Source organism: Onychomys torridus, chromosome 13 (assembly GCF_903995425.1).
Source record: "Onychomys torridus chromosome 13, mOncTor1.1, whole genome shotgun sequence".
NCBI classification, from domain to species: domain Eukaryota; kingdom Metazoa; phylum Chordata; class Mammalia; order Rodentia; family Cricetidae; genus Onychomys; species Onychomys torridus.
The window spans coordinates 35,476,604-35,548,692 of record NC_050455.1 but is presented as its reverse complement, the minus strand read 5'-3'; the positions used below and the strand labels follow the sequence as shown (position 1 = coordinate 35,548,692).

The window sequence follows — 72,089 nt, the reverse complement described above, 5'->3', positions numbered from 1 at the left end:
CCCTGCTAAGACATTGCCGCTCTATAGGGTATAAGTACTGTACCTGAAGTTCTCCCCAGTGCCCCATATCTCCAAGTGGCCTCCTTGATGGTGAAGACACATATGCACCCCAAGACAGGGAAGGGTATCTATTCCTTGGGTTTTTCTGAAGGAACAGAACTGAATGAATGAATACACACACACTATATATATATTTATTGATACATAATAAATATATAATGTATAATTATATGTATAGTGGCTAATTCTATGTCAACTTGACACAGCTAAAGTCATCTGAGAAGGAACCTCAATTAAGTAAATTGTCTTAGTTAGGGTTTCTATTGCTGTGAAGAGACTCCATGACCGTGGCTACTTTTATAAGGAAAATATTTCATTGAGGAGGATCACTTACAGTTTCACAGGTTCAGTCCATTATCATCATGTCAAGGAGCATGGCAGCATGCAGGCAGACATGGTTCTGGAGGAGCAGCTAAGAGTCCTACACCTTGCAGGCAACAGGAAGTCAACTGAAACACTCAGTGGTATCCTGAACAGAGGAAACCTCAAAGCCCACAGTGACACACTTCCTCCAACAAGGCCATATCTATTCCAACAAAGCCACACCTCCTAATAGTGCCACTCCCTATGAAACTATGGTGGCTGCTTCATTAGAATAAGCTGTACACTAGCTAATAGGGTATTTTCTTAATTAGTGATTGATGTGGGAATGGCCAGCCCATTATAGGTGGTGGCATCCCTGGGCTGGTCCTGGGTTCTATAAGAAAGCAGGTTGAGCAAGCCATGGGGAGCAAGTCAATGAGCAGCACCCTTCCATGGCCTCTGCATCAGCTCCTGCCTCCAGGATCCATTTGAGTTCCTGCCCTGACTGCCTTTAATGATGAACTATAATATGTAAGCATTAGCCAAATATACCCTTCCTTCCCCAGATTGTTTTTGGTCATGGTGTTTCATCACAAAAATAGTAACCTTAACTAAGACAATATTAAAAGGTGATTTATTAGACTGTCTTACAGCATATGGTCTCGTAGCTCAATAATGGCTGCCTTACAATGGAAAAGCCAAAAATTCGGTAGTTTTTCAGTCCACAAGGCTGGGTAGCTCAGCAGTGCCAGTCTGGTAGTGCAGTCCTGGGGGAGTCCAGCTGATCTTTGATCTACATCCGAGTCCTGAAGAACTTGGCTGCAACAGGATAGATGAACTTGCCGGTGAGAGAGGGGGCATGCATGTAAAAAGCAAAGCTTCCATCTTCCATGTCCTCTTCTGTGAGCTGCTACCAGAAGGTGTGGCCCAGGTCTTCCTGCTTCAGAAAATCTTAACAAGAAAGTCCCTCACAGAAGGGCCCAGTGGCTTTGTGTTCTAGTTGATTCCAGATACAGTCAAGTTGACAACCAAGATCAGCCATCTCAGAGGGGTTTCTGCCCGCTGATTCTGATCTGCAAAGACACCAGTAGCCCCAAACATGATGAATTAGGGTCATCTTCCCATTGTCTTCACTTGATCTTAGTCAAAAGGCTGAGAAGAAATCTCCCACTGTCTTCAGAGAGGGAGGCTCCAGACCAGCCTTTAACTGGGACATACATAAATGTGTTTGCAACATGAGAAGGCATCCCACAAACCTTCACATTCTGCTTAACAATCCCATCTTTTTGCATCGTTTCCCTCTTCCTGGATTTTATGGTAAGCATTTGAGAGGAGCCAACCCACATTTTCAATATTTTGCAGTCTCTTTAGCTAGAATAGGGTCTCATTGAAAGTAGAACCTGTGGGCCATTAAAGTGATACTTAGCTAAACATGAGGACCTGAGGCAAAGTGTGATGGCTAATCTTGGTTGTCAACTTAAAGGCATGCTGTTGGGCATGCCTTTGAGGGATTTTTTTTTCCATCAGGTTATTTGAAGGGGAAAGACGTGGCCTAATTTAGGCAGCATCTTCCAGTGATGACCCAGATAAAAAAGGTTGAGGAAAAAGATTTGCTTTTTGCATGTTTCCCTTGTCTCCTGCCATCAAGTTCATCTACCCTGCTGCCATTGACATTAAAACCTAGCTGCTTAGGGTTCCCAACCTGGAAGACCTGTTGCTCTCCAGGTATCCTCCAGGCCTTCAGCAGTAGGTTGCAACCACTGAGGCACCCAGCCTCTAGGGCCAAACAGCTACCCAGTTCTCAGCTTCTCCAGTATAAAGACAGCCATCATTAGACTACCAAGAACACATCACATGAAACAATCTAATAAATCTTCATTTAATATCTATTTATCCTGTGGATGCTTTCTCTAGAGAAACCTAATACACCACATCAGACAAGTTAGTTGCTCTTTGTGAAGGAAGGAAGGAGAGGGCTGAGGATCCTCATAACCTCGTGCATGCTAAATAAGCACTATAGTATTAAATGACAAACCCAGCTGAATTTGACAAATATAAGGATTACTTTTGCTTCATTTTGGACTGAGATCTTACCTGGATGCCTTTTAGTCTCTAGATTTCTCCCTTTACCTCACAATTTCTTCAAATATACTGATCACCCTCTCTATCGTTCCCCTCTGCTTCATGCCCCCCAAACCCCTATGCCCATGCTTCCCTAGATATTATGCTGCCCTCATCAGAGCCCTCAAGTAGTGGAGTGACTCAATCCTGTTCTTGAACTGTGGTCCCAGATAAACCTTTTCTCTTTATAAGTTAGTTCTCTCAGGTATTTTGTTACAGTACATGAAACTGAATAATAAAGGTGCAAATTCCATTTATGAGGACCGCACCTTTGGTGGTCTGATCATCACTTGTGATAGTTAATCCTTCTTTTTTCTTTTTTTGGAGACAGTCTCAAGAGGCAGACAACTCTTGAACTCCTTGAACACTTGGGTGTCTCACCTCCCATTTTGCTAGAATTACAGACCCACATCTGTAGATACACCCCCTTGTCCAACTGGTGCTAAGGATCAAACTCAGGGTCTTGTGTGTGTGAGGCAAGTACAGTATCAACTGAGCTACATCTCCATCAGCTAATCTTGACATCAACTTGATGGCTTTTGGAGTCAACAAAGAGATAGACTTCTAAGTATCTGTGAAGTCATTTCTATAAAGGATTAACTTCAGGGTGGCACACCCTCCCTCAGAGTGGATAGCTCCTTCCAGTGGTCAGCTGGGGGAAAAAAAAAGTCCATGGCAAAGGCAGTGCTGCTGGCTGCCTTACAGTCTTGCCAGTGGGTGTTGTCATGATCTGCTGACATCAGACCCAAACTTCTTCAGCCTTCAGGAATCTTCCAGACCTTCAGCACAAATTGGAGCTATTAAAGAATCACACTCCTAGGGCCGGAGAGATAGCTCAGTGGTTAAGAGCACTGGCTTTTCTTCTAGAGGTCCTGTGTTCAATTCCCAGCAACCACATGGTGGCTCACAACCCTCTGTAATGAGATCTAGCACCCTCTTCTGGTATACAGGCAGAACACTGTATGCATAATAAATAAATAAATCTTTTTTAAAAAATCACACTCCATGGGCTGAGCAGCTTCCATGTTCTCAGCCTCTCTGCAACTAGGGTAAATTCCTCTCAATAAACTGGGAGAGTGGGCCCAGAATATTCAGTCAGCAGTAAGTGCTTAGACATACACAGAAAGAGTGTTTCTAGATCATTAAATTCAAATGACTGACTGTTTTGGTTACTATTCTGTTGCTGAGAAGAGACACCATGACCAAGGACATTTATAAACAAAGCATTTAATTGGGGGCTTTTTACAGTTTCAAAGGGTTAGTCTGTGACCATCGTAGTGAGGAGCAGGCACTGGAGCAGTAGCTGAAGGCTTATATCCTAATTCACAAGCAAGAGGCAGAGAAAGAGAGAGAAACTTGGCATGGTGTGGGTTTTTGAAACCTCAAAGCCTACCCCCCCCACAGATATACCAGCTCCAACGGGGCCATACCTAATAATCCTTCCTAAATAGTTCCACCTGCTAGTGACCAAACATTCAAAGATACGAGCCTATACAGGCCATTATCATTCAAACTGATGTTCACTATATTCTAAGCATTCTATTTGTAACTTTCAAGTGTTGAGTTTCATGGGGGTTAAAGTTTTGATGTTTGAATGTAGAATTTTCTCAGCCTCACCTCCATCTCTGATAGTCTGATCTACTAGTGATGCTCTCCATGTTTTTGTTTGTTTGTTTTTGCTTTTGTTAACTGATTGATCTGTTCTGGTCATTCCCAGCATTTAGTTTGGTTTTCCTTGCTAAATTTTCTTCCGTGTTTCTGGTTCTTCGTCAACATTACTGGTTTTCTCATCCATTTTTGTTGACTTGTCTCCGAGTTGCTGCATTCTTTGTCTGGGTTGTGGACTGGTTTCTTTACTTCATTCACTTAGTTGTGTTTGTCCTCTTTGAAGCCCCTGATCATTTTTCCTAGCGAATTTCCCAGATCTTCAGCTGATGTTTTACCCATCTCAACGTGTTTGAGTTCTGAAACTAAGGGTCTGTGATCATTGAGGTATCTCTTCCAGTTTTGGGAGAGGATTTTCCACATTGGGCTTGCCTCATGGCAGTTCGATATTGTAAACCCAACGGTGGAAGGAGAGAGCCGGCATGCGTGTGGCTGGAATCATCGAGCTAATTTTCTCCTGTTCTGCTACTCCGCCTTTGGTTTCATTATCCTTTTCAGATGTCCCAGCATTCCCTTTGTGGATGTCCAAAGTGTCCACTGTCTTTCTCTCTATACTATAGAATCTGCCTTTTCTTACCCATAACACTTCATTGGGTCATACCGTGACAGCTTTTGATACCCAAAACTACCTATAGGTAACTTCCAAGGAATTTTCAGGAACAAAATAATTTCTAGACATTTGCTTTCAGATGCTCTTTTTCAGTGATGGAGTTTTTCTTCCTTTGTGGTTGTATTAGTCAGGGTTCTCTCAAGAAACAGAACTGGTTGAAACACACACACACACACACACACACACACTTTATCAGAATGGCTTACAGGCTGTGTTCTGACTATTTCAACAATGGCTGTCTCCCAATAGAAAGTCCAATAGTTGTTCAGTCCACAGCTGGATGTCTCGGCTGGCCTGCAGTATATGCCAAAGTCCGAAAGAAATAGGCTTTAATGCCAGTGAAGGAATGGACTTGCCAGGGAGAGCAAGGGCAAGCAGGCAAAGTCCTCCACGTCCTTTAGAGAGGTGGCTCTTCTCACCTCAATTGATCCAATTAAGAAAAGTTCCTCGAAAGTTTCCCCAGCAGGTTGCTTGGGCTTTAGGTTCATTCCAGATGTAGTCAAGCTGACAACCAAGAAGAGCCATCACAGAGGTTAAATCATTATCTACCATGAAGCAACAGACTGTGTGTTTGTCTTTTGGGAAACATTTGCTGGTTGGTACAGCACTGCCAGCTAAAGTGTCCTCAGCGATGAGGTCAGATATGTGACCTTTGCTGTTTGGTCCCATGTTTGTTTGTCGTAACTCTTTCCAACCACCGCTTTGGAGTAAGATGAAATTGAGCAGAAGGGTTTTGGAGGGAGGTCATCCCTTCTTCTTTCAACAGAATCTACGTAATCGGGTTCTGCTCTAGATGGCAACACACGGGACACAGTGAACCCGGGGAAGCACTGAGGGCAGGCCGTCCTGTCTCCTTCCTGTGTGGTCAAGCTTCTCCGGAGAAGCAAAACCCAGAGGGGTGTGTGTGAGAGAAAGCGGGGTGTGTGTTCTCGTGAGGCTGTGGTTCTGTAAGCCCAAATTCTGCAAAGTAGGGCAAGAAGGATCTTCCACGAGGAGTTCAGATAACTGTGTGGAGTTAGAAGGCAGCCTAGAGATAGAATTGCTTCATCATTGGAAGGGACCCTGGTCCTTTTGTTTTCTCTCTCTTAAAGCTTTGAGTGTTATTATTTATTAGAGGGGGCATACCTATGTCATGGGGAAAATTGGCCATCAAACTCTCTCATTCCACTGGGCTCCCAGGAGCAGCAGGGAACCCCTCTATTGTAGTTTTGAGTATTGTCCAGGCTGTCTATGAGCACTGCCTATGGGGCGAACCCGGGAGCAGCTGGGTTAGTAGTTTGATGACACAGACCAGTGACTGGGAACGTAATTCTCTTCTAAGCACTGGCTCTTGGCCTGAGACCATGCTGATGACCTAGACACATGAGACCTCGCAAAACTTGTGTTCTGGTAGATGAGAGTTTCAAAGTCTACAGAACAAAATCAGCTGTGTGCCACAGAAGGGGAAGACATCAATGACAAAAGAGGGAAGCTGTGAGCCAGGCCTTTAGAGCACACTCATCACTGGCAAACTCTGGGGTTTGTTTAAAGTACAAACTGGAGACTTAATGGATCCTGTTGATCTACTTCCTAGAAAAAATAATAATAACAACAAAAAAAAAACTTCGTGTGATCAATTCTTAGAATAATTGTTATGGTTTTCTCTTTTGTTCTGAGATAATCCCACGTTTTGATTTCCTCATATTTTATAATTATTATGTTTCTTTTTTGCTTAGTTTTGTTTTCTTTTAATGAATGAGTGTGTGTGTGTGTATGTGTGTGTATGTGTGTGTGTATGTGTCTGTGTGTGTGTGTGTGTGTGTCTGTGTGTATGTGTGTCTGTGTGTCTGTGTGTATGTGTCTATGGGTATGTGTCTGTGTGTGTATATGTGTGTGTGTCTGTGTGTGTATGTATATGTGTATGTGTGTGTGTGTATGTGTGTGTATGTGTGTGTATGTGTGTGTGTGTGTGTGTGTGTGTGTGTGTGTACCATATGTGTTCCTAGTGCCAAGGGAAGCCAAAAGAGGGCATTAGACTCCTTGAAACTAGAATTACAGACAGCTGCAAGTTGGCATGTGGGTTCTGGGAAGCAAACCTGGGCCCTCTGAAAGAGCAGCAAGGGCAGCAAGGGTTGGGGATTTAGCTCAGTGGCAGAGCACTTGCCTAGAAAGTGCAAGGCCCTGGGTTCGGTCCTCAGCTCAAAAAAAGAAAAGAAAAGAGCCGCTGAACCTGCTTTCCAATCCCAAGTACTTAATTTTTGTTAAAAGCTACCATACTTGTGTAAAATGCACAGTTATATGCCCTGAGTTTTAAAGTGTCTAACAGAAGAATATAAAATTGAAAAGACCTAGAAGATAAGAATAAACCATTACAGCCGGGCAGTGGTATTGATTCTATATGCAGACTCTCCAAATTAACTGGAAACTTAATCAAAATAATTGGTAGTAGTTACTTTTTTTGACACTCTGTAGTTTATTTTAATGTATATACATCATGTCACACATTCACAAGATTTACAGCTTATGTCACACCAAATTGGGACATTGCACACACAGGTAACAGGTACTTGAATGATTCTTTTTCCCTCTCTTCCATTTTAAAGACATTCTTAATGTCTACCCCCTCATATGCACAGCCACTCTGAACAAATAAACTCTCCAATCAATGGCTTCCCTTGGGAGAATGCTATTGTTGCCTCCAGAACACTCTTTCTCTATCAGCTGCTAATTAACTTGACGTTTTGAGGTTTCAAGCGGGAATTATTCAAGACAAAGCACAGGTCTGATACAGCCAAGCCCGTAGCAGCCAGAGGACAGTGAGAATACAAGCAAACATCATGAGTCTCAGCAGGCTCTCGTACACTACATGTTGATACCACAGACGGTCTGTGAGTAGCTCAACATCTGGTTTGAGTTCTGCAGCACGTTGCCTTTAGTTAAAAATAGATGCAACATGGCTGAAATCTTCCCAGAGAGGCAAATGTAGCAAGATTCACTCAGCTGGAGGAAACAGCAAGCTGCCTTGACACACGCCTTCTTTACTTTATCAGCCCATTCAAACATGGAGTCTAGTACTTTGAAACCTGTGAGGAGCCAGATAAAATATGAAATGCAAGGCTCTGCTCTTCTCTCACAGGACACTAACGACTCTTGCCTCATCCTGTCTTTCGAATTATTTATGAAAATGACATCTGTGGGTTGTTCTGAGTATGTCTCTGAGACAAACATCTCAGTCAGGGTCATGTGACCCCACAGAGGAAGTTCCAGTTGTCAAATGGTAAAGTGTTAGGTGGAAAAGGCCGAGCTGGGATGAGATGAGTTTATTCCCTATTCTACAAGTTCTTCTGCACCTAAATACTCAGTGAGTCTTGTGTGGCAGGAACTTTAGAGTTCTAGAGTTCCCCTTCCTGTAGGTGCTTGTCTTACCTACTTTTCTATTTCTATGATGAAATGCCATGACTAAGACAACTTAGAGGAGAAAGGGTTAATTGGGGGCTTGCTTATAGTTTCAGAGGTTGAGACCATGACCATCATGGCAGGGAGCACTGGAGCAGGCAAGCAAGCATGGCATTGGAGCAATGGCTGAGAGCTTACATATTGAGCCAACTGGAATGGTGTGGGGCTTTTGAAACCTCAAAGCCCACCCCCAGAGACACCTCCTCCAACCAAGGCCACACCTACTAATCCTTCCCAAACAGTTCCACTAGTTCTAATGGGAAGCAAGCGTTCAAACATATGAGTTATGGGGACCATTCTCATTCAAACCAACTCAGTGGTGTTTCTTTTTATTATAAGTTTTCCTTATCTTGATAACCACCCTACAATCCACAGAACAGGAAGAGGAAAGGGAAACTGTGGTATGTAAAATAAATGAAAAAAAAATTAATAAAAAATAGTTTCCCTTATCTCACTATGTCCCACTTCCTTGGTAGAAGTTGCCAGGAGGCCTTAAACTACACAAGCCACAGTATTTCATTACGTGTGGTGATATTTTGTTTGTGCTCTAATAAATAAAGCTTGCCTGGAGATCAGAGGAAAAAACAAGCCATTATAAGTAAACACAAAAGTCGTGCAATGTTAGCACATGCCTTTAATTCTATCACTTGGGATCTGTCTGGATCTATGTGAGTTCAAGGCTACACTGAGAACAGAGACAGGCATGGTAGCACATGCCTTAAATTCCAACACTAGTTAACCCTGGAGGTCTGTACAGACAGACAGGAAGTGACAGAGCTGGGCAGGAAGAGGAAGTGATGTAGCTGGACAGAGAGAGCAAATCAGATGGCAGAACAGTAAGGCATACAGGTGTGGGTAGATATTTGGAAGTTGTGGAGTTGGTGAGGTAAGGTTAGCTGTGGCTTTCCCTATTTCCCTGATCTCTCACTTTTTCACCCCTAAATCTGGCTCTGTGTTTTTTTTTTATTTAATAAGACCATTTAGCAATTCATCTACAATTACATGTATAGGGGGGTCAAGAGACTGATTTATTTTGGTGCTACAAAATGATGTAACTCTTTATATTTCAGAATTCTTATTTCATCCTCAGTAAAATTATAAATTGAGACCAAAATCTTACTCAGTGCACTACCATTTTTAACATGCTGTCTCTCAGGGCTCCAAAAGATGAGGATGAGAGCCTAGCACAGAAGATAGATGGGAGGGTTAATTTTATGTGTCAGAGTTACTGAGGATGCCTTTACAGACGGTAACACATCTGAGGTGTGCCTGGGAGTTCTCCTGCCAGGCCTTAAGATCTGAATTGGTAAACAGAGTAAAGAAGTTCCCTCCTGACTGCAGATGAACATCATCCAGTCCATCCGGGCCTGATGTCTCTCTGCTTAAGAGAGGACAGCCATCTTTGCCTGCCCACAAGCACTGATGTTCCTGATTCTTGGGCCTTTAGTCTTACGGAGGAAATCTCAGATCTCTGGTTCTCAGGCCTTTGACTCATACTGAATTATCCTACACTGAGGGCCTTTTTGGATCTCTAGCTTGTAGCCCCATAATCAAGTGAGCCTATCTCCAGATTAAGTCCTCTTCCATCTGTGTGTGTGTGTGTGTGTGTGTGTGTGTGTGTGTGTGTGTGTGTCCTAATGGTCTTGTTTCTCTGAAAAATACAGATTCTTAGGCAGATAAAGGCAGAATCCATCAGTCCTTCTCTTCTTTTTACCAATTAGAATACAAACTAAATCCAAGAGGAAAAAAAAAAATCAACAAGATGCTAGCAAGTCAAATGCCACAGCCTATCAATACGGATTATTCACAGTGACTAGGTGGAATTTGTTTCTGGAATGTAAATACACACGAGCAACACTAAACAGATTCAGTAGGATTGTACCTATGTGCATATACACATATATAACAAGAATGATTAATAGATCATGAAGTTTTTGAGAGGGAGGGGGGTGGGGGGCCTCTGGGAGGGAGAATGTGGGTCAAAATTATGTAAATATTGTACTCATGTATGAAATTCTCAAAAAACAGTAATAGAACAAATGTTATAAACCTATAAAATTTGTCAGATATCAAGAGAATAAAGAACAACTGTATGATCATTTCAATTGAGGCAAAAATGGCAAATATTCTCTAATGATATAAAAAAAAAACACACCCAATGTTCTAGGACTGGGGGATTATCTTGACATAATGAAAGGCTCATATGAGAAACTACAACAAATATATCCAGTGGTGTCAGACTGGCGCCTCTAGGCAGACTAATGAGGCAAGAAAGAAAGAGAAATAAAAGGCTCTAAATCAGAAAGAAGCAGCAAGCAGCTTTTTGCACAAATGATGTGACCCTCCCCTGCCCCATAACCCAAGATAATCATGAACTTTTTAAAATCCTAGGATACGGGGGCTGGAGAGATGGCTCAGAGGTTAAGAGCACTGCTTGCTCTTCCAAAGGTCCTGAGTTCAATTCCTAGCAACCACATGGTGGCTTACAACCATCTGTAACGAAATCTGGTGCCCTCTTCTGGTCTACAGGGATATGTGCAGACAGAACACTGTATACATAATAAATAAATAATTCTTTAAAATCCTAGGATACAAAGAAAATCCACAATACATTTATACCTGTGATGGAATTTACAAAGCAGTTTCATCCATAATGGCCTCCAAAGGAATGAAGCCTGATGTGGTGATACATCTGCATATACCAGAACTTGGGTAGCTGAGGCAGGGAGATTCCAAGTTTGAAACCAGTCTGGACTACATGGTGAGATCCTGTCTCCACACACACAAATACACACACACACACACACACACACACACACACACACACACACACGTAGAGTTCAGTTGACAACTCAGGAAAACAAGCCATGTGTATATAGCTAAGTGACTTTTGACAACCATACCAAGATCATTCAGCATGGAAAAATGGTCCTTACAATAAATGTGGCAGAGAAAACAGATGTCCCCATGCAAAACAGTAAAATCAGGCCCTAACCAAACACAATGTGCAAAAGTAATGGATCAAAGAAAGACCTAATTTAAAAACTTGAAAACTCTTGGAAGAAAATACTGGACTGGATTTTGCAATGGTTTCTTAGATGTGATAGAAAAGGCACAAGAATTTTTTAAAAAATGGGAAAATTATACTTTATATAGTTATATATTATAATTCTTATAATTTATGTAATTATACTTTATATAATTTATAAATTTTAACATTTTTCACATCAAAAATAATACAGGCAGGGTAAAAAAGGAAAGACACGAAGTAGGAGATTTTTACAAAGCATAGATCTGACAGGAATTCATATTCAAAATATGTAGTGAACTCTTAAAACTCAACATCAGCAAAAGAAAGAATCCAATAAAATTGGGCAAAGGACTTGAATAGATAGTTATCAAAAGGTATACAAGTGACCGACAAAAACAGGAAGATATGCTCACTGACTCAAAAAGGCATTTGGGAAATGTCACTTAAAACGTTAAGCTGTACCACATTAGGATGTTCCATCAAGATGAACAGCAGACTCAGAGAGGGACAGGAGTTGGTAAGGAGGGGAATACTCACAAATGTAAAATGGTACAGAACATGACAGGGCTGCTCTCACAGTGGGGCAGAGTATGGTGGTCCCTACAACTTCACACACAACTACCGTATGTATTAGCAAGCTGCTTTCTGCTATCCAAACAACTGAGAGAACTACCTTATAAGAGAAACATGTTATTAACTCGCAATTCTGTAAGTTCTGATCCAAGACGTTGGGAATATTGTGAATGTAATCCTTACTTTATAATTGTTATTGTATATAGTCTTACTATATTTACGTTAAAACCCTCTCGTTTTTATTTAGACAAAAAGGGGGAAATGTAGTAGAATATTATTTTAAGGTATGTTACTTTTGTGGATGTTGCATTTGTTTAACTCCGTGAAGCTGTGTTGCTGGGCCTGTCTAAAACACCTGATGGTCTAATAAAGAACTGGCCAATAGCAAGGCAGGAGAGAGGATAGGCGGGGCTGGCAGGCAGAAAGAATATATAGAGGGAGAAATCTGGGAGAGGGAGGAAGAAAAAAGATGGAGGAATAAAAGGAAGTCGTAGCCAGAGAAAGAGGACTCCAGGAGCCAGTCACCCAGCTACACAGCAAGCCAGGGAGTAAGAGGGAGATTAGCCGAAGAGAACAGGGAAAGCCCAGAGGCAAAAGGTAGATGGGTTAATTTAAAATAAGGAAAGCTGGCTGGAAACTAAGACAAGCTAAGGCTATGCATTCATAAGTAAGAGTAAGCCTCTGTGTGTGATTTATTTGGGAGCTGGGTGGTGCCCCCCTAAAAAAGGAGAGAAAAAAACAACATAATACACCCTCTCAATAGAGCCCCTCTCAGAAACAAGCCTTTACCACATGGACCTGGGGAAGACAGTTATAGAAACCACAGCACTGTGTGGTCTGCAGATTCTATTTCTGGACATACTTGAAAGATTCAAAAAGGCTCACAAAGAGATGTCTTACACTCACAAGCGTAGCATCATTATTCATAATAGACAATGGACTGACTATCCCAATCACCCATTTACAAATGAGGAAGCAAAATATGAAACATGCCCACAATGCAATATCATTTAGTATTTAAAAGGAAGGAAATTCTGGTATGTCCTACAACATATCTGAATCTTGGGACATTTACACTAAGCAATACAAGCCAATCATAAATAGACAAATACTGTATGATTCCAAGTATCGGTGAGTACTGAGATATTCATGTGAATTCAACCAACGAGCATCTAGAACATATAAAGTAAACAGTAAAAGAACAACCCAATTAAGACATGGGGAAAAAGACACAAATAGCCTTTCACTGGTGGGGAAGGATCTCCAAATGAAAACCAGCACATGAAAAGACCTTAGCTATCATTGGCCATAATAAAAATTAAAACCACAGTTACCTGTTGTTACACTTTCATCAGAATGGCTAGAATAAAGACTAGTGAAAATATTGAAAGGATGCTGAAACTGGGCCTGCTGCTGGCAGGAATGTGAAATGGCCCAACCACCCTGAAAGATATTCTGATAATTTCCTACAAAAGTAAACCTTCTGACCCAGCGGTTGTACTCTTGGGCATTTATTTTGAAAGAATGGCAACTTGTGCTTACACACATACACACACACACATACACACACACACTCACACACACACACACACACACACACACACACACACACACACACACACATAGATGAGTATGCAGCATTCTTTCTTCCAAAGAGCCAGAAAACTAGATGTGTGGATAGTTAAATAAACCACGAGATATTTACACCAGGGAGTGCTATGCATATACACAGCCACTTGGATGATTCTCTGAAATTACACTAAATGCAGACAGGCCAACTCCAAAACATTAGTCATCATGTATTTCCACTTACATAACGTTTTACATGACTGGGTTTTAGGAGTGTAAGACAGATTAGTCATTACCAAAGCCAGAGGACAGGGAGGGACTCAAGAGGAGGAAAATATTTGGGGAATACAAAGCTTTCTTGTGCCTAGCTCAAGCTTTGCTCAGTACTAGGTCCCCTGAAGACTCTGGAACCTCTGTAGGGTGCTGGGCAACCTCTGGGAAGTGAGTGTTGCCATGACAATTAATTTCAGCACCTCCAGAGCAGAAAAGAGGTTGGGGTGGTTGTTCTCCGCAGTGCCTCTCTTCAGAGGTTCCTCGGATGTCCAAATGTTGTCAGAGAAGGTTTAAGAGCATGCACTTAACAGCTCCTGTACACAAAAACATCCTATAATCGCTAGCTCAGGAAGGGAAACAGAAGTATCAAACAATTGCTACCTGATTATATCGTAAGTACTGCAAGGATTTCTCCAATGACCCAAACAAATTCAGACGCAAATGAAAGCCAAGTACAAGAATCACAACATTCTGGCCGTCCACCCTTCAGTGTTATTTATGAAGTCCAGACAAGATCTTCATGAGTCTAGAGATCTGCTATGTTGGTTTTGCCCTCGGCACAACTGTGTTCCATCAGTTCACAGCTGCCATCATTTTGAGAATGTCTGGAGGCTGCTGCTAAGGGTCTGTGAAATGCTCTCTTTCTCTAAGGCCACAGGCTACTTGACCCTGGACTTGTATGTTTACAGAACCCTGAGTGCAGCTATTAAAGCCCATTGCTGCCCATTTATACACTGACATTGTTTTGGTTTTTTGCCCACATACATATTTTAACCTCTGTTCCCTTTGCAAGGAAGAAAGAGAATGTTTCCTCTCCTTTTTCTTACTGAAATTTCAATTGCTCCCTCAGAGAGATCTCTTTGAGAAGTCACAGGAAATAAAGGCAAAGTAACTCATATCCAGTTGTTTCACTGTCTGTTATGAATGTACATGAATTCTTCTCTTTCCTCTCTAACCTGGATTTGACTGAAAATGATGAGTGGTTGCCAGGTAACAGGAAAGCTACATGAAAACCTGTGAAGGCTTCAGCCTGTTATGCCTCTCCTACCCCTTGGATCAAAGATACTCAGAGCTTAAAACTTAAAAAAAAAAAAAAATCTAAAATTCAAGATCAGATTTAAAATTCTGATACTGCTGTTTTGTTCAGAGCTATTTAATCATTTATTTTTCTACCTTTTTAATTTTTTTAGATAGAGTTCTACTATGTAACCCTGGCTAGCCTGTTTTTATATAATCATTAAACACGTGGCTTGTGGCTTTCTTTGAAAACAAGTATTACTGGCCTGTGCCCTAGGAAAATGTGTGTGTTTACAGATACCTAACATTTTGCTTTATGTTTCAGGGAGTCTCAGACCAGCTAAACTGCCTCAGCTAACCTACGGACAGTAGCTGTGAGTTAGAATTAAAGTATTAGGTGATCAAGAGAAGGAAATATGTAAAACAAAGAAGTTTCTGTCTTGTGCTCAATTTCTAGACATAACAAAAGATGATTTAAAAATATTATACCCCAATGTAGAAATAAAAGATTAATTTCAAGCTGGCCATGCCATGGTGGCACACGCCTTTAATCCCCACACACAGGAGGCAGAGGCAGGTGGATCTCTGTGAGTTCGAGGCCAGAGTGAGTTCCAGGAAAGGTGTCAAAGCTACACAGAGAAACCCTGTCTCGAAAAAAAAAAAAAAAAAAAAAAAAAAAAAAAAGAAGTTAAATAAGACTCCATTTAACTCATTTTGTTATCATTGATTAGTTTTCACTGACATTGGTTTTTACTGTCAATCAGCTGTGTAAGTATGAAGAGAAGGTTGGGGCACATTAGCATATTTTTGCATAAAATCAACATTTCACTAATCTTTTCATTTCTATTGTGGTTGAATATTAAGTAGCTACCTATATTAACAAAGTATAGCTTTAAGACCTTAGCTTTCCACCTGATTACCCTTAATTAAGATGTCATTTACCTTGTTTTGTCCCTATTTAAACACGTATCAACTAGTCGGTTGGTGGTTGGCTAATTAAGTTACTCATATCCATGCTACTAAGCAGAAGCTGATTCTAATAAGAATTCATAAAATCACACAATAAAACTAGAAATCAAGCCCGGCGTGGTGGCGCATGCCTGTAATCCCAGCATTCAGAAGGCAGAGGTAGGCGGATCTCTGTGAGTTTGAGGCCAGCCTGGTCTACAAAGCGAGTTACAGGATAGCCTCCAAAGCTACAGAAAAACCCTGTCTTGAAAAACCAAAAAAAAAAAAAAAAAAAAAAAAAAAACACCTAGAAATCAAAGAGGGTTGGGGAATAATTTAGACAGTGTTGCCTGGGAAGGCATGGCCTTGGTGCAGACAGTTGGGGATTCTCACAGCTGTAAACCCTCTTCTGAAGGAGACAGGAGCCATACACTTTCATGGCTGCCTGAGCCCATCCTATGTTACACAGATCCTGTCCTCCACCTACTCAATGAACTGTGGGCTTCTTATCCCAAGGTAAGGTTTTGATGGCTGACTTCAGGGTACAGGCTTCTGATAATTGTACCCAGTTTAGACTTGGGTTGCTGTAAAATGCATTCATTTTCAGCTGGGTGAGAGTTACTAAGTACCAGCGGGTAGCATGCATATATTCTACCTGCTCTCAAGACCAGCCTGAGATGAACATTGTTACCTCACCCTGCTGGGTAGGGCTAGATCTCTGCTCATGATAGTGATGACTGTTCTTATCTGCTGGCCTATGAATGCACCCGAGTTCAAAGTGGCCTACCATTTGGATCAGTGGGACTCTTGGTGTATACCTTTACAAAATACTTCTATTATCCTTTAATTATCAGGAAACTTAACATTTGACAGCCCTGAAGTTCCCTGGAAGAAGACCCCTGTGTGTCATTGGGAGTGATGGTAAGTGGAGCCATCTTTTTTCTAATCTGCTATTGTTTGGAAATATTTTAAGGATGCCCCTCTAAGTATTCTTGTGTTCAAAATTTAGTCCTCAGTGTGTGATGTAAGAGGTAATGAGGCAGCCTAGCAGGAGGTCTTGAAGTCATCAGGAATGTATCTTAGATGGGATTAGTGGCGTCTTCATGGGACCTCAATCATGCCCTGGCTTCTATTCTCTCCATGTGAAACCTCTGACGTGAGCTCACACCATGATGTTACCCTGTCACGAGCTCCTCATAACAACTGTGCCACGCCCTTTGGACTTTCAGCCTCCCGGACTGCTAACCAAATAAGCATCTTTTCTTCCTAAGTTTCACGATTTCTAATATTTTGTTATAGTAATGGAAGTGGATGAATACACATACCTTAGGCATCAGAAATGCATGCTCTTTACAGGGGGACAGACAGCATGCTATAAAAGCCTCTGGTTTAGTCTTTACACCGTGTCTTTAAGGATGGCAGCATTTCTAGAGCAGTGTGCCTGTAATGGCACCTCAGTTGTATCTGTATCTGATCATAGCAATAGTGTGTAATGTAGGGAATTTTGCGATGGTGCTACATATGACACAGCATGAGTAGATTGCCCTGTCATCAGCCCACACTCACACCTACTTTTCCATGAAATGGGTTCAGGCTGGATACTATGTTCTGTGGGAACTTATGCAAGTCAAGCATTCTGTAAGTCCCAGAAGCTGGTGCTGGCTGAGGCTCCAGAAGTTAAAAGAAAAAAGTAATTCTAAGCCGGGCGGTGGTGGCGCACGCCTGTAATCCCAGCACTCAGGAGGCAGAGCCAGGTGGATCTCTGTGAGTTTGAGGCCAGCCTGGGCTACCAAGTGAGTTCCAGGAAAGGCGCAAAGCTACACAGAGAAACAATGTCTCGAAAAACAAAACAAAACAAAAAAATAGTAATTATATACCCTAAACAGATCTTTTCCCTACAAAGCTTAACTGTTGACCCTTCTAAAATGGAAAGGGCCCTCCCTGCCTAGTTTTCTTTCTTCCTTTCTTCCTTCCTTCCTTTCTTCCTTCCTTCCTTCCTTCCTTCCTTCCTTCCTTCCTTCCTTCCTTTCTTTTTGGTTTTTCGAGACAGGGTTTCTCTGTAGCTTTGGAGCCTGTCCTAGATCTCGCTCTGTAGACCAGGCTGGCCTCGAACTCACAGAGATCCGCCTGCCTCTGCCTCCCGAGTGCTGGGATTACAGGCATGCGCCGTCACCACCGCCCGGCTCTGCCTAGTTTTCTTTCCATCAAGTGATGCGTTTCCCTCAAGGTAGAGTGTCTTTCAGCCTGGCCTCTGATGGTGGCGGGTTAGACATTTGTAAAGGGCATTGACTAAATTAGTTTTGGTCATATAAATGACATGTTTGAGCCCATGCATAGCCTCTGTCTCAGCTATAATTCTGTTCTCTCTTCTAGTTGTATTGATTGCCATATGGGCAGTGAGAGATGTGAGGGACACCACTGCAAACATGGGGGAGGCCCCGGGGTCGTGAGAGTGGGAGAGCTAGCCCTGCCCCTCACCAGCTGCCGCACCTAAGAGCAGGCAGGCTCTGCACCCCTTCCCCTGCCTGCCAGGTGGTGGCCTGGGTGAGGGAAAGATGACCTCCCATTTTTGCCTCTCGATAGCTGTGGCAGTTGAGAGAGCTAGCCAGTCCCAGTGTCATGAGAATGGGAGAACTCGCTCTGGTCCTCTCCAGCTGCAGCACACCAGAAAGCGGGCTCTGCACCCCACCTGGGTAGCACACTGGAGCTGACCCTGTTGCCAGGGGGTGCAGGTGAGCCAGCGCCCGCCCTGTGTGCCCCCCAACACACACACACACACACACACACACACACACACACACACATAGCAATCAGGAGAGAGGGCCCTGCATCTCACCTGGGAAAGACAGTGGAGCTGGTCCTGCTGGTGTGACTTTGGGTGAGCTGGACCTGAGAACAGGAGACTGGCCCTGCTCCTTGCTGTTAGGCTGCACTGGGTGAGCTAACTGATACAGTGCTGGAGAGCTCACCCAGGTAGTGACGATGAGGGAAAGCTGACCAACCCAGCTACTATCCAGGCCCAGAACCAGGGCCAAGAGTTAGTCCATCCCAACATGCACCTCATCTATGAACTGGTGGAACATGTGAAGGGGACAGACCTGCAGATCCAAAACAGCAGGGTCCCTATGACACAGGACAATGGGATATCCCCACAGAGAGTCCGTGGGCCTAGCATCAGAGCTCTGTCACTTTCATTAATACTGCGTCACCCTGTGGACTAGAGAAGGTTTACTAGATGGGGAATGGGCTGCTTCGGAACCCTAAATGGCTCACCAAGTACATGTGCGTCTACTTTCGTAGAAAGGAAATAAGAATTGCACACTCATCTTTTCCTTCAGAGGGGATGCCCTAGCTGTCTCCCGACCACTTCTGTGACTTTACTCAAGTGCTGATCGCTGGGTTTGTCTCTCGTGCTGGGGGTGCAGGGGCCTTGCCAAGGCTCTACCTGCCTTGTATCCAGTGTCCGTTCAGTGTGGTGTCTTCAGTGTAATGGATCAGCGTCGCGTCGTTTCCTGTTCGATGTCTACATCTAAGAGCATGACCATGGACAAAAGGATAGAGCTGAGTGAAAGATGCCAGTGAAGATTTGGGGCATTTCCCATCAGGCAGAAACGGTGCGGTTCTAGCCAGGCAGAGGCTGGGAACACTGACGGGTGTAGCCTCTGGGGCAAGCGGGGGTAAATCTCTTGGGGTGACAGCTGGAGGCTGTCAGTTAACACCTCTGCCCACAGTAACAGAGGGCTACCCTCCCATGGCTGCCTCAGTAAGGTTCATAGAGGGTACTATGTATTCTGTTCTATGTGCTTTTCTGTAATGTCCAGATTTCCTGAAGTAAACATATATCATCTCTGATTTAGAAAAAAAAAAAAAAAAAGTCTAAAAATCACACAACTGTATTTCAGCAATGGTTTGGAGAACCACACTATTTCACAGTGGCATTGTGTTGGTGTGTTAGTTTGGAACTGGGAGTTGAACACAAGACCTTGAACACCATAGGCAAGTACAGTATCACTGAATTACATCTTAGTACTGAAGTGTCTATAACAGACTGTTGAACAAGTCCGACAGTTAAGTCTTTGTTTTTGTTTTTTTTAATGTTTTATCTAGCCGGGCACACACACCACACAGTGGTGGCACACACCTTTAATCCCAGGTGGATCTCTGTGAGTTCGAGGCCAGCCTGGTCTACAGAGCAAGATCCAGGACAGGCACCAAAGCTACACAGAGAAACCCTGTCTCAAAAAAACAAAACAAAACAAAAATGTTTCATCTGGCTTTTAAATACATGGGTGTCTTCTCTGCATGTATGTCTATGTACTGTGTGTGTGTGTGTGTGTGTGTGTGTGTGTGTGTGTGTGTGTGTGTGCAGTGCCCACAGAGGCCAGAAGAGGGTGCTGGATCCCCAGTAACTGGAGTTTCAGCTGGCTGTGAGCCGACTTGTGGGTGCCAGGAATGGAACTCTGGTCCTCTGGAAGAGCAGCTGGTGCTCTTAACCACTGAGCCATCTCTCCAGGCCTAACTCTTAAGTCATATGAAATGATTAGGTACTATTTTAATCTTGTTTACAATTTCTAGTGCTGTGGTTTTGGAGAGGTCTTAGTGTTTTATCTCATTTTTTTCCCTGGTTGTTTAAACCCTTTGGGCAGTGAGATGGCTCAGTGGGTAAAAGTGATTGCAGCTGAGATTGACAAGGAAACTGGACTGATAGAAGCAACATGGTGGGAGAACTGGTCCTGAGCTCTCTGTCCTCTGAGCTCTACAGGAACCTCCTCCAAGAATAAAATAAAAAGAGAAAATATGGGGGCTGGAGAGATGGCTCAGGACTTAGGAGCACTTGCTGCTCTTCCTGAGGACCCGGGTTCAATTCCCAGCACCCACATGGCAGCTCACAGCTGTCTGTAACTCCAGTTCCAGGGGATCTAACACCTTTACACCAATGCATAAAATAAAATTAAGCCGGGCGGTGGTGGCGCACGCCTGTAATCCCAGCACTGGGGAGGCAGAAGAAGGTGGATCTCTGTGAGTTAGAGGCCAGCCTGGTCTACAGAACTAGTCCAGGAAAGGCTCCAAAGCTACTAGAGAAACCCTGTCTTGAAAAATCAAAATAAAATAAAGTTAAATGAATTATTTTTTTAAAAAGGAGAAAATATGGAATATTGGATATTTTATGAAGAAATGATTAGGAAAGATGCCTTAACCCTAACAGCCTTGGTCAAATGTTGCTAGTATTTTGGAATACTTCCTGCCAGGTTTCCACCCCTTGACTACTCTTCCTCCCCCCCCCCCCAAAATGTTAAGCTAGGGGAATTCTCCTGCTTGGTCTAACATTCCTTCTCAACCTATTGCACAGAACGGGGTACTTTTATTTAGAAGAAGTGCCACTAACCTGGAAAAAGGAAACAGGTATGGGCCTAGAAGTTATAATGAACAGACATTGAGGCCCAAGGGTTGATCTGTTAACCAGTGCAAACGTTGAGATGGGAATCGTGTGTTCAGGGGGAGTAACTGGGAACAGGTGACTCACAGAGGAGAAAACAGTGACAGCCCACAGTTACACTAAAGTCCTTCCTGTTTAAACAAAGGACATGCTCACCACAGTGGATGGAATGTGAGGGTCTGTGTCCATGTACATATCACACATGTATGTCTATGCGTTTGGAGAGATTTTTTTTCAGCATTCATTTGGGAGAGCCAGGATCATGTTATGGCTGGCAGTGCTGTGTACTAGCAGCAGAATGTGGTCTACTCAGATCCTTTTAGAGCCTCAGTACAGGGTTGGTGAGTGAGCCCTGGACACCCCCAGGCTTTTTGCAGGAGGCTAGCCTACTGAGAACAAAAATGATTCTCACCACGCCAACACTGGAAAAATTAAGGGCTCTGCTTTATTTATTTATTTTTAATACCCACCAATCAGAGGAGAGAGTTCTAAAAGCCAAAGTCAAAGCGTTTGACTGTGCCTTCAAGCAGTTCTGAAGTATGGGAGCTACAGACTGAATAACTTTGGCCTCCTGTCAATAATTGTTGGACTGAGTGATAAAAATATTGTGGGTTTTTCCCATGCTTTGTACACTTGACAATTGCATAATGAAGAACGTTCCATCTGTTTGTAGCAATTTTATCAGCTCCTAACTCGTGAGCTCTGGGTCATTTTATCTGTTTTGATCAGCAGCTCATGTCCAGTGTCTAGAACGATCCCTCCCCATGCCTATTTAATTGTCAGCCTGGTATACATAATGCCTTTAAACAGAGATTCCAACTTTCCGCTTCCTCCTGCCCAACGTATGTGTGAACTTCAGCGTTGAGCCATGGTTTTGACCTCATGTGGATTGTAAGGTGAAGTGCTTCTGTTCCTCCTTTGTGTAGCAGTGCCCATTGGCACCGCAGTGGCAAGAGAGGACAGGGTCAGGGACACTGGAGAGGAGCAGAGCACAGTGAGTACACTGGACTCACCCTGGGCTCATCCCCAGCCTCCTCTTCACGGAGTGCTGCCAATGTATTATGTGCACGGATCACCACCTGTACTCTTCACGAAGTATCAAGTCCTTAAAAGAATGTTGTTTCCCAGCCAGGGCTCTCTGAAACGTGTGGTTCTCATGGCATTCAAGTATGGCGTTGAGTTACTCTGGGATTAATAATAATCATCTCAAGGGAAAGACACTACCACTTCACTGTCCCTTAGGCAGGTATAAACAATATCCATTGTTCTCATTTGCTGAGTATTTACTAATATGAAAAGCATTCACATGAAGTGTCTCACAGCAATCTTATAAACCCATTTGAAAATGAGAATCTTGGGTTGGGGATGTAGCTCAGTTGGTAGAATGTCTACCAGGCGAAGACTCTAGAAGTTAGGAGTGGACACTGATTCCTAAGTCCCTGGGTGACACAATGGAAACACTGAGCTATTTTGCCGTGGAAAACAGGATACTGGTGTGCTACCTAACACACACGCCTATGCTTCCTCCCACCTACCCCCCCACACCATTCCTACGTTAAAGCCCCTTTCCCAATCAAACATGGGCATGGGCGTTTAGAAGGTAGGTCTTGGGGCTGGACCCCTCTTGAACAGAATTAGTACTCTTGTAAGGAGAGCCATGAGAGAGGATTCCTCTCTTGGCATCTGAAGACACAGCTAAGCAGCTTGTCTGCAAACCAAAGGATCTCAGCAGGAACAGACTAGCCAAGCACTGATCTTGGAATTAACAGCCTCAAGGGAGCTGTGAGAAGTGCATTTCTGATGTAAACTACCCAGTTTATCATATTCTTAAGAACAGCCCGGAAGTGATTGAAGGGGAAAGAGAGCAGTGAGTATTTCTGTTGACTGATTCAGTTCTATGGGCCTCTTTTCTCTCTACCTGTCTTGCAGAACCAATGACCACCCATGTTCTGGACTCTCCAAGAACGTTTGTGATGAATAATCTTAGATGACAGAGATCATAGTTTTCCTTAAATCAAAAGACAGATTTATTTACTCTCCAGTAAACAAGATATCTCCATCTAGAACAAAGGCCAGGTGGACTTATTGGGCCTTTACAAAGATGTGGGTTCCCTAAGCTTGGGGTTCTTTTCCTACAGCCCTCTACTGCCACCTCTGCAGGCATGGGCAGGCTCTCTCTATATCATCTTGCAGGGATTGAGATAAGTATGCTGATGCGCATGTGTGCTGTAAATGATGTTCATTGTCTTTTAAAAAAAAAATGAATCAGGGGCTGGAGAAATGGCTCAGAGGTTAAGAGCACTGGCTGTTCTTCCAGAGGTCCTGAGTTCAATTCCCAGCAACCACATGGTGGCTCACAACCATCTACAATGAGATCTGGTGCCCTCTTCTGGCCTGCAGGCTGAACACTCACTGTATACATAATAAATAAATCTAAAAAAAAAAAAAAAGAATCAAACAGCTTAGCCAATCAACAGGAGACCTGAACAACACTGGACTCTGGCTAGACCTATTATACAGTAGGACAACATACATTCTTAAGCACCCATGAAGATGCTTTTACTAGAAGCCATTTTTGACACCTCAAAAACACTCCAATACAGTCAAAAGGATGGAGAAAAATTAATTTCTTAATCAGGATATAATGATCTTAGAAATCACCAGCAGAGGACCCAGGTATGGTGACATACACCCTTAATCCCAGCACTTGGGAGGCAGAGGCAGGAGAATCTGAGTTTGTGGCCAGTGGGTTAAAAAAGGAAATCATAAGAGAACTCTTCCATATGATTAAAAATGATGACATAACACTTCCAAACTTGTAGAAAACCACCACAGTGATCCTTTGAGGGGGATTTGTTGCTGTAAATGTCTGCATTAGTAATAAAATCTCATCGACACAACCAAAAGCACCCAAACCACCTCCCATCAGTAGAGTACTGTAAGGCATGTAAGAAAAACTGACCTCACAATAGAAGGAAAGTAAAGGTGGAAGTGGAAATTAATGAAGCTGAGAATGGAAACCCACTCATCTAAAAGTTGGTTCTTTGAAAAGATTCACAAGAATTGCCAATTTTTTTAACCTGATTAAAAAAAAAGAAGAAGAAAGACACAAATGGTTAAAACCAAGAGTGACCATCACCTGTTAACCCTAGAGAGCACAAGAAAGTTGCACCAGAATGAGGTCACCAATTTTTCCAGACTCAAACTGAACACAGCCTTCCCACCCTAGCATCCACTGGGCTATGTGAAAGACACATTAAAAAGGCCAACAAAGGCATTACCAAAATGCCCGCACTTAACTAGTCTTTTTCAATCGCTAACCTTTTGGCACGGAAGCCTAACCATGCCTATCCAGGCTGTTTCCATCTCCACAGGAGGAACAGAATTGGTGCTAAGAGACTAGAGAGAGCCAAAAGAAAAACTGTGACAGTGTGGCAACTCTGCAGAACACAGGCACACACATCTACAGAGGTGGCATCATATTGATCAACAGAGGAACTGAAACGCGATCCACTCAGGCCAGTGTTGATGAAGCAGACAACGGTTCAGGGTCTCTGAGAATGAGGGAAATTCTAGTCTTTCTGCGCATGGCACTTTGGGAATTTTGTAGCACTCTGCAGCAGCTAGATGCCTTTTTAAAAGACTCTCCAGTAAAACTCTGGCAAGCAACTAATTTTAGGTTATGATCACTCAATTTAGGAACCCTTGGGTATTTACTTAGGAAAATACGGCTGTAAAATCGTATGAATTTTATGAATGGCAAAATCAACCTAAAGCTCTGTGCTGACTAGCTTTATGTCAACTTGACACAAGTTAGTTGTCTGAAAGGAGGGAACCTTAACTGAGAACATGCTTCCATAAAATCTAACTGTAGGGCACTTCAGTGGGTGGGGCTACCCCTGGGCTGTGGTCCTGGGTTCTACAAGGAAGCAGGCTGAGCAAGCCATGAGCAAGCCAATAAGCAGCACTCCTCCATCACCTCTACATCAGCTCCTGCCTCCAGGTTCTAGCCCAGCTTGAGTTCCTATCCTGACTTCCTCCAATGATGGACTGCAATGTGGAAGTGTAACCAAACCAACCCTTTTCTCCCCAACTTACCTTTGGTCACGGTGTCTCATCACATCAATTGAAAGCCTAACGAGGATAGCCCCACTCAGTGTCTTCTGGAAACCCAAACTCTCCCTCTAACGGCTGTGTACTCCGGGGCTGTATGCAGGTGGTCACGCTCAGTCTCACAAATGCTTTCTTCCTGTGATGAGATCGTCAGGCAAGAGAGATGTGAAGACCCCCACGGAAAGTCTTATGTAGTTAGAGTTTCTCTGCCTGGCCCAGTCAGGACAAATCTCTCTTACCCGCCAGTCCCACAGTTGCTCAGACCCAACCAAGAAAGCACACAGAAACTTACATTGTTTAGAAAACTGTATGGCCGTGGCAGGCTGCTTGTTATCTGCTTCTTCTATCTTAAATTAACTCATTTCTGTTAGTCTATACTTTGCCACATGGGTTGTGGCTTACCAGTGTCTTTACATGTTGCTTTTCATGGCGGCGGCTGGCGGTGTCTCTCTCCAGTCTTCTACTTCCCAGAATCCTCTTCTCTCTTGTCCCGCCTATACTTCCTGCCTGGCCACTGACCAATCAGAACTTTATTTACACAGAGCAATATCCACAGCAGTCTTATGCAGACTTGTGAGAGGACAGAGAAGTGGCACCAGGGACACAAACACTGGCTAACAAAGAAGCTTCCTACTTAGATCTTTCGCTTGAGTCTCCTCTCTACTTGCTCCCCCGCTGGTCTTAGTGTCTACTTTCTGCCCTAGCTTCAACTATCCTCCATTTTCCTTGCTTCTTACTGAGTGTCAAGTATTCTCACTTCTGTTTAGAATAACCCTAGTTCAGGGGAAGAGCCTTCTCTCTTCTGAAGACATGGCGCCTGTGAATGACTCTCAGGCCCTCGGTGTCCAGCCTTCAACTCATCCCATGTGATGCAGGATTTCTGCTTTGAAAAGCACCTGTGAGTGGCACGCAGGCTTTCGTAAGAGATGATGCTGAGTCATCCATCACCTTCCCAGGGACAGCGATTACCCTGAAGGTGCACCGGATGTGGTTTCGTATATTTATATAAATGCTCACTAAATATTCACTCAGGGGCTGGTCGGTGGTGCACACGCCTTTTATCCCCAGCACTCGGGAGGCAGAGGCAGGCAGATCTCAGTGAGTTTGAGGCCAGCCTGGTCTACAATGCGAGTTCCAGGACAGCCAGGACTGTTACACAGAGAAACCCTCTTAACGATGAATCCATTCAAATTTAGATTGACTTTGCCATCCCTCTTAAAAGGATTATATGGATTACATACATAAGACATAAATATATATTCACTAAGGATGAACCAACAAAAAGCAAGTTATGGGAAAGAAGATAATGAATAAAGATCTCCAGGTTGGATGGTGGGAAAAGTGAGGAGAAACTGCCCCTTTTAGGACGGACTCCTCTTCCTGGGATAGTAGGAAAGTGACTGAGATGCAGCTGGGCATTTGTAGGTGGCTGGGGGGAGGGAGGATGTCAGTAAGAGGTTTGCTCATGCAATGACTCCCATTTGCTCAGTAAAATCAGAAACAAAGTCCTTTGCTGAACAGAGGCAGAGTTAGGAGGCCCCTCTGCAATGTGGCTGGAGGCCTTCGTTCCCCATGTTCCCAAACTGTATGTGATCTTTTCCACTTCACTGCCTTTGATCAGAGAAATGGGGTAGTGTGGATCCGAGACTGTGGTTCTGTGAACCTAACAGAACAGACATGAACACAGAAAATTCAACTGACAGAGTCAGGGGGGGTAGATAAGGACTTGAGTATTCCATCCTGTAAGGACACATTTGTGTTTCATGTAGGAAGGGATTTGCACATACATGTTATTCACAGATTAGCATATGGACACTAAGTTTTGGTTTTTTTTCCTGCAATGCTCCCTGCCCCTCAGATCCAAATGGTCTTGGGGGAGCACAAGGTTGACACCAGCAGACACCAAACTGAGCCTTTCAAGAGGTGTCTCACCCTGGATGTTCAGATGAGCAGAAAGAACAGGAGGTGAGGAAGGAGGAATCAACTCCAAAGGACATGGCTGGTCACCTGACCAGAGGGGAGGTTAGCTCTGAAATGATCGACGGCCGGTATGTCCAGCTCTCCCTCTAACATCCAGTCTCAGAAAAGAGATGCGGTTCTTTTAAGGTCTTAATTTACTTCCTTCTCAGACTGCCAGCTCTGATTAAAACACAACCTTCAACTCTTGTCTGTCTGTTCCATTGGTATTTGTAGTGACAGCACAAACCCCAGTATTTTCATTAAACAGGGATAGAGCGATGCACCACCTAGTGGGAGGTGGAAAACAGAACAGGCACTTCAAAGTGCATATGCACAAAACTAGAGGTATTAGCAGTAAAATATTGCATGAGTACAAAAATAGCCAACTAAGGGCATACGGTTCATGTTTGAGCTATGATTGGGAAATAAGCTTTAAATCATGTGTTAACAGGGCAGGATGGCACTACGGCATTGCTAATTCAAGGCAAGCCTGGGATACATAAGATATAATACATCATCCTAGGTTATGATCCACAGGAATTGTTTCTGTGGTCTGATAAAAACAACACTGGCCCTGAGGGTGAGGAACCCTGAAGCTAGAAGTATCTGATCAATGATCCACAGGGAGTTTGGTGTTTCTGTTGTGGCCAGCTAGGGAAACTGAGGAAAGGTAAGAGCCACAGGCTTCCTGAGAGAGTGACCTCCAGGAGGCTGGAATGTGGTGTAACAAAGTTGTGGGAAAGAAGTACTTAATTTTTTTTTTAAAGATGTATTTATTATGTATACAGAAGAGGGCACCAGATCTCATTACAGATGGTTGTGAGCAATCATGTGGTTGCTGGGAATTGAACTCAGGACCTCTGGAAGAGCAGCCAATGCTCTTAACCTCTGAGCCATCTCTCCAGCCAGAAGTACTGAATTTTAATTCTAACACTGAAGTCAACATTTACTTATAATAAACAAATCACTCGTTATAAAAGAATTATTCCTTGATCTAGGATGGTTAGAAAAAATGTAGATACTGACAACCAGGAGACAGGAAATGTGAACACGACCTCAGTGTTTGCCTCTGATGGTTCCAAATGAACACTATGATACTGAAGCCTCAAGTCCAGATTTTGTGTGTGTGCTGTATGTCTATGCACACGTGCATGTCATAGACAGTTGTAGGGGTTAAAGGACACCTTCAGGTGCTAGTCCTCACCTCCTAACTTGAGACAGGGTCTCTTGTTTGCTACTGAATACATCAGGCTAGCTGGCCCATGATCAAGTTTTCTTCCTGTATTAAAAATGTAGTGGCAATGAAATAAACCTCAGTTAACAGCATATATTTAGATATGCTGTGTAGAACAACGCAAAGCTTCAGCAATGTGTTCCCTTTCTAGAAGACACACTGTCCTGGGGAGAAGGACAATGCCTCTTATCTGGCACTGTGTCTAGCTTTATTTTACAAAATTAGTCTTTACAAAGAACAGCATATCTATCTAGAAGAGATCCACCCATCAATGACCAGCAAAACTGTGTTTGCCTTTCTTTCTGACTGGGGAATTTTAAGCTACATTATTATGGGCTAATGGGGGGAGATGGGGATGAAGGTGAATACTGTTATTTTCATGTTTACAGATGCCTGGAACAAAACGAACTATTCTTTAAAAATAAGACATCCTAAGACTGATAGACAAGGTTTACATTTACTTCCCAATCAGCAAGGGTTGAACTGCAGACCACCAATACCAACATCACTGAAACGAGCAAATAGTAAGTATATGTTAAATGCCAGTCTAATTAAAAAAAAAAAGCCTCTCATGATGAATTAGAAATCATGATGAACTAGAAATCATCCAGTCCTTTATTTTGTTCCATACAAGTGATAAAACGAACATATTAAGAAGAGAAAAAAATATTTTCATATCAACATATTTTTATTGTGTTTCTACTTCTGGACCCCTCCATTCAGAAAGCAGGAACTGACTTTTCATTAAGCTGTGGCTCCTTTCCCTTTAACATAAGCTTAGTTTAAGGAAGGCTTTGTTTATACAATTATCTAATTAACTTTAATCTATACACAGCAATTAAATCATTCAAAGCCTCAATATAGTAGCTAACTTTTTGAAAATGACTTTTTTTACACAATCTACTTTGCAAAGTAAAAAAATGTTTTATGTGTTATTAACAACACCTTCTTTGAAAATTTCTCTATGTAAGTATCAGAACATAGTTATTTCTCTTTTTATTTCCTATTTTGGGGTATGCCTTAGAAAAGTAGAAATTACATATAAACATTGTCAACTATGATATTTCTAAAGTCAAGATGATTCTCTCCCAAGTGTTTAATTTCTGCAATGACTAATTTTTAAAACTCAAAATTGCTACCCATGTAATTTAAAAACTGCACCATGAAATGCCTGTTTATGGTGGCAACATAAAGGCTAAAATCAATGTATAGAACATGAAAATATAAAATGGCACGGCTCCATAAACACAAAAATAGCTGCATTCTGTCTGACTCCAAATGCAGACTTGGACCACCTGTAGATCTGACTGAAGTCTCAAAGCACAGGCAGATGATTAGAACATAAAGGCCTGAAGCAGATGTGCAGGAACGAGGGCAGACTTCGGCCCACGATGCTCAGCAGCTCACAATGCTGACACAGAACACTCAGGTGTTAGCAATGAAGCGTCACAAATGGAAAGGCAGTCCCAATAGTGCACCCTGCTGTACCCCTAAGTTCAAGTCCATCTACCAGAACAAAGTGTTAACATGTCACTTAGGATAACTCAACATCTTTGGTTTTCAAAGAAATATAATACCTTAAAAAATAGAAATACATCAATCTGCTTTAACAAGTCATACTCATGCTAGAAGTTTTACTTAACAGCTGAAGGTCAAGATCCCAATTGTGCAGAACTAGCTTCAGAAAACTTGGGATGTAACATGCTTAGTTCAGCTTAGATATCATCAATGTCTTCATCATCATCTCCAATATCATCAAACTGGATTTCGTCATCATCCCCAGGACCGAATGTGTCCGTCTCATTGATTTTCGCATGCTCTGGAAGTTCTCCATACGCCTTCAGACTTCTCGCTTCATCGGCATTGTACTTCAAGATGACGTCAGCTTTGTTGTCTTGATAATCTCGGAGACCAATCAAGATAATGTCTGAGGTATTTATCCAAACCTTTTTCCTCAGCTTCCCTCTGATGTGGCACAGCCTCCTTACACCGTCGAAACACATGGCCTCCAAGCGTCCGTTCCCCAGCATTTTGATCACCTGTGCATACTCTTGCCCATCTTCTTTGAACACCAACTCTCTTTTTTCAGATTCATTTTCATTTTTACCTCTGCGCCTGTTTTTGCCTCCTTTGCCTTTATTCTTCGGCATGGTGGTAAGGGAAGCACGGGAGTTGGGGTGGGTGAGTGCTGATGCGGGCTGTGACTCCTCTCCAAGGGCTGCTCCTGGGATGGGCAGCAGGAAGTGTCAACAGTGGGAGATCTGAAGCAACTGTGTAGCAGCTGGAGCTTCCTGGTAAACTGTAAGTGTAGAAGATCCCCCAGCAGCAAACAGTGTTCCAGAGTCCTGGGTTCTGCTAGCTGCCAGAACAAGAATAGTGTTACTAAGAGTTCCGTGTAAATACTAAGTCACCATGGAGAACAGGCCGGGCCGACTCTGGCTTACACTGTGTTGTCTGGAATACTAACTTCTAACCTCTGCCTGGCCACGGCCTGCTCTAATGAAGCAGCAGCCTTGACCTGAGCTACTCCATTTTCAAAGTGCCAAGAAATAATGGCTCCATATCTTGTTTACAAAAGTAAACACCATCACTGCTAGCACATCAGGAGACACAAACTGGTATTTTGTGCCAATAATGAAACCTATCGGAATACAAGACACATGAGCTTACCAAGCATATAGATGGAACCCCCCTTACCTGGGACTGTACCAGAAGGAGCACCCCGAAGCCAAATGTAGCAGCATGCTGACTAATGCCCTGGTCACCTGTCACAAGTTCATCCAGGAATACTGGCAGAGCACACAGCAAAGGACCCCAGCTCCAGTACAGCTTCTCCTAGCTGACACTTGGCCTCTCCAAACTGCCTCTCCAATGGCCTGTTGGATGGAGGTCTGGTGCCCTGCAGGCCTGCCCCTGCTCTGCAGTAGGTCTTTGCCTTTACGACAGCCCTTCTACAATCTGAACACAGGCAGGCAGCCTGTGTGACCCTTTTTAATGAAGATTCTGCAACCTACTCATATACAGGAGGTGTAATGTGTGATCTGGAAGTTAATACTAGTAATTAAGGTTGGAATAAAAGAACCTATAACTGTCAGTGATCAGCTATCGAGCAAATCTGGATTTCTTACATCAAATAAAACTAATGTGAGTTTATGAATTTACTGTATTCAATAAATTCTGACAAAATACAAGATACCCTTGACAGAAAGATTGTTTCTAAAAAAATTCAAATACCTACCATACTTTAGATAATTTATGCTTGTTTCAAATTTGAATTACTTGTGTGTGTAGAGGTGACACATGTACATACAAACATGTTCATGTGGAGGCCAGAGGTCACCACTGGGTATCTTCCTCAATCACTCTCCATCTTGTTTTTGAGGCAGGGTCTCTCACTGAACCCAAAGTTCACGGATTCAGCTAGAACAGGTGTTCAGCAAGTCCCAGGGATCCTCTTCCTGTCTCTGCTCCCCAGGGCTAGGCATGCTAATAGAGTAAACCCAGAGTGCTGGCATCAAGCTCAAGTCCTTATGCTTGCGCAGCAAGTACATTACCAACTGACCCATCTCCCCAGCCTCCTATTTTTCAGTTCTTTAGAGGACTTTAGATATAATACCTTTGTTTTTGTTGTTTTTTGAGCCTGGGCCTTGCTATGTAGCCAAGGCTTGCCTGGAACTTGTGATCCGCCTGCCTCAATCTCTTTAATACTAGTTTATAGGTATGAGTGTTCAAGAGTCATTTTATTCTCCACACTGACTTCAAACAGATCTAACACCACTTATCACAAAATTATCTGAAACATAATCCTTCCAGTGAATTGCAATGGTATTCCTTTTTCAGTCGGTTTCTTGACTAATTTGTCCCCATGACAGACTATTTGAATGGAAGCTTTGTGGTATATTTTGGAATGTGTAGTCTGTGTCCTTAGGACCATTTTTTTCTTCTGTGAGATTGATTTGGCTACTTTAGAATTCTGCATCACTATAAGCATTTTAAAATCAGCTTGCCAATTTCCACACAAAAAAAAAACCCTACTAGAATATTGACTGGAATTATATACCATCCACAGACCAATAAGATAGAATTAACATGAGTCTAAATGTCTTAAAACATCTCATTACTCCCTTTATGTACATATATATTTTAAATTTCTCATCAACTCTTTTTTCAGAATTTATTTCTAGATTTTTATTTCCCAAATTACCATTTAAATATTTGAGTATTCTGATATTTACATAGAGACGTCCAGTGCTTTCACTAAACTCAAAATTCCTATCAGTAGTGGGTCTTTTGGGGGAAAAAGAGGCAAAGAGTTTGGGTTTTACAAATAAACATCTACAGATAATAATTTCCTCACTGGTTTTTCAAGCTCTGTATTTCTTCTTGCCAATGATATGCTAATGAATTTTCTGCCACTTGTTTTTAATATCAAACAAGTTTTTCTGCTTTCTTTTTATGGTTTACAACTGCTGAAAAACCAACTGTATATTAGCAATTCCTAGTAATTTATTAAGTCTTACTTTATGGCCTAGTACATTTTTGCAAACACCACATTTGTTTTGTTACTAGATTAATTTAGCTGCTCATTTAAGGTACATACCACAATGTATAAAATAGCCTATGAGCATACTTTCTTAGAATTAGGTTATCAATAGGCTATTGCACTTTTCAGCAATCCAACTGCTTTATGGAGATGGAACACGTGAGACTAGTGAAATCTGGGGGTGATGCACGGCACCTTCCTTTGGTATTAAGTACACCTCCATTCTGTGATTCAGTGTCCCACTCCTTCATCTAAGTGTCCTTACATTACCATAAGCAACCACATGGACGAGAGGGTTAAGTGGTGCTCAATCCTTACCACCCCACAGCCAGATCCTAAGCACAGTGCTCAGCCACACTGTCCTGCAACTACAGGCAATAAAACACATTTATAGCCATGGCTGCTCATGAAGTCTGGCTATTTCATGTCTCCTTTCTCTACTCATGTTCTTTCCCTAGGGTGCATCAGAATAACTCACATGACGATATATTGTAAAAAGCATTATCACTGTGGCGATCAAGTTCCACAGCTACTTGATTTCTTAATACCTTGTCATTCCAGGTCATCAGTAAGGACAGTTGAGCAACAGTGCCCATTCCTCCCTGTATTCCTCAAACATTACACAACACAATCTAGGGTCTGTTGCTGTTTCAAAGATTTAGCCTTGATTTCTGGGACTAGTCACAGTATCACAACACTGTGCCAATCGGGGGTGCACTGGGGGAAAAGATGGTGCAGTCAAGTTGGGTAACTGAAGAGACAGAGTACTTATAAACATGCAATAGCAAACCACACCATAAAGAACAGTGCAATGCCCAGTCAGACAGTGGTGGTGCATGCCTTTAATCCCAGCACTCGTGATGCAGAGACAAGCGGATCTCTGAGTTTGATGCCAACCTAGTCTACAGAGCAAGTTCAAGGACAGCCAAGGCTACACAGAGAAACCCTTTCTTGAACACCCCCACCCCACATACACACAAAAGAACAGTGCAGTTCTCTAGGGCTATAAGCAATAGTTTTGTATTTCATGAAAGAGGGAACAGTAAGGTTAAGATATTTGGTCAAGAAATTCTGACACCCTAGCTGACACTTGTTTCTTGGCACAACTGCCTGTAGCTATGAGGCTTCAATTCCAGCCTCTCAATTCTGGGCTCTCTGTGGATTTGTAAGTCTATCCTAATGCCAGTAATAAATGCTGGGTAAATTTCTGCAGTAAGTTTAAAAATTATGAGGTGGCCTGCAGTAGTGGCACACACCTTTGATCCCAGCACTCAGGAAGCAGAGTCAGGCAGATCTCTGTGAGTTCGAGGCCAGCCTAGTCTACAGAGTGAGATCCAGGAAAGGCGCAAAGCTACAGAGAAACCCTGTCTTGAAAAAACAAAAACAAAAAACCCCACCCTTTTCATAAGTACACAATATATAGGTCTCTAGGGCCCACAAATAAGGTTATGTCTAACATTATTTACATTACTTTTTGTGACATTAACAAAATTTCTTAGTATCACATTGTTGGAAAATGACTACTGTAACACAAATGTTAAAATGGCCTTATTAATAAAAAACTCGGAGCCAGAATATTAGAGTAAAGGCTGAAAGATCAGAGAGACAAAGGAACAAGCCATAGCCACCACCTCTTACCTCACCAATTCCTCAGCCTGAAAAACCTCTAGTCCTGTCTCCTCATGCCTTATATACCTTTCTCTGCCCAGCCATCACTTCCTGGGATTAAAGGCGTGTATGCTTCCTAAGCAGAGACATGAGATCTCAAGTGCTGGGATTAAAGGTGTGTGCCACCACTGCCTGGCATCTATGTTTGATCTAGTGGCTTGTTCTGTTCTCTGTTCTTCAGGCAGTTTATTAGGGAACACAATATATCACCACAGACTACAATGGAAATCCAACTTTGGTATGTTATGTTAATTTCCCAATTTTTTTTCACAGTATCATGCTATCTTTAATAAAAACGTTTTGATGATATAGTATTTTCTTATATATTCTCTTCACTTAACAAAAGCTGTGTACATTAGGAATGTAAACTTACGGTCTCTGACCTGCTGTCATAGCACCCTGTACATTGTTCCTATTATCACATGCATGGATATCTGCCTGATATAATGAGAGCTTACACTCTTAACTTGACTCTAGAAGCAGTTAGTGGTTTTTACCCACTACCTAATCACTCTTCATCTTCCCTTTTGTTAGTCTAGTGTCTTTAGCAAGTTCTGCTCAAATGTTTCAGCTGTGTTACTTCCGTAAACCTCAGAAACCAGACAATGCAGCGTCTGTGCCAGTAGAGAAATCTGAAGAGCGAACAGCACCACCTGGTGGTCACAGGCTGTTAGGGCGATGAGGTTTTCTGAAAAGAAAGGCCCGTCCTTCAATTTCCATTGGTGGATTTAAAATACTGGCCCAAAACACAAGGCTTGTAACCCCAAATCTTAATTAACTCTGCCGTGCTGAGGATCTTCTGCAGGGAGGTGAACAACATGGTCTACTATACTTTCTAATGTGTTAACCATCCAGTAACTGACTGGATTCCCGGACTCTTGTTTCTTCCAGAGCTTCCATTTCAGGCATTGGTTGGTGGCTTCCTTGAGACAATCATGACCTGTGTGACAAAGCAATGTCGGGTTTCCTCGTGGCTTTGTCCTCTATTCAGTATCAGGCTGTCACACTCTCATATCACATTTTTAATTTCAAATATATTGTAGGAAATTACAGGCTGTAGAAGCACTCAGATTTAGGAATTCAGTCTCCAAGCGTCTGTCCCATGTGTGTGCGTGTGTGACTTTCTAGCTCTTACCAGAAATTATGAAAAAGGGCTGGGTTGATGGCCCAGTTGGTAAAGTGCATGCTGCACACGCATGAGGACCTAAGTTCAGATCTGCAGAACCCATCAAAAAGCCAAAGGGTGACCTGTGCCTAATCCCAGAGCTAGGGAGACAGGCAGGAAGACTACTGGGGCCTGCTAACCAGCCTATCTAGCCCAGTCTGTGAGATCCTGGATAACATGTTTCCAAAAACCCGAGTGGACAGCAATAGAAGGAGGCACCGGATATCAACTGTTGTGCTCCATTTCTGCATAAGTGATAAATATTGGGTCCATTTGACATTCTCTTAAGTATGAGATACTTGACAAGTTTTCACTAAAGAACAATCCACTAAACTCATGAAATATGTTCATGTCTTTTATACCTTGTAACAAATAACCACAAACTCAGTGACTTAAAAATAATCTAAACTTATTTTCTGACCGCCGAAATAAAAGCATTGGCTCACTCTGTCTGGAGGATGACTATGGACAAGTTTTGGTATTCCCCGGCTTGTGCACACATCACTCCAATCTATGTGTGTGCCTTTATGTTCTTCTATATGTCTTTAACCTTCTCTTCTATCAGGTCACCCACCATTCACTGCATTTAGGGCTCACTCTAAAATTAGGATAATCTCTTCTGAGGATCCTTAATTTAACAACTACAAAAATCCTACTTCCTGGCGGTGGTGGCACACACCTTTAATCCCAGCACTTAGGAGGCAGAGGCGGGCGGATCTCTGTGAGTTCGGGGCCAGCCCGGTCTCCAAAGCAAGTTCCAGGAAAGGGCGCAAAGTTACACAGAGAAACCCTGTCTTGAAAACAAACAAACAAACAACTCCTACTTCCAAATAAAGTGCTATCCACAGGGATGGAATGAGGCCTTGGAATTGTTTCTGAAGGTATGCAACTCAACCCATTATGTATAGGTAATATATTTAAAAATAAGGCATAACCACATCAAATAAAAGGAAAGGAGAGGAAAGACATTGCCATATATTTTATAAATCTAGATTCATAGAAAATCCTGAGTGCTCATTTCCTTCAATCTGCTATGGTATGCTGTTTTGATTGAAACACACCATGAAAAATCCAGCCTCAAACTACAAACCCTCTGAAAGATTTTCAGAAGCCTCCAGGTGTTTTCAGAAGATACTCTGAGAATCACTACTCCAAAATATATAGTCTAAGGTATATGTACAGTATGGTATAAAGTTTCAGAGGTTAAGAGCACTGGCTGCTCTTCCACAGGTCCTGAGTTCAATTCTCAGCAACATGGAGGCTCACAACCATCTGTAATGAGATCTGGCGCCCTCTTCTGGCATACAGTCAAACAGAACACTGCATACATAATGAATGAATAAATAAATCATATATATATTTTTGGGTTTTTTTTTTTTTTTTTTTTTTTTCGAGACAGGGTTTCTCTGTGTAGCTTTGCGCCTGTCCTGGATCTCGCTCTGTAGACCAGGCTGGCCTCGAACTCACAAAGATCAGCCTGGCTCTGCCTCCAAAGTGCTGGGATTAAAGGTGTGGGCCACCACCGCCCAGCTATAAATAAATCTTTTTAAAAAAAATTATGAAAAGTGAAACTTCCAGGCCATAAAGATATGTATTATGTAATATACATATATCTTCCACTCTATTACATATCAGGTTTTCCCCAAAGTTGTTGCCCGCTTCTACATTTCCACAAGCAGCACACAACGTCTAGCATTGTTATACTTTAAAAATGTTGTCTGTTGGTGGTAGTTTTGATTAAAAGTGATATTGCACTGATTTTTTATTATTTTATTTTTTGAGATTATAGTTACATCATTTCCCTTTTCCCTCTCTTCCCTCACAAACCCTCATACTGTACTGAGATTTATTCTTTTATATATATATATTTATATATATGTGTGTGTGTGTGTGTGTGTGTGTGTGTGTCTTATTTCTTCTTTCCTGTTTATTTGTATTGTCATGAAGAAAGAAGGTGGTCTGTCCCCCTATCGTCTACGTCCCCATGGCCCCCCCACCCCTACACTGCTGAGGATTCCACGCTGGGCCTTGGACGTGCTCTGCTGGTGAGCTACATTCCCAGCTCAGAGGCTGGTTTAAAGAGTTAGCTATTACCTACCTAAGATCACAGTCAGAAAACAGAACCTACATTTTTCACCGTCAAATTCGGTTTTACTTTCACTCACCAACAATATTTCTGTTTCTAAGGAAGGTGTAGTCTGCCCAGTCTAGATGAAACTAAGGCTGTGACCTCTGGCCTCCATTCCTTAGGCCACTGCAGAAGCTCAGGGTGCCCCAGGGCAGGGAGTAGACTTCCGGCTCTCCTTTTACAGGCCCTACCGCATGCTCTCTCAAGGCCGGGCTCACTCCTACCTGCCTGTGATTTCTTCCTCATAAAACCCCAGTACTAATTCTCGGCAGCCTGAAGCCCACCTCTGCCTTTTTCTTTTTAAAAACAAAACAAAAACAAAAAAAAAACCACACCTGACTGTTACTCGGAAAACACACTATGAATGCCCTTTAACAAACGCCATCTTGGCCGGGCGGCGGTGGCGCACGCCTTTAATCCCAGTACAGCGGAGGCAGAGCCAGGCGGATCTCACAGAGTTCGAGGCCAGCCCGGTTTACAGAGTGAGATCCAAGGACAGGTACCAAAACTATACAAAGAAACCCTGTCTCGAGAACTAAAAACAAACAAACAAAAAAAAAAAGAATAAGGAAAAAAAAGAAACGCCATGTTGGCCACAGGCAAATTAGTAACTTTGCTGTTGCTGGCTCCTTAACTCCCTAATCAATCAGTACAACAGACACGATGACCACTTGGCCACTTATTGGTGGGAGGAGCCTGATAAGGGGTACACAAGAGATGCTTGGTTTTATTTAACCGAAACTTATCTAGTGCGTACCACGTGCGGGCCACTCTCCTAGATGCCTTTTCCGCATTTATCTTAGGCGGTACCATTTGCACTCTTTAGACTAAGGCAGAGTTTAAGCATCCAGGCTAAGGTCTGAGGGCCGGGAGGTAAAGAGCAGGGACTGGAAATTCTAGCCTTGTATTCAACTCCAAGAACATGCGCTTTCCGCCTAAGCGGCCTCCTCCAGTTACTATTATAATTTTGAGTCCTGCAAACTAGGAAACTCTCTACCACCGGCGACTAGTCCCCCCCTCCCGCGCCCCGCCAAAATGAGCTCTTCAGAGTCCCTCGGGGAGTCCCCAAACTCGGTACTCACGGTGACAAAATACAGCGGAACCCCTCCACCGTCGCAGCCCGGCGAACAGCAAGACGACGCGCCCTTCCTAGGCAACGGCCGGCCACGCCCCTTCCCGCGGAGTTCCCGTACGTGCCCCGCCCCTCGCCCAAGGAGGCCGCCTACGTCACGCCGCGGCCTCGCGCGCTTCCACGTACTCACTCCAACGCCTCGCCCCCGGATATCACATCCGGGTCGCTGGCGCCTGCCTCGGCCCCCGCCCCTTCCGCTTAGGCTCTCGCTGTACTTCCGGTCAGCGAGGCCTCTTCCTCCGCTGGTCCGCCGGCTGGACCACCCCCCCCTCCCGTTCTTCAGGTCTTCTCGGAGCCGCGCCGGTCCCTCAGTGCGTCTCTTCGGAAGCCCGCGCTCGCTCCTCGTCGCACGCGTCGCTGAGGCTCGCGGGGCCGGTTGGGGACGGGCCTGCTGCGCGCGTCGAAGGCCCCGCAGCTCCGTTGAGGCCGCCGCGCTGCCGGGATGCCGCGGCCGGGGTCGGCGCCGCGCTGGGCGGTCGCCGCGGGCCGTTGGGGATGCAGGCTGCTTGCGCCGCCGCTGATGTTGATACTGCTGCTGCTGCTGCCGCCGGGCCCGAGCGGCGCCTCCGAGATCACCTTCGAGCTGCCCGACAATGCCAAGCAATGCTTCTACGAGGACATCACTCAGGGCACCAAGTGCACCCTGGAGTTCCAGGTACCACGGGCCCCCCAGCCGCTGTGGTTGGCTAACCTAAGAGTCGCCTCGGCTGCGGAGGCTGGGCATTTGGCTTTTCTTTTCGGAGCTTACAGGAAAAAACTTATTTGTGAATTCCGGAAACACTTCCTGTGGCTGTGACATTCTCCGGTGTCATTCATTGAAATTAAGCCCTATTAAGTAACTTTCTTCTTTAAGAAATCATGATTTAAAAAAAAAAAAAAAGGTTATCCTTGCACACAGATGCCCAGCTCCCTATTCCTGTAATCCACAACTCCAGTTAAATCGGGTTTTTCTATAACTCCATGATCTTTTCGGGTCTTTGAGGGGTTGGGTTTGGGTTTGGGGTTTCTGGTTTTGTTTTTGTATGACACCGGGACTCTGTTACTGCAGCGTGATTGGAAACTCTCTGTTAGAGGATTTTAAAATACCATCTGTCAAAGGTGGTGTTTTTTTTTAAAAAAATGACTAAGCCGGGCGGTGGTGGCGCACGCCTTTAATCCCAGCACTCGGGAGGCAGAGCCAGGCAGAGCTTCGTGAGTGTGAGGCCAGCCTGGGCTACAAAGTGAGTTCCAGGAAAGGCGCAAAGCTACAGAGTAACCCTGTGTTGAAAAAACAAAAACAACAAAAAGATTAAACAAGAGGGACAGTGTAAAACGGGAACTTTTTTCATCAGTGTGACTTCTTTAGTCTAACACAGTCTACCGGTTTTAATAGGCTCATTTAAAATTCCAGCCACTCTTGAATGGTAGGTGGCTCGGATACCGTAACTGGAGCTACAGGGAGATCCAACACCTCCGGCCTCTGTAGGCACCTGCACTCTATGCACATACCCTCTCCCAGACATACCCATACACATGACTGAAAATAACGAAAATATGTTTTAAAGAAGTGATAATAGCGTAGACTAGGTTAGTATTATTAGTGCAGAAGGAGAAAAACGAAAGGTAAAATCAGCAGGGCTTGGTAATAATTTGTATTTATATTGTTGGTAATAATTGGTGAGGGAGGGAGAGGAGACTAAGGATCAAAAAAGAATTGAGGATATATATGTGTATCAATTCTCAACATGGATAATTACAAAGGAATTTTAAGCTGTAAGTCAGAATTTCCTTTGTTTAAGTTCAATATGCAGTTCTTGATTTTGATTTTTTGTTTTTTTTTTCCGAGACAAGATTTCTCTGTGTAGTTTTGGTGCCTTCCTGGAACTCACAGAGATCCACCCTGGCTCTGCCTCCCAAGTGCAGGGATTAAAAGCGTGCAACACCACTGCCCAGCCAGTTCTTGAATTTTTATATCACTATGCTTGGTGCTATAATAGGTTAAAAATCTGTTATATGTATGCAGTATGCCAAATGTTTCATATATGTTAATTCTCAAGAAAATTAATATGAAATAGATAAGAGGGTTTTTTTTATTCCTTTCAGTTGGTGAAACAGAAGCCAAGATGGGTTTAGATCCAAGGTCACCAAACTTACAAGTAATAGAAATGAGAGTCTTAAGATGAACTCTATTGCAGTACCACCTTAGAGTAGACTGTCTGCATATCAAAGTGCACCCCTAGAAGTTCACACGGCAGAATGCTGGCAGGGGACAAAGGGATCATCAGGGAAGTGTTGTGGAGCAGCTGAGGTTTGAGCTGCATGGAAGAGTAATTAAGATTTGCTCTGTAATATCACAGGAGGAAAGGCACACCACCAGACAGATAAGTTTGGGAGCCCCAACAGGCCTGACATTGGCCTAAGCTCTGGTGCTGACATTTGAGCAAATGACACTGAGTGGTAAGAATAGTTTTGCTTTGGGGCTGTGGGGGCTGAGAGGCTTAAGAGGCGGTTTGGACCAGTTTGTTGTGTCTCTTTCCACCACCACCGCCCCTAACTCCTTCACCCACCCACCCCCAACAGTCTGTCCGTCCATCCCCGTGACACCAAGGTTTGTCCTTGGTCTATGATTCCCCAATTCCAATTCCTGCCCCACAGCTCTGCTCTTCAGTTTATAGCATATTTGCCTAAATGCCTGTGTGACCAGAACACAACTCAGACAAAACTCAGCTCTGGGTTCCCTGCTTGCAAGGGATCCTTGCACACTTGAATGGTCCTGATCTGAGAGAAAGTATATCTGGCCCAGACTTCAGAAAGGGAGGGCAAAGAAGGCCCATATCTGATCTCTCCAAATCTCTGGCTGAGAGCTTTTGGCAATGATGTTTTGTATTACATTTTCTTGTAATAAACTAGATTTATAGGCATTTGCAATTTTAGGTCCTATGATTTTTTTTTTCTTTTCTTTTTTTTTTTATTATTATTTTTTTTTTTTTTGGAGACAGGGTTTCTCTGTGTAGCCCTGGATGTCCTGGAACTCACACTGTAGACCAGGCTGCCCTCAAACTCACAAAGATCCACCTGCCTCTGCCTCCCAAGTGCTGGGATTAAAGGCATGTGCCCAGCAGGTCCTGTGATTCTTTGGCAAACAATTCTGTTGAACCCCATTGTCAGTACAAATGTAATGCAGAGAGCTTGTGAAGTCTGACAGTGATATGGAGCGATAATGGTAATGAACAGGAAGTTGCTGAGGCTTAGAGGTGCAGTGAGGGAGTACATACATGCTGGGAATGACAGATCTGAATTTGTGATAGGTTATAGTGAGTTTTTAAACGATTTTAAGTGAGTTTTTTTTTTTTTTAATTGAAGGAAGAAAAAAGATAGGACACCCCCTATTCACAAGGAGAAATTGCAGGTTGTGGGGTGCTGCGACTGACATCTAATGCACTGGGATTGCAGGGAAGATTAATGCTAAATGTGGTGTGGTGTCTGGGACAACACAGCCCCTGCCACCAGGTCGGGAGACCCTGGATTAGAAGAGATTAGATTTGAGAACCATTAGGCATTTGTGACCATAGTATATCATGGATTAGTAATGGAAGATTTAGTATGATCAAGAAAGTGGTGTGAGCCTTTAATCCCAGCACTGGGAGGCAGAGCCAGGAGGATCTCTGTGAGGTTGAGGTCAGCCTGCTTTACAGAGTGAGATCCAGGACATGCACCAAAACAGAGAAACCCTGTCTCGAAAACCAGGGGGGAAAAAAGAAAAGAAAAAGAAAGTGTTGTGATCATGTGAACAGGTGGTGAAAGCTGAGTTTGAGATGATAGCCAATCCCAGTCATAGGTGACCAGACAAGTTTAGACATTTTATTAATTAAAATGAGGTTGCTGTGTTAAATTTAGAAGAGGTACTATTAACTAAAATAAGGTTGCTTGTTTTAAGTTTCGATAGAACAAATGTGGCTGGTGATACATTCTGGTTTTTTTTCCATTTGTTTTATTCAGAGTACTGTGGTCAGGTATAGACTACCTAGATATATTAGAACGGAAGGGTATTTAGAGAGAAGGGTAAATGCCTAGTTTATTGAATGCTTTTTAAAATTGTGGCTTCAAAATGTTTTATCTGGCCATATGTGCTAGCACACGCAAAGCCCCAGCTCCTGTGGAGCTGAGGTGGTGGATTACAGATTTGTAGTTGGCCAGGCAATGGTGGTGCACGCCTTTAATCCCAACACTTGAGAGTCAGAGTCAGGCAGATCTTGTGAGTTTGAAGACAGCCTGGTCTACAGATCCAAGATTCAGGAGAGCCAAGTGCTGCGGGGAAATCCTGTTAGGGGTTGCCAAAACCGTTGTCTCTCAGTGCTACCCTCTTTTTAAACTATATCAACAAGTACAGTTGTCTGAATGGTTGGTGTGATTACATTTCCTCTCTGCTGTTAGGAAGGAACCTCTTCACTTTCTATAAAGCTTTAGTTGAACTGAAATTTTAACTCCATGTTTAATCCACTGGTGAAAATCGAGGTGTGTGAAGTTGTGATAGGAAGACCTCTGTATACAGCCTTATTGTCATTTTAGCACGAAACTTGGTTGATCTTTTTCCAAATTTGTTTGCTGCAGTGATCTCTGAACTCTCTTACAGGTGATCACTGGTGGTCACTATGATGTAGATTGTCGATTGGAAGATCCCGATGGTAAAGTCTTATACAAGGAGATGAAGAAACAGTATGACAGTTTCACCTTCACAGCCTCCAGAAATGGGACATACAAATTCTGCTTCAGCAATGAGTTTTCTACTTTCACACATAAAACAGTGTATTTCGATTTTCAAGTTGGAGAAGACCCACCTTTGTTTCCTAGTGAGAACCGAGTCAGTGCCCTTACCCAGGTAAATAAAAAGAGCAGATGAGCCTTGATTAAAAGGGGGAGGAATACATAATTTAACATTTTGTGTTTACTCTTTAATGAACATTGAATTTTGAGACTATTTAAAAATCTAAGGCCGGGCGGTGGTGGCGCACACCTTTAATCCCAGCACTCGAGAAGCAGAGGCAGGCAGATCTCTGTGAGTTCGGGGCCAGCCTGGGCTACCAAACGAGATCCAAGAAAGGCACAAAGCTACACAGAGAAACCCTGTCTCAAAACTGCCCCCCCAAAAAAAGAATCTAAATTCTTGCAGATTAGACATTTGAAAGATAACTTGAGACTTCTGTGATGAAACCCAGGGTTTAAAGATTTTATGAACCCCTAAGTGTAAAGAAAGGAAGAAGCGTTGATGTAAGTGGGAACTCACAGCTCAATTTCCAATGCTGGGACAGAGAGCTTAAGATAATCAACTTAGCAGAAGGGGAGGGTTTATTTTGTTAATGTTTCAGAAGTTTCCGGCTCTGGTCAGCTAGCCTGTGGAGAAGTAGAAGACTGGTGGCTGGGAATGCTCAGTAGAGCAAGGTTGCTCACCTTCACACCAGCAAGGAGAGAGGAGGGGCCCAGGATCCTAGAGTACTTCAAGGCCCTGCCCCTGTGGCATAACTCCTTTCCAATGAACGTTGTCACCTAAAGACCTCTCCTCCATCAGTGCTGTAGGCTAGTGGCCAGTGCTTTAGCGTGTAGCCCCAAAGGGACACTGAGGATCCATACCACAGTAGCCACCAAGATGGAAGCGTTAGTTGTACAGAAAAGTGAAAAGGCTAAGCAATTCCGATGTTCTAAAGCATTTTCTGTCAGCCGTGAAGGAATGTGTCATGAAATATGGGTGGAGAGTTGGTTTATCAGTTAAGAGCACTTGCTGGTCTGTAGAAGACCCAAGTTTGATTCCCAGCATCCAGATGGTGGCTCATAACCATCTGTAACTCTAGTTCCCCAGGATCTGATGCCCAAGCTGGCCTTGAACTCAATAGCAATCTGCCTATCTCTTGCCTCCTAAGTGCTGGGATTGAAGGTGTGAACCACCAGGTCCATCAAGTATAACAGTTCTTACTTCATACTCCACATGTTAATTGCTTATCTTGCATATCAAAATGTCTTGTTCTGTAGTCCAAGCTAGCCTGCAACCCACCACATAGTCCAGGTTTGACTACTTGAGCTTGGATCTTGCCAAAACTCACCCAGGACTCATATTACAGGCATGCATACCTGGCCGAATAATGTCATTAACAAGGTTATTTCCTAATGTCTGTGTACCTTAATTAAATTTAAGACAAAGTTAGATGCGTCCTTTAAATTTTTCCTACATGGTTTGTGAGATAAAATAGTAATGAATAAAAAAAAAAATAGTAATGAATCATGTATTTCTTCAGGGTTAGGTTTTCAACAGTAGAATATTAAACCCTGCTATTTTTTTAATTATAACCATTTTAAGTCAGATGATAACAATCATACAAAAAGTAAAGTATCATCCAAATGGAGGATCACAAGCCAATTACAGTGATACTGAAACTTGAATGTACTAGGCATATACATATTGGTTTAGTTCTTGGCCTGATGGAGATGTTTTTATCGATGAGATAACTTTTAGAAGAAGGTGGAGGTAGAGTGATGGTTCAGCAGTTAAGAGCACTTGTTGCTCTTCAGAGGACCCAGGTTTGGCTCCCAGCACAGCACCTATGTGGTGGCTCACAACTGTCTGTAACTCCAGTGCCAGGGGATCCAGTACCCTCTTCTGGACTCCTCTGGCACCAGGCATATACGTGGTACACACGTGCATGCAGAACACTAAAAAATGTTAGGGATAAAGGACATTCTCTTAACACTTTCAGATTCAAAACAGCTAAAGATGTTGATAATGCTTATGCCTATTTAAAGTTTCAGATAACTTGATTAGTTGTGTTTGGGTCTTTTCATACTTGTTTTAGAGTATGTTGGCTGTGGCCTCTGCTCCCATTATTGGTGAACTTACTAACCCACTATTGTATTCTTCTAGTTCTTAAAAACCTTCTTTGGAAATTTAGTAGCCACTGACCTTAACTAAAAAAGAAAAATGTTCACTTTTGTTAGTTTGTGCCTCATCTACCACCTTAGAAGTGCCATAACTGTGGCATCCTGGTTTGGGGAGAACAGACCTGTATCAGTAGTTGTCTCAGGGAATGAGTAGAAGAGCACCGTTGCCAGGGCAACTGATACGAGTGTAAAAATGATTGCCAGTTCACTACAGCAAGGTCAAACCATTGGGAAATTGAGATAAAAATAGCAGAAAAATGTGCTAGGTACAGAACTATGAAAGATGCTAAACTAACTGAAAATATTTCTGTTTAGATGGAATCTGCTTGTGTTTCCATTCATGAAGCTCTGAAGTCCGTCATCGACTATCAGACTCATTTCCGACTGAGGGAGGCTCAAGGCCGAAGCCGAGCAGAGGATCTAAATACAAGAGTGGCCTATTGGTCAGTGGGAGAAGCCCTCATCCTTCTGGTGGTTAGCATAGGGCAGGTGTTTCTTCTGAAAAGTTTTTTCTCAGATAAAAGAACCACCACAACTCGTGTTGGATCGTAACTACTCTTTCAGATGCACCAGTGCCACTGTAATATTCCTGCCCTCTAAGTTTAGGTACTGAAGAACTTAACATGGCAACATTCTAAAACCCTACTCATACTTGTTGGGAGAGATGTACAATGCATATCCCCATGGGGAGAGGACACCTTTCGATTTGTAAAGGTGGAAAAACTTTGGACCTTAGTGCAGCTATTCAGATGAAATATCTAACAGCAATGATCTATGTTTTCTTGGTTTCTATCTACTCTTCATATACTAAACTTTGGTATTCTGATTCCTTTTAACCATTTCAAAGTACTTTTCTTAATAGGTAGTTGATACTTTAAAAAAATCTTAGATTTAATGTCTGTATTACAGAGGAAGAAAACTGCCTTTTAATTGTTTATAGTGAATAAAGTTGTGTTTTTAAGAAAACCAAATGTAATTAACTGTAGCCAGGCCCTATTCTGCACTGCTTAATTTTACGGGGGAAAATAATCTACCATAGAACTATTAGTTAATATTGATACAGTTTTCACTGATATATCATGATATAATTTATTTCTTGCTAGTTTGGAAAATGTACAGGTTTTTTTGGTTTGTTTATTTTTTTCTCATTCTCATAACTAGCTATGTTATTTGTTTAGAAGTGTTATTACCACTCAGAAAAACAGCATAATAGACCTTAAAAATCAGATTGTTGTAACTGTTAGGATAAAGAATAAGATGAGACACTACAATGTGGGTAAACGAAATAGAAACAATTTTAGCGAATTGTCTGTGACATTGCGTTTCTGAGGCTCTTACAAAGAAAAGAGGGATCTGAGTGGTTTGAACATTCTGGTAAACGAGTTCTTGTCAAGTCATTCCCAGCCTAAGTGTGATCGAGTACCACATAAGTGCCATACATCTTATCCTCACGATGTGATGCACTGAGAAGTTCATTTTATCTCTTCATTTTTGTCTTGTTTCTACAATCTCTTGATTAGCAGCCCTAAAGTTAAAATTTAGAATGCTGTGAATGTTTCCTATTTAAAAATCTGTAGAATTGGTTTGTACTGTTTGTGTTTTACCCCTTGTGTGGGTTAAGCTGACTGAAATGAGATTTTGATCCAAGTATTCAGAATAGAATACATAATGATGGCAAATTGTATAGATAAGCGGGCTTCTCTGCTGTTTAAAAAAGAAAACCCATGGCAGTTGCTTTTCAGCCATGCCTCTTCACCACAGGTCATGAGAACTAAATGAGTTTGTGTCGTGGAGACTTTAACATGTGACATCTTAGGATAGCAACTGACTAGCAATTCTAGTCACTTAACCATTTCTGACTAGAAGTGGACTCTGAATTCTAAGCCATCTTAAAATGTACGCACGCGCGGGCACACACACACATATATATGCACACATAAGCATGCAAGAGCAAAATGAATTCAAGTTGTCTTGCTTACTAATTTCAGATGTCCCCGTGTAAAAGGAGTAAACATGTTCCAATCTTTTAGGATTCCTGAAGACCAGATCACTACTCCTTAAACAACATTTACAAACAGATTAAGAAGAGTTTAAGGTTTTGCAAACTTATCCTTTTGAGATCTTGTATTGAAGTTGTCCTGTGGCTTTTTAAATGTCCCATCTTCTTAGCTGTAAATGGTTTAAGCACCGATGTTAATGTGATTACTAAGCATGGGCACATGTAAAACGCTTATCTGGTTGCTGGTGGGCTCTTTGGATACTTACACTGTAATTAAATGGAGTCAGGTATAGATTTTGCCAGGTTTGGCATAAATCATTTAATCTGTGCCTCTCAAAATGTCGTGATAGTGAACTATTACTATAAATCATTTTTAATGAAACCATGAGTCAGACTTGAAATCAGCAGTTACCCATTGTCAGAAATAGTATGAATTTAGTTTCATCTCCCAATAGCTGGCTAAATTTTGACAGCTATCTGTTCAACTGGTGTGAATATATAAAAAAATACATACCCACACATAAATGCTGTGTGATTTTTTTTTCTCCTATGATATAATTTGTAGCTTGTCTTTATTTCTATAATCCTTATATAAGTTGTTGCAGGAGTTTGAATTTCCCAAATATTTTTGTTTAGTCATATGAGTTAATACATATTTAAATATCATAATTGTATTATTTTCAAAGTAGAGTAAATAATGGAAAACAACTTGATACATGAGTTTATACTAAAATTTCAACTGGGTGAAGTTATGTTTTAAGATACTGCTTTGCATAATCTAAATATTCTTTTGTTCTATTAAACGGCCGTAGTTTGTGGCTTACAACTTTTCCTCTGGGCTCAGTAATCCCCTTTGAAAATACAGTGGACTAGAAGTTTACTGAAAGGTTCTGTTGATGTCTCTGTACTGTCATCCATCTTTTGTTTCAATTTCTGAGTGTAACATTGATAGTTAAATAGGATAAAGCTGACTGAGTTTTGTTTTCAAAAAATTAGACAAATTAATATATAAATAATTCAAATGATTTTTGTTTACTTTTGAAAAAGAATTTTCTCTAAAAATGGTTCCACATAATTACACCAATCAGTTTCATGTAAAATAAAATTTAAAAATCAGCAAACTGACTTCACTTGTTTCTACCAGGATTTAATTCTGTCAACTTTAATTCTATCAGGATTTAAAACATTTTAGAAATACACAGTTCATAGTACTGTTTTAGGCTGGACAGTGTATTAAATTGTTTGGGGGTTGCGGGTTAGAGACAGAAGTTTAGAGATTAGCCAGTATATAGAAAATAGCCAGGTGGTGGCACATACCTTTGATCCCAGAACTCTGGAGGCAGAGACAAGTAGATCTCTCTGAGTTTAAGGACAGCCAGGGATACATAGAGAAACCCTGTATCAAAAACAAAACAAAACAAAAGAAATACACAGCTCATAGTACTGTTATGCAACAATAGTGTTTATTTTTCATTTCATAAAGGAAGGACCCAAACAGATTAATAAAGAAGGGTAGAACCACTGCTTAATTTTTCATCTTTACAGTCCTTAATGAAAATGTTCATGGAAGACAATTATAACCAGTTGCTCTAAAGGTTTCTAAGTCAATTAGGTTGTTTAAAACAGCATTAACTGGATGGGGTGGTGGTGCACGCCCTTAATCCCAGCACTTGGAGGCAAGGCAGAGGCAGGAGGATATTTGTGAGTTCAAGGCCAGCCTGGTCTATAGAGAGAGATCCAGGAAAGGCACAAAGCTACACAGAGAAACCCTGTCTCCTGGGCAGAACTCTGCAAAAGGGAAAGTACCTACAGACTGGCGTTTACTGAGTACTTACTCTGGGTTGTGATGGACTGAAAGTATTGCAATTGCCCTATGAACTAGGAGGTTTATTTCTACTTTCAGACAAGACAGAGTCTAGGAAACAAGCTCATCTCTTCCAGTAATTAGAGCTTGAATGTGACCCATGACAGGCAAACCCTAAACTTTTGATGTAACTATAGGTTAATCATGGTTCAGTTGTTTGGCTTTGGAATCCTTGAGTTAAATCAAGATTGTGTGGCCTTGCACAAGTGATTTCATGAAATACTGATTTCATCAGTATTTCTCTTTTATCTCCTACCAAAATAATACAGTTTAAACGAAGCTACTTATAGCCAGACGTAGTGACACATACATTTAATCTGAGACTGAGGCAGGCAAAACTGAGTTTGAGGCCAACTTTGTCTTCATTGTGAGTTCCAGGACAGCCAGGGCTACCTAGAGAGACCTTGTCTCACTACATACATACATGCATACATACATATAAATATATCTGTATAATATACTTAGATATATTTTATATAATATATATAAATTTATGTGTGTGTGTGTGTATATATATATATATATATATATATATATATATAAAGTGCTTCATGTATATAAGTACTATGTATCATTTTATCCACCTCAGTTCTGGTATCTTGGTCTTTGTTCTGTTCCTGAAGTGTTTATTGTGGCATGAATAGAATCCGACCCTCACATAGTATGTGACAGATGTGAAAGCATGTAAATGTCTGTCGCCAACATAATTACCTGCTAAAATTTTTGAAAAATTAAGATAGTCTCACCTCCAGGAACAAAACTATTAAAGCAGTGAACCCAAGGTTCTACAAGAAGAGTGTACATAGGTCAAAGGTTTATCCTTAAGGAGTTGGATCTTGTTTTCCCACAGTGGATGCCCATGGTCTATGACCATACCAATAACTTGAGTGATTTTATTTCTCGTTCAGGGATATATGAGGTGGCCCAGCCCTATTGCTACAAAACCAAAAACTGTATTTTTTAACTTTGCTGAGAATAAAGGCAATATTTGATCTCCTGAGTGACTTCATCTTGGAGTTCATACATTTGGGAAGGAAATACAAATAGGTATTTTTCCTGAATAAGTATGCAAGTATGATCTCATGGTTTATTTTATATTTCTCTCATGGTTAATGATACCATTAACCAAAAAAAGCTCCTCTTTTGCTGTTAGTCACTTTTTATTTGCTTGATTGGAGAGGAAGAAAGAAGACTGCCTATTTTTTAATTAAATTACTAGGGGGTGCCATTTTCAGGAGAATGCTCTGCAGGTGTGTTTTCTTCCCGTACATGGACTGCTCTTTCATTCTGTTAAGTGTGTCCTTTGCTGTGAAGAAAAACATTGTAGTCTGATTTACTTCTACTTGTTTATTTTTGCTTTAACTGCCTGTATTTATGCACACTAAATGCCTGTTAGAAAAGAAGAGCCAGGCCGTGGTTGCGTGTGCGCGCGCACGCACGCGCGCACACACACACACACACACACACACACACGCACGCACGCACGCACGCACGCACGCGCGCACACACACACACGCCTTTAATCCCAGCACTCGGTAGGCAGAGGCAGGCGGATCTCTGTGAGTTCGAAGCCAGCCTGGGCTACAGAGTGAGTTCCAGGATAGGTTCCACAACTACACAGAGAAACTCTGTCCCAAAGGGGGAAAAAAAAAAGAGTGGGAAAGGCTGAGTCAGTTTACCCTGGACGTTAATGACTTCTAGCTCACTGGTGCAAGTGATGTCAATGTTGAATGGGGAAGTAGATGTTTGTTCAGTCTGTCATTAGTAGTTCTGAATATTTGGAGGAGTGGCAGGTGAGGCAGTATTTATTGATACAGGAGAAGTGGTGAACAGCAACTACCTGCATCCAGCACCTTCATCTATGAGGAACTCCCTCAGGAAAAGGTGAAGTTAGAGACAGTAGATGGCATTGCTCTTCCTTGTGAAATGACCTTGATGGTCTAGCCCTTCCTACTTGGTTACTAAATGGTGTAGCCCAACAGCGATCAGCCTCACAAAAAAATTTACAGAGTAGCTGTGATTTTAACTAATCAAATCACAACAAAGATTGATTAAAAACTAAACGTTGCTTGTTCCTCCATTGGGGAAAACTGGGGACATTCTGCTACAGAGACTAGTTTTCCTTTCCGTTGAGAACAAAAGCAAAGCTTTGCAACATTGTCCAAATCACCACAACACAGTTTCAGATCCTGCCTCAGGGATTACGTGAGATACTGGCCTTACTGCTATTTCATAGCAAACAGGAGATTCTTTGAATTTCTGGAAATAGGAGAACCAGAGGAAGAATACTGACCCAAACCTCAATGCATACACTTAGACTGATGATGTGATAGTCATTATATGTACACATAAGTAGTTTATATTTTACTTTACTATGGCAGAAGAAGAGGAAGAGGAGAAGAGGAGGAAGGGACAATGATTCTAAGAACTCCCAGAGGAAGAGAGGCAAGCAAAGGAAACTGATAGAGAAGGGGTAAGGGGAGCAGAAAGGCCAAGCTGGCAGCATCCAGGCAGCGCTGGAAAAGACCATGGTCAACTTTGACAATGGCCAAAGAAGCGTGGGGCGTTAAGGAGCAGACAGGGCTCGAGATACCAGCCGCAACATGGCCGCAGTTTGAGTAGTGGCTATCTACTAGCTCCCAAGGTCAGTGGTACATCCAGCTGGCTGTGTGGAGAGGAGGGTAACCTGGAGCTCTGTGCAGCGCGCCTCTGAGACCAGGCCTAGACTTCCAAGCCTAATTTGCTATCCCTGGGCTCCCTGGTTTGGGTCAAGTTCCTTTCCTCGGCAGCAAATGAAAATTGTCAAAATTAGCCCGGCGTGGTGGTGCATACACTTGAATCCCAGCACTGGGTAGACAGAGCCAGGATCTCTAAATTGAAGGCCAGCTTGCTTTATGCTAAGTCTCAACCCTGGGACACGTGGCTGAGGCGTCTACTATTTAACATATCAAAGCAGACCTGGCTGCCGGGTTCTCCCAGCATCCCTCAGTACCACCTTTTACGCAGTAGGGCTGGCATACCTCGCCCTCTATCACGAACTCTCTACCCACAGGACTAGGCTGCCTTACCCCAGAGGCGCTTCCCTATAGAAGCCAGACATTTTCTTTTACCTTTCGCTGTCTTGGTTGCTGTACCTGGGTCCTCTCTTTCTCCTGTCCCTTCCCCTCCCCCTCCCCTCACAGGGCTCAGGGTCATGTCCACTATGGACTCTCCCAGATGTTTCTGCCTCTAATTATGCTCTATTTTTATCTACAATAAACTTTCTCCTCCACCATACTTAGGAGCAGTCATCCTTTTTATTTTTTATATTTATTTATTTGTTTGTTTGTTTATGTTTTTCGAGATAGAGTTTCTCAGTGTAGCTTTGTGCCTTTCCTGGGTCTTGCGCTGTAACCCAGGCTGGCCTCGAACTCACAAAGATCTGCCTGCCTCTGCCTCCTGAGTGATTTCTTTTTATAAATTCATCCCAGGAAGTGAGTTCCAGGACAGCCAGAATTACATAGTGATACCCTGTCACTACATCACTAAAATGTCAGAATTAAAAGGGAGAGGAGAGAAGATCTAACTGAATTTTTGAGGTATGATCAGCATTGGAGCCTGGGGTAAAAAAAATCAAGTCTGGGGACTCTGAAAGGTTTGCTTGATTTTTGTTGTTGGTTAGTTTGGTTGTTTGTTGTTGTTGTTGTTGTTGTTGTTGTTGTTGTTGGTGGTGGTGGTGGTGGTGGTGGTCTTGGGCCTTATTTGGACTGTAAGGAACAGACGGAAGCCAAATTCCTTTCCGTGCTTCTCCTAGCCTGGAATTGGGGACTTGATTTAAAAGGAAGAAAACAGAAACCAGGGAGCCAAGCTGGCGTTTGCCTGGGTGGCAGTTCCCCAGGGCATTTCCCCTCCTCCGCCCTTGACCATCTGCTTCCTCCTGGCGACAGTGCACCCCACCCTCCCTCCACTCGGTCGTCCGTGGCCCCCAAAAGCACGACGTCCAAAGGCCAAGTCCACCACCCTGAGGACTCCGTGGCCAGCCCAGATCTTCCATGCTGCAGGCTCAGTGGGCGTGGCGTGCCGAGTCGCAGTGACTTCGGGACGAGATCTCTGGCAGTCATGTCCTAACTTTCAGACCTCGGCAGCAAGTCCCCTGTCTACAAGGTCCTGCTCAGTGGGAGTGGAAGACTAAAAGCCGCGTGGCCGCGCAGCACACACACCTTCTCAGGCAAGTTGCGAGCGCTGGGGAGCGGGCGGGCTGGGGACTAGAGTGCAGCCCAGGTCGGTCCTCCGTGTCTTGGAGCAGGCCTGGTGCCTCCATCAGAGGGCTGCCTCTTTCTGAAGGGAAACCCCTGCGCACCTCTTTGCCAGTCATGTGTTTCGTTTTGACTAGGAAACCTTTTTTTAAAGACATGTAGTCGAGGCTACTAGCCTCCATCCCTATGTAGCCCAGGCTGGCATCAAATTCCAGTCTTATCCCACTGGGGTGCTGGGAATATGATTTGAAAGACACGCCCTGAGCAAATAGCCCAGCATCTTAAGTGACTTTTAAGAGCTCTGTGCCAGCTTTAGCCAGCCACACAGAGCCAATGCAGAAAGTTTTGTGGTGGCTAATTTGAATGGAAGTCATTTGGGCTGGCAACTGTGAGCTAGTTTCAGTATTGCATGAGTTAGAACTACTCAGTTTTCTAGAGCAGTAAACTTTTTTAAAGTATTTTAAAATATGATCCTTACTCACCTAACATTTTAGTAGTGTAATGGACACAAGTGAAGTTAACTTTATTGTACATCATTTATATCAGAGAATAGATGAGCACGCATTGAATAATGAGTTATATTTGAGTCAAAGTCAATGTTACTATGTGGGACTTGACGTACAAACCATGTTCCTCTTGTACTATCACATCTCGTTTGGTGGATTTTTAATTTTTAGTCATCAGTTTAACAAATGTGTTAAATTGTAATGTTAAATACCACCTTTAAATAGTACCCCCAGGCCAAATGACCCCTTTATTAAATAGCCGCTTTGAAAGACTTGCCTCTGGGCCTCTGTTCATACTTCTCTATTTTCCCCCTCTGGCTCTGGGTGACATCAGGGACGGTCTTGTGAAATCTGGTGTCTGCACAATTCTCAGTTCTCATCTTCCCTGATCAGTCAGCCACTGTCACAGATGTACTCCTCCTTAGTAGCCATTCTTTCTTCATTGGACTCACAGCTTATTGCATTCTCCTGTGTCCCCACCCTACTGGTCACCGAGGCTTCTCAATCACTAAATCTTAAAGTGCCACAGGGGCCAGGTCTTGGCCATCTTCTTTTTCTAGAGATACATGCTCCCATGATGATTTCTACCCGGAGTCATTAGTCCGTGGCTATAAGTAACATCTATAAGATGATGGCTTCCAAATTATAATCTCTAGCTTTGCTTCCTTTTAGGTTCACAAGCATACATCCAGCTCTTTACAGATGTGTCCAACTAGTAAGCTGACAGGTGTTGTCATTTAGGATATGCAAACAGAACTATTGATGTCGCACACCATGCACTCAGCCTGCTCCTCTGCTTTCTTTGAGTAACCTTCCAGATCTCAGTAAAAACTGCTGCTGTTCATGCAGGTCACAATCCAGGAATGGTTATTTTCTGCCCGCATTGGGGATGGAGCCTGTGTATCTCTGGCTCCACCTCTGAGCTATGGCCCCAGCTCTTGGACTTGCTTTTAGTTGGTTGGGTTTTTGTTGTTGCTGTTTGCGACAGGGTCTTGCTCTGTAGGCTGGGGCTGTTTTAGAACTCACTGTGTAGGCCAGGCTGGCCTCAAACTCAGAGAGATCCATCTGCCTCTGTCTCCTGAGTGCTGTGACTAGGGGGTATGCATGACCACACCAGGCTTGACTTCTTTTCAGCTGAGACCCCACACGTAAAGCATCCAACGAACTCTATGGACTATACCTCACTGCCTTCTCCCTCTTAAGCTAAGCCATAGGAGATGTTTCTGCTGTGGCTTCTCTAGAACCATACTCCAAAAAGCAGTGAAATTTTTTTCTAAAACTTCATTGGTTTATTATGTATACGGTGTCTTTTAATTATGTTTACAGTGCTCTGTCTGCATATATCCCTGCAGGCCAGAAGAGGACACCAGATCTCATTACAGATGGTTGTGAGCCACCATGTGGTTGCTGGGAATTGAACTCATGACCTCTGGAAGAGCAGCCAGTGCTCTTAACCTCTGAGCCATCGCTCCAGCCCAAAAAATTTTTTAAGATATGTCAAAATTTTTACTCTCTAGGGTTGGGGATTTAGCTCAGTGGTAGAGTGCTTGCCTGGCAAGCATAAGGCCCTGGGTTCAATCCTCAGCTCAAAAAAAAAAAATTTTTTTTTTACTCTCTTCAAAACTCTTTAGTAGCTTCTCATTAGAATGATTAAAAAGCAAAACAAATAAAACAACTTTCACAGTGGCATTGTAGGCCTGGGATCTAGCCCCTCACTCCCTGATCTCTTCAGCCTCCCCGGTCTGCTACAGGGACAGTTGCTCCCTCAGACTCTACTCCATCTCCCCTTCCGTTCCTTCTCACGTGCGGTTGAAGGGCTTACTGTCCTGTTCTAACAAGAACCTTTTGCCACTGCCCTGAGAGTGAGCTGCTAGGTACTGAGCTGCTCTATACAGCAGCCAGCCTTTATCCAATCAATCCAGTGGGTTCCTGAAAACCATATGAAAATGAGGGGTTTCTTCATACCTACAACATGGCTGAATTTATCAATTAAGCATAGAAAGAAACTAGTAACTGCTAGTTTAAGATAATAACATGTTTCTGTAATAAAATTGCCAAAATAAGGGTTACCTGGATACACACCCTCTGACAGCTATCTGATATTCTACATAGTGACTGACAGGAAGCAGTTATACAGTGTTCATGTTCTACATAGTGACTGACAGGAAGTAGTTATACAGTGTGGATGTTCTACATAGTGACTGACAGGAAGCAGTTATACAGTGTGGATGTTCTACATAGTGACTGACAGGAAGCAGTTATACAGTGTGGATGTTCTACATAGTGACTGACAGGAAGCAGTTATACAGTGTGGATGTTCTACATAGTGACTGACAGGAAGCAGTTATACAGTGTGGATGTTCTACATAGTGACGGACAGGAAGCAGTTATACAGTGAGGGTGTTCTACATAGTGACTGACAGGAAGCCGTTATACAGTGTGGATGTTCTACATAGTGACTGACAGGAAGTAGCATATACAGTGCGAATGTTCTACATAGTGACTGACAGGAAGTAGCATATACAGCGAGGATATACCAGACAGAAGGGTGACTCAGGTCCAAGTGGGACACTGCTCAGAATAGCAAGAAATTAAAAATAAGAATTACATATTTCTGCAATTTTTCCATTGAACATTTTTGGATTGTGGTTAAACCCATGAAACTGAAACTGAAGAAGAGCAACCGTGAGTAAGCACAGACTGCTGTATCCCGTGAAACTGTGATATCTTTAAAACATCCATCATTGCTGCTAATATTAAAACGGTACAGCCATCTTTCTTTTTGAGTGTCCTTGGACACTACCTTTCCTTGAAATTAATTCTACTTTTAAAAACAAATCATCTTCCTTGTTTAGAGATTTGTTTTTTATACAAGCTCTCATTTGCAGGAAATGAGCTGGATGTAGTACCACTTAGCTTAACCTTAGACCTTTGAATTGGGTACCATCGTATTTACGAAAAAGAATGGGCAATACCTTGGCAGAGGGTGAGGAGGAAGTCTAAAAGACAGGATCCCCAAGATAAAAATGTAGAAACCCAGATGAAAATCAGTTTTCCATTTCTGCTTTTTTGTGCTCCGACAGAGGCAGTTTTTAAAGTAATTAAGCATTGCTCTCTCGAGGGCCTCCTCTCTGTGCTGTGGCGATGCTTAGAGGCAGGTGACCGAGCAGTATTGATAGCTGTAGAGGGGACTGAAGAAGCTTTGGGAGCTGGCTTTGTTGTGGAATCTGCATATATGTAAAGAGAAGATGAAACAGAGTTAGATATGAAGGTGGCTCAACCCATGCTATATGGACACTGAGTTAACGTGACCTGCATTTTAGAAGAACATGTAGAAAATGTTTTCATATGTTAACCCCCCTTTCTTCATATGCATAGTCCTTGTAAAACACACATACTTATGTGTGTTTATGTATGTGAGGAATATTTTTTTCATATATATGTGTATATATGTATATACATATTTGTAAACATACATGAACAAAGAATAGTTCTATGTCCTTGCATGTATTATCCACAGATAATCATTAACTTTTTGGTATAGTTTTTTCCTGTCTATCTGTATTTTGAATTAAAAAGCTGGGGTCATCCTATATATACTATTTTATATCAACTAATTATTACAGAAGGATCTTGCCCTGTTGCTTCCTTTATTCATAATATTCATAAACATGGTGAATGGTTTCACAGGATTCTGCCATGGGAATAGATAACACTTTACAGTGCTATTCACCAGAGTGGGGTTTTTTGTTTGTTTGTTTCTTCAGTACCAGAGATTGAACCCTAAGCTTTTCATGTGATAGACAAGTACTCTGTCACTTAGCTGCCCCCCCCCCCCAGCCCTTTTTAAATTTTCAGATAGGGTCTTGATTAGTTGCTCAAGTTGGTCATGAACTCACTCTGCTGCCCAGGCAGCCTTGAGCCTGTGGTCTTCCTCCCAAGTAGCTGGGGGCATAGCTGTTCCCCACCATGACTGACATGTGGCATTTCAGACGTTTGCCCTTATAGTAGCTACCTTACCAAACACCTGGTAAAAATCAACTTAAGGGAAGACATGTTCCAATTCAGAGGACTTCAGGGAAGGTATAGTGCCAAGAGCCTGAGGCAGCTGGTCACATTTTGCCTACAATCAGGAAGCCAGGAGAGATGAAGGCTATGCTCAGCTCAACTTTCTTCTTTTTCTGTTCTCTCTTTCTTTCTCTCTCTCTTTCTTTCTCTTTCTTTTTCTTTCTTTCTCTTTCTTTCTCTTTCTTTCTCTTTCTTTCTCTTTCTTTCTCTCTTTCTTTCTCTCTTTCTTTCTTTCTTCCTTCCTTCCTTTCTCTCTCTCTCTCTCTTTCAAGATTTATTTATTTATTATGTATAGAATGTTCTGCCTGCATGTCAGAAGAGGGCGCCAGATCTCATTATTGATGGTTTTATTAGAGATGGTTGTGAGCCACCATGTGGTTGCTAGGAATTGAACTCAGCACCTCTGGAAGAGCAGCCAGTTCTCTTAACCTCTGAGCCATCTCTCCAGTCCTTGGGGTGCTTTCTTAATACCAAAGCATTGCTACTGTTTCTGTGTATACACGTGGGAGCATGTGGGTTGTACATGCACATATATACACATATATTGTGAAAGCCAGAAATCAACCTATGGGATTGTCCCTTAGGATGGCCACCCACCTGGATTTTTGAGGCAGGGTCTCTCACAGTGGGATTTGGAGCAAGCCAGTCCAGCTTGGCTGGCTAGCAAGCTCCAGAAGTCCTCAGGTCTCCTCCTCCCCAGCACTGGAAAATCAAAGTGGTGGGAGCTTGAAATAGCTTGCTACATCACATCACAACCAGGAAGCATAAAGTGATGTATACATGCTCAGTTTACTGTCTCCTTTTTATACAGTCCAGGATCCCAATTCAGGGAATGGCGATAACCACAATATGCAGGCCTTCCCACCACAGTGACCTAATCAAACAGTCCTTCACAGGCATGGCCAGAGACTAAACTAGGTAATTCCTGATGGATATGCTTGGCTTCCAAGTGATTCTAGAACCTAGTTGGCAGTTAACACTAACCATCATGATGTCACCTTTGTCAACATCCCATGCAAACACATCATTTTTAAGCCATAACCTCTCACTCTTTGTCCCCATAGGCTCATAATTGTTCATGGACAATCAATCTAGTCCAATGTCAAAAGAGCTCAGAGTCATTAACAGTTCTTTAAAAGTCAAAATTAATTGTGAGTTCAGTTCAAATTTTTAAAATAAACCTCATACTTCTAACATACAATGGCACCAAGTAAATACTTTTTAATATTTATTTTACTTTTAATTATATGTAGGTGTGGGTGTGTACTCGTGACTACAGTTGCTCTTGGAGGTCAAACGTGTCAGAGCCCCTGGAGCTGGAATGACGGGAGGTTGTGAGCCACATGACTTGTGTGCTGGGAACTGGACCTAGGTCCTCTATCAAGAACAGTATGCTCGCCGGGTGTTGGTGGCACACGCCTTTAATCCCAGCACTCAGGAGGCAGAGCCAGGAGGATCTCTGGAGTTCGAGGCCAGCCTGGTCTACAAAGCGAGTTCCAGGAGAGGCGCAAAGCTACAAAGAGAAACCCTGTCTCAAAAAAACAAAAAACAAAAAACAAAAAACAAAAACAACAAGAACAGTATGCTCTAACATTCTTTCATAGCTATACCAGTATCTCATAACCTCTGAGCCATCTCTCCAGCCCCACTCCTCAGTTAGCATTCTTATTCCAAAAGAGAAGAATCTGAGCATAGCAAGGAATAGTCAGAAATCAAACCAAAATCCAGCAGGGCAAACACCAAATCCTGCAGCCAGCGTCCCGTATAGAGATGGTGGTGGGACTGTCACAATTCAATTGGCCAGGCTATTGAGCGCCCTCCACTCCACACCCACAGGTTTCCATGGCAGACATCCCACAGTTTTGCCATCGCCAGCACCCTGGGCTCTTCACTGAAACCTGGATCTCATCCTCACAGTTTCACACAGTGGTCTCTCAACACTTCCAGGCAAGGACTCTAATCCTGCCACTTACTGCCTGTCCTCAGCTGCTCTCTGAAACTGTGGGTCAGGACTCCATGATCCCTCAATTTCACATCTTTCATGCCTCCAAAAGCCAGGACCACAGGGATGCTCTGCTGACGGTTTGGGGCGTAGTCTGTCCACCTTGGACTGCAGTTTCTGTGCGTGGATATTTGCACTTGAGTATAGGAGCACATAGAAGCCAGAAGAGAGAATTGGATCCTTTGGAGCTGAAGTTATAGGCAGTTGTGAGCACCCAACATGGATGCTGGGAACTGAACCCTGTACCAGGCTTTTTCTTTTGGGCCACCAACCAGCTCCCAAACCATGACACAAAGACTTATTAGTTTTGAATGCTCGACCTAGCTTAGGCTTGTTTCTGGCTGACTCTTTTAACTTAAATTAACCTGTTTCTCTTTATCTACCTTTGGCCTCGGGGCTTTTTACCTTCCTTTCTCTGTGTCCCACTCTGTGTCTGCTGGCTGACAGCTGCCTGGCCATAGGTGTCTCCCTTCTTCTCTTCATCCTTCTTTCCTTTCTTCTTCTTGAGCCTAGATTTCCCCTCCTATTTATTCTCTTTGCCTGCCATCCCCACCTATCCTTTCTCTGCCCACCTAGTAGCCATTCAGCCACTTTATTAGACCAATCAGGTGCCTTAGGCAGGCAAGATGAAACAAATGCAGCACACCTTTACACAGTTAAGGTAGTATTCCACAGCATGAACAAATGCAGCACACCTTTACACAGTTAAACAAATGCAGTACAAACAAATGCAGCACACCTTTACACAGTTAAGGTAGTATTCCACAGCATGAACAAATGCAGCACACCTTTACACAGTTAAACAAATGCAGTACAAACAAATGCAGCACACCTTTACACAGTTAAGGTAGTATTCTACAGCATGAACAAATGTTAACACATCTTTACCCAGTTAACTATTCCACAACAGAACCCGACTTCTCAGCAAGCCCAGTATGCATGCTTAATTACTGAGCCATCTCTCCAGACCCCTGAACATAATCCTTGGTTTGTTTGTTTGTTTGTTTGTTTGTTTGTTTTCCAAGACAGGGTTTCTCTGTGTAGTTTTGGAACCTGTCCTGGAACTCTCAGAGATCGGTCTGCCTCTGCCTCCCGAGTGCTGGGATTAAAGGTGTGCACCACTACCGCCCGGCTAAACATACTTTTAAGTCTCTTCTGCTCTTAATTCTCCCCATCTTTCTCTCTTACCTCTCCTCTCCCACTGTGTCCCACATGTGTGGACTTGAACCCTAGAAATGTCTAATGCAAAACGACCCCGACGTAGTTGGGCCTCTGGTTCCTGAGCGTTTCTGAGAACCATGTGCTTCTGGTCCCTGCTGTGGGTGGCCCTCCTGAGTGCATTCCTATCACCTGGTACTCCGCATAAAGCAAGAGTGCAGTGGGGCCTAATTGTCTGTCTGTCCATCCTAACTTCACATCCTTCAAACCCAGCAAGTTTTGGTATACAATAACTTTCCAACAAAACCTGTAAATAACAATAAAGTATTTATTTATTTATAGCAAAACATTAGTTGGACAAGAAGCCGTTGAGTTTACATATTTCTGCCACAAGGTGGTGCTGTTCAGATATGAAAAAAAAAAAACGGTTCTCTGACACACTAGGATTTTAAATGTGTTAAATTTCAAAACATACTTATTTGAATATATAATCTTTTCCCACGATAAACACACAGACTGAAAATTTAATGTTTATATGTTTTTATCAGATTATTATTGGTTATTATTTTACTCATAACATTTGAGATCCCCTCTAACCAGGTGGTCAAAATGTTTTTAAAAGATGAACATTAACTTTACCATAATGACGGGAACATCTTAGGTGAGCATTCTGTCAGCTGAGCTACATCTCCAGCCTCCCAAGGAAGATTGCATTGGAATTCCTTCTGGAACAACAGGACCAACATGAGATAACCAGAGGCCGGGAGGAGAAGGATACATTTTAAAGATTGGCTTGCAGGTCCGAGAGAGCTAAGTAGGGCAAGCCAGATGGAGAATTGAGAGTGCATTCCTGGAGTCGGGGATGTATTGCAGTGGTAAAGTGCCCGCCCCCCCCCTAGCAACTGTTAGACGCTAGGTTCAGTCTCAAGTCTGGAAAAAACAATAATAACAACAACCAATAACAATAGCAAAAAAAAAAAAATTGATACATTCTTGAGTCTAAAGGCTGTGTTACCTTCTACGGGCAGAATCCTTCCTCTGGACATCCCCCTGGCGGGATGTGGCTCATCTACTTTATGAAGGCTAATGCCATTCACTCCAAGTTTACTGATTTAAATGTTAATCACCTTCACAGATTGGCATCGGCCAACCCCCTGGCTACCAAGGCCTAGGGAGTCAACCCATGAAGTTAACCGTCACAAAGAGCTGAATGGGGAGACTATACTTAGCAAGAAGGGGGTGTGTACACTGATGTTTCCATCTTTAGTCATTGGGCATGGCTTGCAGCTGGAACACCTCAGAGGGACCTCCTGGGACATTTCTGCAGAAACTGCTCTCCTTCCTAATACAGACGTCTTCTGGGAAGAAGAGTTAGTTCATCGGCTCTGGGGCTGCACAGGAATAATAACATGCAGCCATTTCTCCCCAACAGGCACCACCGCCTGTTACATTTCAAAATGAGATCTGAGGCAATTTGAAGAAATGTCTCCATTCCTATCTTAGTGGGAACAGTGAAGAAGAGACCTGCAGATGTCCACCAATCCCCCCCGTACCGCACCCCCCACACACACACGCATCCATACCATTAATCTGCCCATTTATCTAGCGAAGGTCTACTACTCACTCTCGACTGCCCAGCACTGTCTGCTCCTTACTTCATGCATGAATAAATTTTCTCTTCAATTCGTGTTCTTTGCTACTGACAGACATCTTTATAAATGATCCTCTAGGTACCCCTTCCCCTCCACCAGTCTTACTTCATCTTTCTACCTTTTTCCTTTGGGACAAAACTTTTCCAAATGGGCTTTCGAGGGCAGGGAAGATAACTCGGTCAAGTGCTTGCAAGAGGAAGGACCTGGTTTTGATCCGCAGGACCCATGGTAAAAAAAATAAAATAAAAAAGCTGGGGGTGGAGGTGTTCATCTGGTCTCTGGAGCTTGCTGGCCAGCCTGCCTTCCCTAACTGTTGAGCTCCAAGTCCCTGGCTCAAAAATGAGATCCACATCCCCCGAGGAATGATATTTCAGGTTGTCCTTCATCCTGCACCTACGTGCATACACACACACACACACACACACACACACACACACACACACACACACGGGTTTTCTATATTGTTTTTTTCTGTCTTCTTTTTGCACTCTCCCTAAGTGGTCTTTTCCATCCCTCCCCACTGTGCAGAGCCTACTCATCTGTGTTCCTACTTCTCTCTGTTCTCAGTGTTTCTCAGTGCTGGTCCCCCTTGGCCAATCATAAGCATTGGAAAGCAGTTAAACACTCCCTTGAACTTGTTCCCTTGGCATGGGGGGTGGACAGCACAATCTCCTGTTTTCCCTCGATGTTCCCACCACTGCTGGCTCTTTCTGTTCCTGACCTCCATAATGTTGGAGTGCCTAGGGGCTCAGCCCTGGGGCACTTCCTTTTCCTGTCTGGTCTGGTCTTAGGTTTTAAACATAGTATGTATGGAGATAAATGCCAACTCTGCATCTCCAGGGTTAACCTCTTTCCCAACTCCAGAGTATCCGGTGCCTGCTGGACACCAGTTCCTTTCCGTTCTGTTTTCAAAAACGTGTCCCCAATCCAGCCACTCGCTCTGCAGCCACTCTGTGTGAAGCCACTGTTATTTTCTGCTAAGTTTCTAGGACAGACTCTAACGAGTGATCTTGTTCTGCATTTGCTCTCTTCATTCTGTTCTACTGCAATCATGGGGTGATCCTGTGAAATCAGGTAGATCGGCCTGCCTCTCTGCCTTCTCGGCCTAGCTCCTCTGCTCAGCTCACTGCTCAGTTCATGCTCCACCCACATCCCCACCTCCCATAGCTTCCCAGATGCCAGACATTCAACAGCCTCAGGACCTGTGGGTTTGCTGCTCTCCTCCCAGAATGCTCTCCTTCCAGCTACCTGCGCAGATCCTTCTTGTCCTCGCTAGTCCTTATTCTCATCTTTAATCCTCCCAGACTCGCTTAAACACAGTGTCCACCAGGAGTTTTTACTGATCTTTTCTGTCCTAGTCTTTCCATAATTCTTTTCTTCTTCTCTCCTACAAGACATCCCGACCACACTTTCCCCTCCTCCACTCCTAAACCTTCTCATTTATAGGGCCTGCGGTAGACAGGACCATCCCTGGGACTTCCTGGCCAGCAATCTAGCCAATCAGTAAGCTCCAGAGAGTGACTCTGTCTCAAAAAATAAAGGGTAAAGCAAGAGAAGAAGATACCTAACATTGATCTCGGGCCTTCACACACAGGTGCACACAAAAAGGCACAGACAAGTGTACACACACACACACACACACACACACACACACACACACACACACAAAGGGGGGGGGGTATGTTACTAACCTTTCATATGAAACCCTGTTTGATGGGCCCATTCTACAGATAAGCTTCTACAATGTACAATGAGAACAGGGAATGGCTATGGCGTAGCCACATGTGGAGCATTAGGTGTTGGAAGGAAATGAGGAAATTCTCTAACCCAGAGAGAAAATACTGAGGAGAGGAAATTAGGGAAAATATGCAGCAGTGTCTGTCCAGTGCTTTCGTACATACATGAATGATAACACTTGTTGGAAAAGTAATACAAAACTACCCGTGGTATTCAAAAGGGCAGTGGGAGGGTGCCACGAGAAGCCGTGGAAGTAAGACAAGGTCAGTGGGGACAAGTGTGGGGGGACACTTCAGTCACTGTGTGCTCAAATCACTGTCATTTTTTTTACTTTGATAGAAAATAGATTGTTTTCTCACATAATATGTCCTGATTACAGTTTCCTCTCCCTCTACTCCTCCCAATTCCTCCCCATCCCCCTCCCATCCAGATCCACTCCCTTTCTGTCTCTCATTAGAAACAAACAGGCTTCGAAGTGATAATATAAAATAAAATATGATAAAACAAAAACTGACACATGAGAGTAAGACAAAATGAACAGAAGGAAAAGAGCCCAAGAAAAGAAACGAGAAGCAGGTACAGAAAGAAACAGAGACCCATTCATCCACACACTCGCGAGTCCCGGAAACACTAAACTGGAAGCCATAGTACATATGCAGAGGACCTATAGGGAAAAAAAAAAAAAAAAAAAAAAATATAATATATATATATATATATATATATATATATATATTTTAAATGTCTCTGTGTTGTGTGTATGCATATATATAAAATAAAATAAAATAAATTTTTTGGCTTTTTCGAGACAGGGTTTCTCTGTAGCTTTGGAGCCTGTCCTGGACTAGCTCTGTAGACCAGGCTGGCCTCGAACTCACAGAGATCCACCTGCCTCTGCCTCCCGAGTGCTGGGATTACAGGCGTGCACCACCACCGCCCAGCATAAAATAAAAATTTTAAATGAGACAAATTTTCTTTAAAAAGGGAAAAGCCCTGACATGACATTATGAGACAAGGAACCTCCAAAGACACCATTGAGTGTGTTCTCTGCTGGCCGTCTACCGCTGGGCATGTGGCCTATACCCTTAAGAGGAGCTTGTTTCCCCAGTGAGACTCTTGGAGAAAAACCTATAGTCTGCAATAGCCTGGGTTGTTTTGGTGGTTCCCGTGGGACCCCTTTGGCCAACAACTCAATTAGATATAACACAATCCTGGGACTTGAAGCTTCATTTGGTGACAATAGATGGCCAATTAGGGCCCTGTCTTTCTGATTTCTGACTGTTATGAACAGAGCAGCAATGAACATGGCTGAGCAGGTGTTGCTATGGTGGGGTGAAGTATCCTTTGGGTATATGCCTGAGAGAATCACTGTCTCTTTTTAAAAGGTAAATGAAACACAGACACACGTGGTGAGCAGCGACTTCATGAGACCCTGACCAGTAACAAAAGGCAGCAGTGAGTCCTAGCCAGTAGAGAATGGGCAAATCAATTAGGTTTTATTATTTGCAATGTACATGGGCTACATTTTAGAGTGGCACTTTAGACTACTTCTTGGTCAGCTAGCACCTCGGAGCCAGCCTTAACGAACAAATAACACAAAAGATGACCAGTGGCCATCCTTCACTAACCAAAGGCAGCAGCAAGGAATTTCATCCCGTTTATGCATTAGAATGAGATTCTGGGTAACAGTGATGCCACTTCTTCTAACTCTGAATTATGTGGGACCTTGTCATTGTAATATTTAGGTCATTGTGGATGTGACTGTATACACATATATGCTGGTATAAACAGAGAGCGTTAATCAAAGAAAGAGAAAGACAGCCCTAAGAATGTGTGCAAGCTGGGAAAAGGCATAGGCCCAAAAGCCTAGTTTATTTTTGAATCTGGTCTTTGATCATAAATAATAAATAATATGTCCTGTAGCTTATATATGCAAGTAGTAGTCATCTATTATAAATTGTCTTTTGATAAAAGAATTTCCCTTGAACTTAACATTGCCAACATCTTCTGAAGTTATTTAAGTTCCACTCGTGTGGACTACTTTTCTTTCACGACTGGTCTAAGTCTTCTAATTCCAGAATTTTGGATCACAAAAGAATGAATGGACATTACGTCATCCTCGGTTGGCTAAGCTGGAGAAAGCTGGAGAGCTTAGTTTCTAGATTTTGATCCAAACTGAGATGTTGACTTAAATCGGGTGAATGTTTGGTCTCTAACATTCCAAAGACTACCTGGAAAAAGATGGATTTTGTATATGCTAATGTCTTCTCCATCACTTCCACCACCACAGGAACGCAGTGAATCCAGAACACTGAGGTTTCAGATCTCTTGGTGCTGACTCAGGAGAGCAACTGTCAATCACCTTTGGGATATTTGCGTCATCCTTGGCAGCCCTTGTGAAACTTACAAAAGCCTGATAGTTTGGTTTCTTAATTGGCTGCCATTTCTTTCTAAGGCCCTTATATTACAGTGTTGTTTTTTATTTTATTTTATTTTTTGGTTTGAACAAAAGGTTTTTTTAATCTTTTGATTAAACATATAATATTCTGCTTTGTTATTCCCTTTTTAGATTGAGAAGAAAATGTTGAGACTCAAATAAAGCTCTCTTGTATGCCCCACAAGTCTGCCATGGGTGTTGGGAAGTCTAAACTAGATAACTGCCCCCTTTCTTGGCATAAAAGACACAGTGTGGATACAGATCAAGACTGCCATGAGTCAGAGACCAGGAAATTGAAAGATGTGTCCTTGCATGGTTTTGTGGAGCATGACAATAAAACAGGGCAGCCAACAGGAGAGCAGGAGGGAGCTGAGGCAAAGGGAGAGATGCCTGAGGAGGACGTTGAAGAAGAAGTGTTCCTCAAATTCGTGATACTGCATGCAGAACATGACACAGAAGAGGCCCTCAGAGTCCAGGATCTACTGCAGAATGACTTTGGTATCAGGCCTGGGATAATTTTCGCCGAGATGCCGTGTGGCAGAATGCATTTGCAGAATCTAGATGATGCTGTAAATGGGTCTGCTTGGACGATCTTGTTACTGACTGAAAACTTTCTGAGAGACACCTGGTGTAACTTCCAGTTCTACACGTCCCTGATGAATTCTGTGAACAGACAGCACAAGTACAATTCTGTCATACCCATGCGGCCCCTGAACAGCCCCCTTCCTCGGGAAAGGACTCCCTTGGCGCTACAGACCATCAATGCCTTAGAAGAAGAAAGCCAAGGCTTTTCTACGCAAGTGGAGAGGATTTTCCAGGAGTCTGTGTATGAGCGGCAGCAAGCTATATGGAAAGAGACACGGAGTGTGTTGCGAGGACAGTTCATTGCCTGAGATGAAGCACACACCCGGCTGGCTCCTGTTCTGTAAACAAAATGATTCATCCTCACAGGAGAAAGCTGTGTCTAAGAAATGCTTCTATTTGAGTGGGTCTGCTTCCAAGAAATCTGTGGAGCACAAGAAAGGTACATTTCTGCAGGCCTAGGATTGTAGAACTCTCTGATGGTAAACTCAAGATGGCCAGTTTCTAGCACTCTTTTTTTTTTTGTAGTTTTCATAGTTCATGAATATTCTTAACTCATTTCTTTTGTTGAACCGTGGACAGGTGTGTATGATAGCCATTTTCAAAATACGAAGTTAAAAATCCTAAAAAGACATGAAGAAAACGGCTCTGACCGTGAGAGGTCTGACTACCTTCTTTCCTGCTTCCATCATGAATGTTACCACAAAGCATCCTGATGAAACCTGGACGGCCAGACTGGGACATGTGCAGTGTGGATGCACACAAGTTGTAGATCAGAAGGAGACGTCAGAACAGTCAGGCTTTTGAAAACAATCCAGCCACATGTGGTTTTGTTTCTGCTGGAGTTCCCGCCACAAATTAGCAATCCTTTTGAGAGTGTGGCAGCTAGGGACTCTGTGGAGCTGTCCCCTGGCCTTGTTAGTTGCCATCTGTAACTAGGGTTTTATTTGCAGAGCTTGTGAATGGTGTGTGATTCACTAGCTGTTTGCTTGTAAAAATCAATAACCTCTTATGTTAGCCTTTAGAAATGTCCCTCACACACTGTGTTTGACTTGGGGAAGCTTGGTGGTCAGACTGTGAGTATGTGTGTGTGTATGTGTGGTGTGGTGTGTGTGTGTGTGTGTGTGTGTGTGTGTGTGTGTGTGTGTGGTGTGATGTGCATATGTTGTATGTGCAGAGAATGTATTTTAACCAGCTTCACTTTTAGGGCCATAACAAGCCAGGGAAGCCCACACGAACCTGTATTTTTCTCTCATAGAACTCCAGCCCATTTGAGACGGAAACAGTGCAAACAAGTACAGACTGAGCATGTAGCTAAGGGTGAGTCATGTCAAATAATGAGAAAGTACCCACTGGAAGCCAGGAGACCTACTTGCAAGCCAATCTCTTCCACTGAGGATGAATGTGCCAGTGGGCAGCTATTCTCCTTTGTCTATGAAATGAAAGGGTTGGATTGATGGATCTCTAAAGGCTTTTGTCCTCTCCCAGGATGGGAATACTGGAAGCCAGAAAGCAATAAGCAAAGCCTTAAATGTTTATGAGGTGATACATAGTGTGATCGTTGCAGAAGACATAATGCATGCTTACAGTGAATGGATATGTTTGTATATTTGCATTGTAATTGATTGTTAATAGCAGTCACAGAAAAGAATCTATATATGATTATTCAGGTTTTTGGTTTTGTTTTTATTCAGGGTCTCACTGTAACCCTGGCTGGCCTAACATTTGCTGTATAGACCAGGTTCACATCAAACTCACAGATCTACTTGCCTCTACCCTTGAAAGTGCTGGGTGGGATTAAAGGTGTGTATCACCACACGCAGCTACTCAGTTTTTTTTAAAGATGTATTTTTTTATAGGAACCTATGAACAAAGACATTCTTCCTAGTTCATGTGTCTCCTGGTCCTCTCTTCTCTGGATCCCTGACTGCCGCTGTTCACTTTTTTATAGCCACAGCCACTGTGCCCCACAAGGATCCTGCAAATCAGTTAGACCTCATGTTTGGTTCCCAGAGAAGGTGATGGCCTTCATGGAATTTTCTCAACCTTCTTTGCCATGGTAACTTACCACCCACTTTTTTTTTTCAGTTTAAGTAAGTATCCCTTTATTATTATTGTTGTTATTACTGTAATGCTTTCTATATAATAAGTGTCATGTAACAATAAAACATTAACCACCCGCCCTTCACATGCCTGCCAAACTGGAATTCATGCCGGGTGGCATTTCTTAAATAAATAAATTCTTTATGGTTAGCTAATTGTCCTTCTCATCTCCATTGAAGACTGTGGAAAAGTATTCAGAGAAATAGCAATTTTTATTCCTAAGAGAGCATAGCACAATGTCCCATTAAGCCTGGAATCCAGCATTTTTTTATTTTATGATGAAGAACTAAATGTAAGTACTGAGTAATTGTAGGTGTTGAAATTATGATCATCAAAGTAACTAATGATAAAAGGAGGCAGAGGTGTGAGCCTTATGGGGGGGTCTGTGTTTATGTGCACATATAGAGCTTTAGATATACACACCAACCATTCTGAGAAACTCTGCCATGTGCCAGCAAGTTGTCATCCTGGGTACACTGTGCCACCCACCTGGAGCTGCTGTAGAAAGATCTGAGGTATGCCTGAACGAACACTTCTCCATGACCTAAAGAAGAAGTATAGTTTATCACCAGGCATGGTAGTGCATGCCTTTAGTCCCAGCACTTGGGAGACAGAGGCAGGCAGATCTCAGTGAGTTCGAGGCTAGCTTGGTCCACAGAGTAAGTTCCAGGACAGCCAGACTGTTACACAGAGGAATCTTGTCTTGAAAAACCCAAAAAAAAAAAAAAAAAAGGAAAGAAAAAAGAAAAAAATTCTGACATATGCTAAAACATAAATGAACATTATATTTAAAAAGAAAAAATATTGTATGATTCAGTATGTGGTAAATTCATAGAGATAGGGTATTAGAGGCTGTGGAGTGAGAAATAGGATATTAATTTTTCAATAGCTAAAGAGTTTGGTTTGGAGTAATGAGGAACTTCTAGTAAAGCCCTGATTGCATACATTGTGAATGATCTAATGCCATGAAACTGTACGCTTCAAAGATGATTGAAACAATACATTTCCATAGATGCATTTTGCCACAATAACTTTAAAAGTAAATAACAACAAAACCCAACAAGTATAAGCCCAAGGTCTTCCTATCTTATTTGCTTGGCCATTCTCAGTTTCTCAATTGAGTTTCCCTCTGAATTATGTTGTGGCTGCTCCAGGTTGGACCAGCACATAGACAAGACAGAATCCAGCCTACTAAGTCCAGAGGAGTGGTCCACCCAAGAAGGAAAAATGTTTCATTACTGTGTTATTAAAAATTAATAATATGTATTGAAGATCCATTCTGACTTCTGGACAATTTTAATGGTATTTCCACCTTGTCATTGGATGAACTCTTTCTGCCATATCTGCCTCACCACACCCTGGAACACTGCCCTGAAGTCAGACTACCTGGATTTGAATTCCAGCTTGGCTCTCTATTAATTTTTTCCAGAAATAGCTTTATTTTAAGACACACGCAGTATTTTTTTTTAATTAAACAAAATTTGGATCTGAAGGCTAAATGTCTTAAGTGTTAACTCAATCATCATTAAAATGCAGCAGTTAGTAGAACTTTGTTAAAGCTAACATTAAAACATGGGTGAGGGCCAAGAAAGCTACACAGAGGACCACTGCTGTGTCCTTGGGCCACTGTAACAGAACTCCTCAGACTGGACAGTCTGTACAGAAAAGATGGCTCACAGTTCTGAAGCCTGAGCAGTTCAGGGCCACAGATGTCTTAGTTAGGGTTTCTATTGATGTGATGAAACACCCTGAGGCTGGAGAGGAAAGCGTTTATTCAGCTTACACTTCCACATGCTGTACATTACCAGAAGTCAGGACAGGCATTCAAACAGGGAAGAGGCAGAAGCTGATGTTGAGGC

General features: G+C 42.7%; 2 protein-coding genes across 2 annotated transcripts; one reads left to right on the top strand and one right to left on the bottom strand.

The window, feature by feature from the left end:
- Positions 1 to 28,942: 28,942 nt before the first annotated feature.
- On the bottom strand, positions 28,943 to 30,630 carry LOC118595039 (eukaryotic translation initiation factor 1A). Its single transcript, XM_036205307.1, has one exon. The coding sequence runs from the start codon at positions 30,496 to 30,498 to the stop codon at positions 30,064 to 30,066; it is 435 nt and encodes a 144-aa protein (XP_036061200.1). The 5' UTR covers positions 30,499 to 30,630; the 3' UTR covers positions 28,943 to 30,063.
- Positions 30,631 to 39,146: 8,516 nt separating this feature from the next.
- On the top strand, positions 39,147 to 69,239 carry LOC118594764 (TIR domain-containing adapter molecule 2-like). The gene is given in 4 exon segments (XM_036204925.1): positions 39,147 to 39,639; positions 43,597 to 43,842; positions 46,206 to 46,333; positions 67,790 to 69,239. Coding segments are annotated over 4 exon segments (1,236 nt in total). The 5' UTR covers positions 39,147 to 39,426; the 3' UTR covers positions 68,439 to 69,239.
- Positions 69,240 to 72,089: the final 2,850 nt, after the last annotated feature.

Coding starts and splice junctions, on each gene's coding strand:
- LOC118595039 (XM_036205307.1), bottom strand. CDS start 30,498: ATGCCGAAGAATAAAGGCAAAGGAGGCAAAAACAGGCGCAGAGGTAAA.